The 72089-nt window shown below is 33.3% G+C and overlaps 2 protein-coding genes and 1 long non-coding RNA gene across 5 annotated transcripts; 2 read left to right on the top strand and 1 right to left on the bottom strand.

Annotated features, from left to right (window-relative positions):
* Nucleotides 1–15467: 15467 nt before the first annotated feature.
* On the bottom strand, nucleotides 15468–15870 carry LOC110726069. The gene is made up of 3 exons (XR_002512309.1): nucleotides 15834–15870; nucleotides 15626–15683; nucleotides 15468–15509 (listed from the first exon to the last, which is right to left on the bottom strand). It is a non-coding gene; the product is annotated as an uncharacterized LOC110726069 (long non-coding RNA).
* A 6513-nt stretch (nucleotides 15871–22383) lies between these two features.
* Nucleotides 22384–29140, top strand: LOC110726115. The gene is made up of 6 exons (XM_021905579.1): nucleotides 22384–22548; nucleotides 22658–22820; nucleotides 24254–24347; nucleotides 26416–26615; nucleotides 28388–28508; nucleotides 28737–29140. Exons 1-5 carry the CDS (start codon nucleotides 22489–22491, stop codon nucleotides 28501–28503), a joined length of 633 nt encoding a protein of 210 aa, XP_021761271.1. The 5' UTR covers nucleotides 22384–22488; the 3' UTR covers nucleotides 28504–28508; nucleotides 28737–29140.
* A 1781-nt stretch (nucleotides 29141–30921) lies between these two features.
* On the top strand, nucleotides 30922–50151 carry LOC110726114 (histone deacetylase 15-like). Of its 3 annotated transcripts, XM_021905578.1 has the most exons (18): nucleotides 30923–31441; nucleotides 31526–31657; nucleotides 31791–32067; nucleotides 34561–34637; nucleotides 37054–37129; nucleotides 37281–37345; nucleotides 39599–39654; nucleotides 41636–41759; nucleotides 41847–41972; nucleotides 42065–42115; nucleotides 42820–42888; nucleotides 45418–45526; nucleotides 47277–47356; nucleotides 47462–47544; nucleotides 47633–47678; nucleotides 49321–49492; nucleotides 49805–49871; nucleotides 49989–50151. In XM_021905578.1, exons 1-18 carry the CDS (start codon nucleotides 31439–31441, stop codon nucleotides 50014–50016), a joined length of 1641 nt encoding a protein of 546 aa, XP_021761270.1. In that variant the 5' UTR covers nucleotides 30923–31438; the 3' UTR covers nucleotides 50017–50151. The 3 variants fall into 3 exon arrangements, with proteins under 3 accessions (XP_021761269.1, XP_021761270.1, XP_021761268.1); XM_021905577.1 differs by having other exon boundaries at nucleotides 30922–31441; nucleotides 31794–32067; nucleotides 49805–50151; XM_021905576.1 differs by having other exon boundaries at nucleotides 30926–31441; nucleotides 49805–50151.
* Nucleotides 50152–72089: the final 21938 nt, after the last annotated feature.

Here is a 72089-nt window from a genome sequence, read left to right as displayed (position 1 = left end):
GCCTAGACTCAATTAATGACTGAACAAGGCATTATTAACCGAATTAATTAGCAAATTGTTTAATTGGACACAAAGTGATGACTCGAGCAATAAACCGAATTGTCGTCAAAACGACAGGACTGGCGCCTCTCTTTGCAGCGTAGCGCCAGACGACAGGATTGTCGCCAGGTGCCACACTCCACAGAGTGGCGCTACAGTTCAAACTTTGGCGCCATTGCTGGAGCGTCGATCTGAAACTATTTTCGGTATTATTGATCAACAGGGGTATACCTAAAGTAGTACTAAGTCAACTCTGGTTAAAACATTAGACTTTATTTACTCAAATTAATTAATTAATTAGGCAAAGTTCTTTTAGTCATAAATCAATTTATTTAATCTTAGCACAAGTTAAACAAACAGTTAGGAAAAACACATAGAGTATGCACAACAAATAATGCACAATTAGTCAAGTAGGCACACTATGATGCAATGAGTTTTCAACCTAACCATGGCTCTAGTTCTCTAAAGTTCGGGATATGGGTTAGTCAAAGAGGGTCCATGGTTAATTGTCCGGATGCACCGCGGGGAAGCCTAACCGTGAAGGGTTGACGCGAGTGGATGGGATATTGCGAGTTTAGAAAAAAACTCACTTTCATGGTTTGGTGAATTCAACATTCTCGGATGTACCCTTTATTGCTCAGAGCGTTCAATCAGGTAGATGGAGCATGAATTCCCAGAGGGTTATGTCCATATGTAGAACACATATGGGTTTCGGAAAAGTGAGAAAAACTCAATCAGGAAGCAGGATCGAGCAAGCAATGCTAAAAACTGGTTGAAATTAGAACGCATATTTTTGGCTCGGTATTGGAAGAACTTGGCGCCAGCAAACAGAGGCTGGCGCCAGCTTTTGGCTTTAGCGCCTGGCGACAGAGGCTGTCGTCTGGCGCTAAGGTCAAAATACTGGCGCTAATCTTTGTTCGCTGACGCTAGTTCCTACATGCCTCAGTAGCTTTTTGTGCTCGATAAAATTTTCCAGTTTCGCGCAGTGCTATTTCAATTCTAGTTGTGAAAGATATTCCTCAAATTTCCTACGTGTAAAAATCCTATGTTTTAACTCATTACGGATGGTCTTTCCAATGAGATCTTTTTTATGCATATGACAATAATGTTAATCAAAATTACGCACATGAAATACTTAGAATTTTTCGAGTCTCATCCACTCATTCTAAATCATTGCCGAAATAAATTTCAGGAATTAAAATAGAATTCCTCCCCAGTGGAGTCGCCAAAAACTGTAGGGAATATTTCAAGAATTACCCCTAGCTTGAACCCCACTGAAATCATACACTAAAGTACGGTGGCGTCCAAAGGGAAGGAAGCTAGAGCAAAAGAGTCGCCAACAAGTTTTAGGAACTTGTAAACCGTTCACGAGGTGAAGGTTACACCCCTTAACGATCCAAGAGATCGTTAACTCCAATAGGTCTGGAACCATGACTGGCAGTTCGGGGATTAAGGTATAAATCCAACCTAAAAGAGATTGAACCTGCCCTAATAATAGGTCTCTACTTTATTCTGATCGTATTCATGTGCGCTTTCTGACTAACATACAATCAATAGGTTACCCTAAACATGTTTATCTATGTTGGTTGAATTTAATGCACAAATAAATCTATTATTGGCGATCACTTGAATTATAACCAAAATTAACCCTAAACAAGATTATTAATTATCTCATTAAGCGTGATTACAAGTACCAATTTCCTTTAAACATGTATAAAAGTCGTGATCAAGCAATAAAAATAAATATATAATCAAGCAACATAATAAATCATCCTAATAATAATTATAATAACCATCATCATAAAATTATAATCATAATTAAAATAATCATGTTAAAGCATAAGAATAGCAAGATCCTAGGCATGATACTAACAAGATTAATAACAAACCCTAGCATGTCACTAAACAATAAAAATCAAAGTTTTAACCCTAACATGATACTAACAATCATGAATATTAGGAAGAAAATAAAAAGCATCATACTTTTAATCATACTTGATATTAAAGTTACCCTAGACATGAAACTAGGAATTTATTGTTGTCACCCTAAACATTAAATTAAGGAAAACATCCTAACATGATACTAGGAATCATAATAAAAACCTAAGCATGATTTCTACATAATAACATCAATAAAAACCATTAAAATACTTACTTGGATGCCTCGTATCTCTTTCTAATAACAAAATACACACGTTAGTAACTTCAAGGAAAATAATAATCAAACAACAATTAAATAATAATTGAAAGAAGAGATTTGGGATCTAACCCTCAGAAATTAAAACTTTTCACATCTAGGGCGAAGGCAACTTCGAATAATGCTAGGTGTGTCTAGTGCTAATGTATGAGGAATTGTGTTTGTAAAAATCTAGGCTTAGAAATAGAAAGAGAATTAAGAATTTCTTGATGAGAGTTGGTGAATGAAAACGGAGTTTTTAGAAGACTATTTATAGAGAAAATTAGCCAAAAAGATAAAAAATCGAAACAGAATTCTGACGCGCAAAAACAAGGTTAGCGCCAGGCGCTAACGCTAGCGCCAGGCGCCAAGCTTAGCGTCAGGCACTAATGCTGGCGTTTGGCGCTAATTAAATTATTGACGCGTTTTCTAAAATCAGATAGAAATTCATCGTTTAGGAGGATAAAATCGTATTTTCCTCCAAAACATTCTTTTATTCTGATTAACACTCTAAAAAGTCAACAAAAGTCAATTTATCAATGCAAATTGAATTAGCAATGAAAAGAACCTTCTAGATGAATCTAGAATACTAAAACCATTCCTAATTACATTAAGAATGATAAATCTATATTAGGCCCTCCTCTAGATCATTGGGCCGCATATAAGGCTCAAACCAAGCCCAGTTTAGTAATTTGGCCATAACTTCCTCAATATTCATCGGAATTGGGCTTATAATATATCGTTGGAAAGCTCTTTTCAAACCCTATCCAACTACACTGCTATTGGACCCATATCATGGACCAACTAAACTGGATTGGCTATTTTCTTAAAATATATTTTTAAAAACAGAGAGAAGAGAAAAGAAATTAAAACTATCCACAACACTAAACTTTCCACACTTTCACTTCATTCGATTACGATTCGACGTGAAAGGTACTCATCACCGGGTTTGGTTTTGGGGAGACACAAATGGGTGTCTACACAAACCCATTGAAATTCATAAAATATCTTGGACAGTTTATTTAATACTAAACCATGATTAAATAAGTATGAAACTTTGTTTTACATTGATAAACATAAGGAGGACACAAATGATAGTTTTGCAACTGTGTCCAATACATAATCAAAGCCATCTAATATGTTCAAAATCTATTGAACCTAATATGACTTTCATATTTTGGCTTCTAAAATAGTTTAGTTAACAAATTTTGGGACATTCTCATCCATATGAACTTTGCGCCTTTTCTTTTATGATAGTTTATCTCCATATACTTAGACGTTGCCTTTTGTTCTTCTTCAAGTACTTCAGGAAACTCTTAACTCTATAATTTCCAATATCACATATCAGAATTCGATTGAAAATTGCACACATGAATCTAATGAGTATAATGCGTAGCCTTTATGACGAATCCTTTGCAAATGCTCAAGGAATGTCACTCATTCGCTAAATCTCATCAGTCTTTGCTTTGCGCTGAGTATTGATAAGAAATGTGCTATGCCACATGGGAGTGAAACCTCTTTTGGAGTTGTCATGCTTGAACCTAGAGAGAACCTCATCTATATAAGTTTCTCAATTAAGTTCAATTCTCTTTCAAGACCAATCTCAATAAATCTTGATTCCCAAGATGTACTCATTCAACCCTTCAAGGTCTTTCATACAATAACAATTCATTAGCCATTACTTGACCTATTCAAGTATGGGAACATCGTATTTTGTAAGAAGTATGTCATCTACATACAAAACCAAGAAGACTACATAGCTCCCACTAAACTTCTTGTATATACAAGCTTCTTCATTTATAAGACTATCAACCAATTTGATTAACTTAGTAAATCGAAGATTTTACTTCATGATGCTTACTTCAATCCACTAATGGACTTATGAAACTTACATGCATTTCTTGGACTTCCTGGTCCTTCAAAACGTTAATGTGTGTATCACATACACATTCTCTTTCATGAACAATTTCAAGAAAGCATTTTGAACTCCATCAACCACATCACATAGAGTTGAAATCACTAGAAGAGTCTGAATAGATACAAGCAATATTAGCAATGAAAGATTTCACCATAGTCAATACTATGAATTCGTTGAATCCTTTAGTGACTAATCAATGCTTATAAAACATTTTTCCTTCCTTGTCTACTCTTTGAATTCAATGGTTCTCTCCCCATTCATGCAAATCAATCAAGTGTCTCACACTCAATTTTAGACATGGAAACCATTTCAGATTTTCATTGTACTAAGCTATTTTGGAGTTGTGACTCGTCAAATCTTACATTCTAAAATCAATATTTTAGAATTTCTTAACCATCAAACTTATTTCTCTGGCTTAGATTTACTACACTACTAAAATTCGGCCATTTTGCGATCGTTTTTCTACGACCGTCATGAAAACGGTCGCAAAAAAAGTTATTTGCGACCGTTTTTAAGGCGGTCGCAAATTTGCGACCGTTTTTGGGTTATAAAACGGTCGCAAAGGTACTTAAATATATTTTAAAAATAAAAGTCATGTGAAAAATAATTCAAAATTAAATTAATTTCGTTACGACCGTTAGTGGCGGTCGCAAAATGCAACAATTACGACCGTTTCTCAAACGTTCGCAAAATTACGACCGTTTCTCAAACGTTCGCAAAATTACGACCGCTATATCGGTCTTAAAATGCGACAATTACGACCGTTTCTCAAACGGTCGCAAAATTACGACCGCTATACCGATCGCAAAATGTGACAATTACGACCGCTTCTCAAACGGTCGCAAAATTACGACCGTTATACAGGTCGCAAAAGTGTTTTTTATTTTATTTTTAAAAAAGGGTATAAAAGAGATCTACTCCTAACCCTAATATGTTGATAGCCGCTCACATCTCACGTCCTCCTCTTTCTTCTCTCTCCTTTCTCTTTCTACTTTTTCCTTTCTCAATCTCACGTTCCTCCTCCTTCTTCTTTCTTTCCTCCTTCTTTTTCCTTCCTCCTTCTTTCCTTCCTCTTTCCTTCGATCTCACGACCCTCCTTTTTTTTTTCTTCATTCTTTTCAGATCTTGAGTTTTGGTGTTCGGATTTTTTGTCAACAAACAAGTTATGGAAAAGGGTTTATCTTCAACAAACGAATTATGGGTTTCATGGTCAAATTCGCCCATAAAAGTTCCAGATCTGGAGTTTTTATGGTCGAATTTGAACATATAAACCCAAAGAGGAAGAAATGTTGGGAAAGGTATGTTGGTTTTTCTGAAATTTTTATTTATTTTCTATTTTTGTGGTTTTGTTTCGTGTTTTAATCGATTTTTGTGATTTTTGTTGGAGTTTGTATTCGAATTTCTTTGATTTGGGTTTGATTCTGATTTGTTGTTAATTTTGTTCGAATTTTCATGAATTTTTATATATATTATTCGATTTTCGGTTATTTGGGTTTGATTATATTTTTTGTTAATTTTGTTCGATTTTCATGACTTTTGTTCATATATTGTTCGAATTTCGTTGATATTGGTTTTGTTTTTCAATTTCGTTGATGTGCGAATTATGTTGATTATTTTAGTTTTCGTATACTTTGTAAATTTTTTCATATTTTGGGGGTTGATTTTCTGGATTTTTTTTAGCTTGATTTTCTTGTTTTTTTTTTCCTTTGTTTTCTGGATTTCTGTGGGGTTTGTGTGTTTGAATGTCCTTCGATTTTTTTTGCTTGTTCGAATTTTTTATTTAGTTAATTTTGTGGGTTTTGTTTGATTTTTTGTTTGCTATTGTTTGATTTTTTTTTTGTTTTGTTTGATTTTTGGTATAATTTGTTTTGCTAAGAACATTTTTTTTTTCAGTTTTTTTTTTCTATTGGGTGAGATTTATGGGGGTGGCTGGTGGAGTTACGGGAGTGGCAAGGTGAGTTATATGGGGTGGGTTAGTGCTTTCGAGGTGGTTGGGTGGTGTATCGGTGGTGGCTAGTAGTGTTTTAGGTGGACATTGGTGATGGGGTTCCCTGTGAAGTACAGGCTGGCTGTGAAGTACAGGCTGGCTGTGGGTGCTTTTTTTTTTCGTTTTTTTGAAAACTTTTAGCGACGGCTTTAAGCGGTCGCTAAAATCCAATTTTGCGACCATCAATTAAAACGGTCACAATTATTAATATTTGCGACCGTTCCCTAACGGTCGTTGAAAATATTAAAAACGATCGCAAAAAATCTGCGACCGTCAACTGGTCGCAATTTTGTTTTTTTGAGACCAAGTAAATAACGACACCCCCTTTACGACCGTTGGTCGCAATTATGAATTGCGACCATTTTTGCTATTTTCTGCGACCGTTAGAGGCGGTCACAAAAACCTTAATTTTTAGTAGTGCTAGACTTTGTGGGTTTATACGTAACAAGTGAAAACTTATTTTCAATGAAGAACAACATAAGAAGGGTATACATGGAATGTGGCCCTTGACACATGGTTACGTATCCCATTACATTAATGAGACCATGTGTTGTTGTTTTTGACAGGGTGTGAATCATGCTCATTTGATAGTTCTCTCGAACACCTTCGAGACTTATACGTACTCCCACTTGCCTTATGAAAAAAAAAGCTCTTTTAGCATAGGGTAAGCCAGTTTGTTGCTCTTCTCAACCTTTTCGAGAATTACTCCCACTTGCCTTTTAGAAATGACATCTTTTTCAAAAGGCACCAATTAGAGCAACAAACAATTTGTCCTCAAACATTTTGTGGTTGTAGTACCCTTGTACTGAGCTTTAGAATTCAACATTGCACTAAAAAGTTTAATACAAGTTTCTTATTCTTAAATTTGTAGAAAAACAAAATAAGAACTTCTCTTATCCATATCTTATATGATGTCTTATCTACATTGTGATTTGAGGCAGTTCTAATTAGTGTAAAAGCTCATTTTAAAAGTGTATCCTTAGAACTATTGTTTGGAAGTTAGGTACAATTCATTATGAATTATGCTATATCTTATACTTCCTCCGTTCTATTAATATTGCAACAATGGACTTTTTGCACTATTTATCACTCTTGTTTGACCATATAATATGAGTTATACGTTAAGCAAAATATAGTCAAGTGGGATCTTGTTGGATTCGTCTCATAAAATACTTTCACAATATCAACTTTTTATAATTTTTACTTTTACACAATTATAGATATTTAGCTTATAAAAGTTGTTTCGGGATGCGTAATTTCCTCCTTGTTACAATATTAACAGAACGGAGGAAGTATAGTTTAATTCCTCCATTTGAAAAACATTTTCTCTTAGTGGAGTAGGTTGTAAACTAATTTCACAATCCTCGGAATGATCATCAAGTTCTTGGCTCAAATGCTCATTACTACAATCATATCGTAAATGCTTTTGAATTCTTGCCAAGTTAACAATTTGACTCAAAAATAAATTGTTACGATCATATCGCAATGTTTTATTGTCTTGTCAAGTCTCTTTTATTCTTCATTTTGAACCTTATTGAACTTCTTCAAAATTTTCAGATTCATGCTTCATGTAAGCATGTGTGATAATATTCAAATGAAGTGTCCATGTTCATCTCTAGCCTTTGAATCTTAGGTTTCTTAATTACATCGTTATGTATTCAACCATAATTTCACGTCACCTTTTCTCCAAAAGATAGATTTTTCAATCATCAAACTACAATATGATTCGCATACATCAATGGATTCATAATCTTATGATGTTAGAAGTCCATCCCTTTGGAGCTTTCGTATGCAATTCTATTTTATTTTGATCAAATTGATATTTCTAGAAGTGATTCATATATAGAAATGGTTCATCTATATCTAACATATAGAACTCTTTAACCTATTTAGCGTTTCAAAACATCCCTTGATTCAACTACGCACAAAATAACATTTGTTCGATGCTTTGAATCTTTGACTTTCAGTGATAACTGCAATGGAATGATGTTTTGATTATAGCAAGAATGTAATAACGATTATTTATGTCAATGCTAAACTATATATAGTTAAGTGAAATGTAAAGTCATACATGTAAAACAACATTTGTTTCTCACATTGTAGATTTACTTTTCCCTTATCCAAGTTTCAACTTTTTAGCTCAACCTCATTCTTCAATGAGAGAGTTAATCTTGACATCACATGTCAAATAAGTAGATTTTTGCTAAATCAATTTCTATAAATACTTAATGTGGAACATTTCCATTCTTTACCTTCCAACTGTACTTTATGGGGTAGTTTTCAATCTCTTGGAGCTAGTCCTCAATTTAAACATTTGTTATTCATAATAGCACTTGACATTTTAGTAACCTTGAGATTAAGAATTGACAAATTATTTGTCTTTTCTTTATCCTTTGGCTTTTATTGTCGTCCCCATCCTTCTTAACCCTTTCCCATTTGAACCATCTAGAACATTTCTTTCAAGCTCAAAATGATACTATGCTCAACTACTTTAAGCATCTTACATAATTTTGCTAAAACCACTCAACACAATTCATGTTGGAGTTTAATCTTGTATTTTAACACCGCATGCAATAAGTGAAGAATGATGTCACTTAAATTAGTCAACATTTGACAGTATGAAAATCCAAGTCATTCACCATTTTCAATCATATTTATCAAAGATAAAGAAAAATACTGGGTTCTTCATGTGAGTCACACTCATGTTGTCTTTAGAGGTCTTGTACCTCTCCATTGAGTCCAATCACTTGAAACGTTTTCAAAATGAGTCAATGGTGGAGTCATTCAATTATTCAAACTTTTTGAGTTCTTGGAAGCTATCATTAGACATGTGACATTATTAAATAGGTTTTTAACACTCCTTTTAGCCTTCAAAACCTTTTTAGCAAAGCATGGATAATGGTTTACGGATACTCTTTTAGTTTTGAGAACGTTTCTCAATATTTATTTCAATCGAGGAGATAACATATATAACACGAAAATTAATCAATAAAGACATAATATTTGCAATTAAATACAAAGTTCAACTACATTTATCAAAGTAGTTTATGATTCAAACATCCTTTGAAATCATTTTAGCTACTTTACACTATATTCATTTTGTGTCCCTTTATGAATAATGTGATTCCAAGATCCTATCCCTATGAAGCATTAAGCGGACGGAGGCCCTTCCTTAAGGTTACATTTTCAAGATAAGTAAACTCCTTTACTAATTACAACTTCTTGTAATTTTTGGTTGGATAGATAACATCACATGTTCAACTATCCCCTTGCTTCAAAATCTAAAACGCTTTTGATGGTTTTGTTGAGGATGACCAAATTAAGTGTGCAAAATTCGCAATTTCACCTTACCTCCCAAGATTAATAATAATACCCTGCGGGCTGCGAAGGCATGACCCATTACTATTAATCAAGGGTTTAATAAATACTTTATATTTGGAAAAGCAAGCCTCAATATTTGTGGGACTTAAGTTTATTATGTTGTTATAAATTAGTGAACTCTAGCGCATTTGATAACAACATTCAATAAACTTATAAACATTTTAAGAATAATAATAAAATGAATAAAATTAAATATGAGCTAGTATGGCCCCTAATCCTAAGAACTAAGCTTGATTAGACACTTCCTTGAACTCTTTATGGATCTCCATCCACCTTCGTCATGGGCCTTCTCATTTTGGGCTCTTCTTTGGATTAATCAAGTACTTAAATAACTAATTCATAATTAAAATAAATTACAAAAATACTTAATGATACGCAGATCGTTTTAAATTACAAAAATACACAACGATACGCATATCGTATTTTCTAATTTAAACTTTGGGTCATACTAGTCATTTATAGCAATAATAATATATCATATATAACATACAATTGCCACATAATAAATAACATAGCATACTTTGCCTAAACTAAAATACCAGATTTTCTTAATTAAGGCCACGTATATTTCAAAATATCACATATTTTAAGACACGATTAGATAAAATCTCCATATTATTCATTACCATAATTAAAATATCATATATTTAAATTAGGAATGAGATGAAATCAAATAAATATATAATCTAAGAAAATGAATCACATTTATATTCTAGGATTATCTTAACCAATTTAAAATTTCATCCTAATCACTATTTAACCATCTAATTTTAATTAGATTAAAAAATCAAATTATGGATAATCAAATAAACCAAGTCAAATAACCATAATTGGAATTGCTCATTTATCTACTTAAAAAACAGATTTTGAAATACTTATCCATAATTAAATTTAAATTTCAAAATTATTATTTTTTTTTTTGAAAAACAGGGGACTGTGACTGAGTACACTGCCCAGCAACCGCAGCAGCTAGCCGCCGCGGCCAGGCAGCCGCCCGGCCACAGCAGCCCTGGCTGGCGCACCAGGCAACAGCCCAGCACACCAACCATCAGGTGCAGTGACTGGAATCGTGCAACTATTGCACATCCAGCCACTGCAACCTCCCCATAATTGCCGCACCTGCTGCCCTAGATTGTTCGATCGCCGGAGCTTAACTGAGCACCCTGCCCAGCCGTAGATTCCACCATCCCCGCAACCAGGCGGAGTGCCCAGCCACGCTAGCCAACCAGGACAGCAGCAAGCGGTAATGCTACTGCCCTCCCCTAGCTCGACCTCTCCTACTGCCTTCCGCCTCACCTGACCATCGGAGCAGCCACCGTGGCCCATCAGCAGGTGGCTCTGCCACCCAACCGTGGCTGCTCCCACTCAATTTATTAATTCTCCTTTTTTTTAGTTGAATTAATTTCACAACTCTTGCAAAATTAATTTGGTGATCTAATTAAATTAAACATAAACTCCTTTATGCATAATTTCAGAAAATTAATCTAAAATCTCCATTTTAAATAGGGCTTTTCATAAAATTCGATTTCTAATTCATATAAAACTCTTTTATGAATTATATAATCACACTAAACACTTTTAAGTATGAGAAATTAAATCAAATAATATGAAATTAACACATTAATTTTCAAAATTAGGGTTCATAACACAACAAAAATCAGAAAATTAATTAATTCATTTAGGGCTTAAAAAAATTCGTCTAGGGTTAAGAAGAAAATTGAGCAATTAAATCTACATTTAAACAATTCCAAACAATCAAAAACATATTTTAATTGGGTTATTCGATCCATAATTCAATTCCTCCCCTTAATCAAATTAAAATTAACATAAAACACATCAAAATAATCATATTATTGTGACCAATAAATTATATGCAAGTGGAAAAACTGATACCACTGTAGGGTTTTAGGTACTCTAAGCGGAATTTCATGAATCTCATTCATACGCACCTAATAGGATCTCATACATATACAAATAAAGGATCACATAATAGTTTAGAATTAACCTTTGATGCGTGAATTCCCAAGCTTTCTTCTACCTTTTTTGCGGAGATTAGAGCCCCAATTGTCGCTCCTCTAATATTGGTCCACAAGTGTAGATCGAACCTCCACCAATGCTAGTTGGACGGGAGAGATTAATCTCCTTTTCTATGGAGAACTTCTAACCGGTTGTAGAGAGAGAAGAAGGGAAAAATATTACGTTGTTTCTTTATGAAAGATGAAAATCAGTATTATTTTTCCCCAAGCCCTTTATTATATATAATCATATTATCTAATTAAGGCAAGACTTATTCCTATCTTACTCCTTATGACCAGTCATTCACTAAGCCCAACTTTTGGACTCGGTATTCTTGTTCGACCTAACACTGTAACGTGTGACCTCATAGGATCCATTTAGTTGGCATTGGTTTAACCCAATGATCAATATTGGTCTCTAGCAAGACGTAAATACCACCCAACTAAACGAACTTATTATTTCCATAATACGATCCATATTATATTAGTAATTGCACGAGAGTCGAGGACACATTTCCTTCAGATGATACACTCATTCCACAAACTACGCCAGCTAGCAAGTAAGAACTTTGAGACAATTCAACAAAACTAAAAAAAGTAACAGTGAATTTTCTAGCGAGCAAGATATTCAGCTACACAATCAAAATGCAAGAATGGATATTCAAATGTGGTTTTTGCTGCATGTAATTGAACCAGAAAGGATTGCTTACATAGAAACATAAATTTTGAGGTAGAGAAAAAACTTGATAGTAGCAGGATGAATAATTATGTACATTACCTCTTGCGCCATTGACCTGGTAGGGATCCACTTACCAACATTCAGATCAAATAGTTCAACCTCGGAGAAGCAGTCAATCGCATTTCCACCACCTATATCATAAATTTTCTCAAAGAAAGAAGCTCATCTAAAGCTGGATAGACATCAGTTTCCAACTCTGTGGTACGAGCATCTAGGTAGCTACAAATTGCTTTTAGCATTACTTCTAGCAGTCCCTAGCACCCGAAACTAGAACGGAAAATCTACATTTGTTATTTTGTTACTCGGACGAACTTTCTTCGGCAGAACCTTTGGCTCGAACCTCAAGCTTTGGCGAGGGTTGGGAGCTCGAACATCGGTGAGGGTGAACCACCTTCGGCACGAATGCAATTTGGTTCGGCTAAATAAAATTCGTCTCGGCTGAGCTTCAGCTTGGAGGAACCACTTTCGGCTCGGATGAACCAACTTCGGCTCGGCGGTTGCAAGTCTCGGTTGGGAGTCAAGCTTCGGCGAGGGTGAACCACCTTCGGCTCGGATACAATTTGGTTCGGCTAAACAACATTTGTCTCGGCTGAGCTTCGGTCAATTAATTACCTCAGCTATAAGCTGCAATTCCTTAGCTAAGCATGGGATGTTGAGCTTCGACAATTAGCTTTGGATGAACAAATCATTGGCTCGGCATGATAAGCTTCAGCAATGGCTAACTTCGGCTTGTCAAGATAAGATTTCGGCAGTCTGCTTCGGCCACTTACTTCAATCACGATGATTTATAGAGTAAAATGTGAAGAATTTGCCATCTTGATTTTTCTTTTTATTGATGACAACATGGCCCTTTTCCCACCTTTTCCTTTATGGTTATAGCTCTTGCTTTTTTAAAAGGTGTCTGGACTTTTATTCTTTTTATTTCTTTGCTAGGAGGAAGCTGATGATATACTTCAACTCCTGCAATAATTGTTTTTTGAGTGAACGAGAGTGGATCCAAGGTTCGAAGCACTTCATCACTTCACTTAAAACAACAAAACATTGCTCTTCACCTGGTGAGTCCTAATTATTTTAGGATTTGGGATCGAATACCCAATTTTTTGCTCACTCCTTGACACGTGTTAAAATTCTTCAAATCACAATACATATTCACAACTAAATTAATTGGTATGAATGTATGGTAGGTTTTTATTACGGAGTAGATGAAATATTTAAGCTATGCCAGATGCATTCTTCAATGATAAGTACATACAATTATACAAAGGAAGGTCTATAGAGTACTTGTATAGTTGTATATACCGGTATGCCACACACACTAAACCGATAAACATGAGAACCATGTAGAAAATGTATCTCCTAAAAAGCATGTTTGACAATTATTTCTTCCATCTGGTCTGTTATATCTTTCAAGTCCTTCCCATTCACCAAAATAATCAACATATTGACATATCAAATGTGCTCATCGTTATAGCTTACATATAAAGTTTCATATTGTAGTAAAACTGAATCATATTCATATATACAATACACCTTATTAATATTTTGCTACAGTATCAATTATCTCATAAGATACATTAGGAATTTAGGACTGAGACTACATTATAATAAAGTCCAACAAAAGGGGTGCTGAACAGCTGAAGCACAAGTGCAGCTCTGCCTGAGTCATGCCAGAGCTTGTATCCATGATCACCGTGATGAAGTCGATTTCGTATAACTCCAACAATCTGACTAACTTTCAGCACCATTGAGCCACCTACAATTACCCTTCAGTCGAACTTAAATTTCCTCTTCTTCGCCATCTTTGTGTTGTATGTTGATTTAGGATACCTCAAAGCACTTTCCAAATTATTGTTGAAGAAGCTACCCAATTAAAGTGGTTTAGCTTGTGATTAGCATCAATGTGTAAGCTTTCCCCACCTTCTAGGAAGGGTTGAAAAGCTTCAGTGCTAATCATATGTTCAGGCTAACCCAAATACTCAATTTAAATGCCCAAGCACGGGCCTCAAATTACCACTTGAAAACATGAAACTACCTACAAATCTGTTTGAAGCTGTTCACAAACCCAGAAATAATATAAAACAATTAATTAATACACTGGTACATAGAAACACTAATCATACCCATAGGTCATAAGCATAAATTTAACCAAAGAACAAACTTGTTGACCACCATCAACAAAACATTACACAACAACCAAATCTAGGTAACCAAAACAAATTAAAACCAGCCATTTTCACTCAAAAAACACAAATCAATCACCGGAATTTCGACAATAATGCTAAAAAAACAACCGATTCCCAGAAAATTAACCCAATAATAAACAAAAACAAGCAACCTCCACAAAAGATTATTACATAAATCGACGAAATTGAAACCAAAAATCTTTCCATCTTTCCTTCAAAAAAAAAAAAATCAACCAAAATGAGCAAAAAAATACTCAGTTTTTTAGAAAAAGTATAAAAATGTGGAACTAAAGATTATCTTACTTTTCGGGTAAGACGCACACCTTGCCAACCAAACTGTTACTACTACAATGCACAGTTTGAAACCCATAATGATTCAACAAAATTACAAGTCATAATAAACATTATTATCCACAACCCAAAACCCATAATTTACATAATGCAGAAAAAAGGAAAGAAATCCTTTCACCTTGTGAAAATTCAAGACGAGGTGTGAAACCAAAGACGAGGATTGCTGATAAAACCGATGCAAATCCATAACAACCTTTTTAACAGCCTCTTTAGGGTGATTAAGCAAGTCAACAACCAGGGGCAAAACCGCGGGAATAGTCTCCTCGTTGATCAATCGACAAACTGCATTCAAAGAAACAGAAACCATAAGATAATTATCAGATTTCAAACGCTTCTGAATTGTATTAACAATCATCATTAAAAATCAGTCTCAAAGTAAACCACTATGCAGACATCTAAATTGTTGATTTTTCGAAGCTCAAGACCAATGTAACCTCTACCAAGCAAATTTTATCTCACTTATATTAAGCATACTTTATTAACCAGCCCCAACAATGAATAATAGTGTCAAAATGTTAGAACTTAAAGAAAAATGAGCCAAGAAGGATTTGGAGCAAATGCTTGTTCCCATCAACCCATTTAGTTTCTAAAGCATGTTTTGTTTTCAGAGGTCCCTTTCTTAAAGATAGTAATGCCACTTCTTGTACCGATAGTAAATCCGTCTAAGTGGAACAAATATGACATAAAATAAACAATACACAATAGGAACATCTTGTGGCCCTGAAAATTAAAAATTAGACAATAAGTACTACGCTTCAACAACCTAAACCTACACCTAAAACAAAATAAATGCTGCAAAACCAAAATTCCAGATTGGTAAGAAATTTAAGACTCACTTGCCCCAAGTAGAAAGCAAAATCCTCCAAACCCAAGTACACCACACAGATAAGTAACCTGAGATCAAACAATAAATCACAAAAACCCCACAAAACTTTAGCTGCGCATTTAAACAAACACCTTACATACATTCAATAAATCAAAACCATAAAACCAAAACCTAAATGCCAAAACAACTCAAAATCTATAAATAACCTTTATAAATACCTTATTGATGAATCTTGCGTTCTTCATCTTGTTTGGCAATCTTTTCTGCATGTTCAGAGATAATCTTCTTCGTTTTCTCTCTAGTTTCTGGAACTTTCTTCAACAATTAAACATACCCATTTCAGATTTAATCACAAAAAACCGATCAAATTGAAAATAATCAAAGAAAAAACCAGAAAAATTTGTGGGGTTACCTTAGATCGATCTGTTTTTAACCTCTGTTTAACTTTCTCAAATGAATGTTCATATTCATTGATTTCTTCAAATCCCTCATCATTGCTGGGCATTTTGAATCCTTTACTTCCTAATTAAGGTTGCGCATAATTGTTCAATAGATCAATAAGATTTGAGATGAAAAGAAAGGTGAAACTGAATAGCTTTTACAACAATAAAAAAGGAAAAAAATACTACTTACTTGAGAAACCGCTTCTGGCTCAGGGAAAGCTCCGAAACTGCTTCAATGAAATAAAAATTCTAGCGTCAGCCATGGAAAGAGGGAAAGGGGATGGCAAAGGGGGTAGGTTTGATTTTTTGGGGTAAAAGATAAATACTGAAGATCTGAAATAGTACCCATTAGAACAAAACCCTAAAAGCCAAACTAAATAAATTATGAGCGTACCTCAAAAGCTACTTCAAAGGAAGAGAGAGCTAAGAAGGAGCTCCAATGGAGGATTCAGATTTTCCTCCAACATCCTACATTTCATAAAATAACAAAATAAAAAATCAGATCCAAGCAACACTCAAAAATCACAAAATTGAATTCAAATAATCCAAAAATAATCAAAAGACAATTAAAAGCCCTAACCGTAACAGAAGAGATCGAAACTCCGATGGAAGCATCATCATCATCCTTAGCAAAACACAAAAAACACATATTAATCCAAAAATAAAATGCTGAAACTGCAGTTTCAATCAAAAGCGAGTAATTACCGAAGAAGAGGAAGATGAGCTACGAGTGCGGCCATGGTGAAGAAGGCGAGAAGGATGAGGAGCGAGGAAAGAGAGAGATCGACGTGAAGAAGTAGAGGAAACTCACCGCCATCGTGGCTGAAGGTGTCGACACCTACCCTTGCTTTGGCTGAGAAAACTTGTGAACGTGAAAAGAGAGGAGAGAAGAGGAAAGCTGAAAGGTCAGAAAACATATGGCTTAGAGGAAAAGTGAATAATGGGGTAAAGACAAAGGTGAAAAAAAGGGGAAGGGACAAAACTGTAATTGAATATTTTGAGGGGCAAAAAGGTCACCACACTATTACTAAGGAGCATTTCAACTTGCCAACTTCCCACTTTTAAAAGTTATAGATATACTATCAATACTTATTATTATTATTATTATTATTATTATTATTATTATTATTATTATTATTATTATTATTATTATTATTATTGTTGTTGTCGTTGTTATTATTATTATTATTATTATTATTATTATTATTATTATTATTATTATTTATACTTATATATTAAAAAGCGTTCCTAAAACAGAATATGTTCCACGTGTCACCTTTTTTCACAACATGTATTAGGTTTGCATCTAAAAAATGCTTATTACAAGACTTGAACTCAAGACCAATAAGTCTTAAGTTACAAGTCTTACCATCTTAGCCATTTATTAATTGTGTTTTTTTATCCAACAAAAGTATAGTTAACTTAGATAAGTTAATTGGTGTTTTATTATACTATTTATTTCCATTATGTAATGATTGAGTTTGATAACTAAAAAATGTTTATAGCAAGACTTAAACTCGAAACCAACCATTACAAACTAGCAACCTGGGGCATCACCCGGTTCACACACTAGTTATATATTAAAAAAAGCGTTCCTAAAAATGTCAATGTGCCACGTGTATCTCATTCTTGCATAGTATAATGCCACATCATCATTCAACATTCCATGTGTATCTCTAGCATATTTTTGTTTCATGTCATGATTATCCAAAAATGCATACAATGAGGTTTGAATACAAGACCTCATTGAATGAAGACCAACTTATTACCATCTAAGCTAGAAACTAATCATGTTTTATCTATGCACATAAATATATAAATACATATTAGAAATAAAAGCAAAAAATATTCAAAACTATTTATTATTGTAATTGTATTATTATAATTTACAGACAATAATAAATAAATAAAACAGTTTCAAACTCTTTTATAATAATAAAAAAAATACTCAAAGTAACACCCGGAGCAACGCCCGGGTCGAACACTAGTTATATATTAAAAAGCGTTCCTATTACATAATATGTTCCACGTGTCACCTTTTTTAAGTTCGACATGTTAGCAATATGTGCCACATGTCACCTTCACAACCTGTGTTAGGTTTGCTTATAACAAGACTTGAACTCAAGACCAACAATTCTTAAGTTACAAGTCTTACCATCTTAGCCATTTATTAATTGTGTTTTTTTATCCAACAAAATTATAGTTAATTTAGATAAGTTAATTGGTATTTTATTATACTATTTATTTCCATTATGTAATGATTGAGTTTGGCAACTAAAAAATGTTTAAAGCAAGACTTAAACTCGAAACCAACAAGTATAAACTAGCAACCCGGGGCATCGCCCGGGCCACACACTAGTAATATTATTAAAACTCAATAGGATAACATGGTATTGACTTATGTCACCCCTCCCTTAATGTATTTGGCACCACATAAGCAATGACATGTCAAGACCTATTCATCAATACTAAATACAAAAATTCAATGCAAATTTATGATTGAGTTATAATTTGAACCAATAAACATAAGACAAAATTTAGTAATTTACCATCAAACTATCAATGCCCCTTACTACTTATTGTTCCAAATAGAATAATTTAAACTACACGTTGTGACTTTCTGATTTGACCGTAATGCTCCTTATTTTGCAACTTTGTATTAACTACTCAATATATTATTGTTTATTATTTTTTATTTAATTAATAAGCAAACCTAAATTATTATTTTAACTTCAACTTCAATTCACTGTTGAAATTTTGTAACCGTTGATGGACATCAAATATTCCCGCCATAAATTTTTAAGTTTCCTCCCTTTAATTATGTCTAATCGAATTGACAAATTAAACATTAATATTGAATTTTTTAAATAACTATAATAAAAATACAAGCAATGACTTGGGACATCGTGCAGGCCTTACTAGTTTTATGTATAATGCAGCAATTGAAGTTAAAATGATGTACGTAAATAGTGTAATGAAGGGCATGAGAAATGGAGCTGAGAGGAGAGAGAAGAAGAATGAGGCGTGAGAAATAAGGAGGGGTGGGAAATGTTAGGGCTTTTTTAGCAAATGGGGAGCGGTTCACTGTTTGAACTGCTTCCAATTATATTTTTGGGAGCGGTTCAAACCCAAACCACTTGCCATTTGATGTTTGATGTTTTTTTTGGTGGGTTTTTGTTTCGAAGCGGATTTCCATAACCGCTTTCCATTTGGGGCTTCTCATTTACTATTGTTTACTAGTGAAATTAGGAAATTTATTTTGAAATGGGGGAGGGAAGAGTTTTATATTTATAAATTAGATAATCCTTGAGAAAATGCTCAGAATTATACAAAGTAATCTATACTATATATTAAAAAACGTTTCTAAATCAGTATACGTGACATATATGTTACTCTCCTCATTTCGATTCTCATTTCATGCATGTCATCAACTTATTTAAAAAAATACACATATAAGATTTGAACACGTAACCTCTAGTTTATTTATAAATGAAGAAACCTTTTTTTTTTTTTTTTTGAAGACTTAATTTATTATTTAGCTAGAATTGCATAATTTATATATACGATTCATTAGAAAAAAAAACAGTCATGAAATGATAAACAATTTTTTTTTTTTTGAAACTAAATGAATATTATTTAACCTCTTTTTTTTATTAGCATTATTGCATCAACTCACAACACGATGGAGACCTTTCTCTTACAGATTGAATCCAATATTAAAATCGATTTTTCATTAGTCGGGATGAGACTTCAAGCCCCCACATTAGTATCTTTATTGGTACTCTTTGGAGTCTCTGGTTATTTCGGAATAACAGGGTTTTTCGTTCAGATTCTTCACCTCCTTTTGCAAGTTCTGGAAGTACTTCGATCACATACTCTCTTTATACAGGGTGATCTTACTATTACACCTTTCCACACTCCTTGCTTAACTCCTACCTGCACAACGCCACCGGGCTTTTATGTAGCATAACTGGGGGAATATGCTGCTACACCATGTATGATTTCAATTCAAACAGACAATTGTAGATTCAAATATAGCAGGGATGGGTTGGTGCATGGATAATCAGGACGTGACGAATCAGAGGATTAGAAGCGGCAGTAATTTTGGGTTATGTACTACGGCGTTACACTCGGAGGCTTTAGCTTGTTTGTATGGCCTTCGTTGGGCTTTAGGCGCAAATATTCAGTCAATCACCATTTTTACTGATTCTTATAATCTGGTTACTCTCCTTAGAGGCGATGGTCAAGGTGACATTATTCAACTTTGGATCATTTGCAAAATCAAGCTGCTTAGGGTTTCTTTCAGACAGTGCGACATTCATAAGGCGGATAGAAGGCGGGTTCACCGAGCTCACTAAATAGAGGCTGAAGCAGCGCAACTTTCAATGTGCTTTTCTATTAATATGTAATTTGTTTAAACCTTTGTAAAAAAAAAAAGTATTATCGTTAAAGTACTTGTAGAGTTGTAGCATATATAATACAATTAAATAATAATCAAATCTGGAAGAAGCTCCAAGGGTGGAAGGAGAAATTGTTATCCAAGGTGGGGAAAGAAGTCCTCATCAAATCGGTGATCCAAGCAATTCCGACGTACCTTATGGGGGTTTACAGAATTCCCACATGTGTACTTCATGAGATTCGTTCTCTCACGGCAAAATTCTGGTGGGGTAACTGAGATGGTAAAAATCACGTTCATTGGAGAAGTTGGGATTCCATGTGCAACCCGAAATGTTTGGGAGGTCTCGGATTTCGTGACATGGAAGTATTTAATCAAGCTCTCCTTGGTCGTCAAGCTTGGAGATTAGTTCAAGATCCTTCTTCTCTTTTGGCTCAGGTGATGAAAAGCAAGTATTACCCCAATTCTTCCTTCCTTGACTCGTCCCTGGGATTGGTTAGTAGCTATTCTTGGAGGAATATATGGGGCTCAAAAGCTCTACTCAAGGAAGGTCTTATTTGGAGAGTAGGGGATGGTGCTAGCATTGATATATGGAAGGACCCGTGGGTTGCCGTTGATAGAAAGCGCTTTATAGAGAGCGAGAAGGTTGATTCCGTGTTGTAAGTCTGTGATTTAATTGATAACCATAGCAAAGAGTGGAATTATGGGCTGATATCTTCAATTTTTTCGGAAAGGGACACTAATTGCATTATGGCTATTCCTCTTAGCTCTCGTGTAGTTGACGATTTCTTGACTTGGGCGTTCACCAAAGATGGGATTTACTCCGTCAAAACCGCCTATATGTTGGGTAAGTCTTGTAATCTCGACAATTTCCATCAAGCTTGGGTCGAAATCTGGAAATTTGAGACCACTCCGAAGGTTCGACACTTTTTGTGATGATTGTGTACGGACTCTCTTCATGTGAGGGCTTTGCTAAAGAGATGTCACGTGATGGAGGAGGACTGCTGCCCCTGGTGTAACAATTCTGAGATAACCCGACATGCCCTTTTTTATTGTCACTCGGTGAGAAACCTCTGGCGAGAATGTGCCTGTGAGGAACTTTGGTTGAATGTTGGTGATACTGACTTCACTGATTTACTTGTCTCCTGGAGCAAATTAGATAAAAAGAAGTGTCAAGTGGGAGTGGCTTTGATGTAGCAGATTTGGTGTAGACGGAATGATATGATCTTCAATGCTAAGGAAACCCCTCACTTGATCATCCCCGATCGAGTCCAGCGACTTGTTGCTGATTATAACAAGTACTCCACTCAAATTTATGGCCGCAAGATGAAGAAGCCTAGCAGCAGCCCGAGGTCCTGGTCAGCACCCATTGGTGAGTGTATTAAGATTAACTGCGATGCCTCTTTACAGACCGAGAGGTGGATAGGCCTTGGTGCTATAGCACGAAATGCAGCAGGGAAGTTGTGTTTGCTGGTTGCAGAAGGTTGCGAGGTAGATGGCCTCCAGACGTGGCTGAAGGAATGGCCATCTGTTTTGCGGTAAAGTTGGGTCGTCGATATTGGTTGAAGAACATCATTGTTCAGTCGGATTGCAAAGGAATTATCTCACGCCTCGAGTCTGCTTCCACTTTCTTCTCAAATTTGGATAAAATTCTTGATGATATTCTTTGTATTAGTTCTCATTTCGATTTAATTAGTTGATCACATGTTAGACGCGAGGGTAATTTTGCCGCTCATCACCTCGCTAAGTTAGTGTCGTTTGGTGTAGAACAGATTTGGGAAAACCATTATCCTTGTGAGGTTTCCCTGTACGTTCTTTTCGAACAGAATTGCTTTGAACGTTGATTAATAAAAACGCACTAACTTTTCCTAAAAATAAAAAATAATAATCAAATCTAACATTATTTTACTTATCATACACTCATGACTCACCGCTACTTGAATCATACGTACAGTCGTACAATAACTACAACAAGAGTAGCCGTTAGACGTCAAAATCATTCGCGGGAACTTCCATGAAAAAGGAGAGAGAAAGATGGACGATTCAGGAGCAATTCTCCTCCAAATTTCAACCCTCAATGACATGCTTGACAAGGTAATCCAATTCCAAATTTTCCCTTTGATTTCTGCATCAATTTTAATCTTTCAATTTCATACCTAGGGTTTTCGCCAACAAAATTTGAGCAAATTAATTTTTCTGTTAGGTTAATGATGAAATCGAAGCGAATATCCAAATTACAAGGGAAATTGAATCGGAAATTGTTAAAATTGAAGAGATTGAGAATGCGTTGGGTGCTAGAGAATCTGAGCTCATGAAGTTGATTTATTTGTCTCAATTTGAATTAAGTGGTTTGATTACTGTCACAGGTAATTCTTTTGGTTTTGAGGTTTTGTTGATCTTTTTATCATTTTCTCTTTGATTACAGCAGTATTTATTTTTTTTTTTTTTTTGGGTGATTTAAAATCAGAATGTTGATTGGAGTTTGGGTTATTTAACATTATTAATCGAATTTCGTTTGAAGATTGCTGATTGATTTTTAATTTGATGATGGTTTTGAATTAAAATTATCGGTGATAGCAAAGAAAGTTGTTTCCTACTTAGGATGAAAGGAATAGATGATTAAATTATCATGTTCTTAAAGAATCGGTGAAATAGGTATATTTGTTGTAATGCGATTTAATTATATGTTTAGAGAACGTTTTTGAAGTTGCAAGTGTCGTGTTGGTGCGACTTTGAAGTGAGGGGTGAGTTGAGAGTATTGGGCTATGTTACTTGGACTCAGATGAAGTGTCTAATTAGACACGGGTGTCCAAGTATCGGATTCGCCCATTTTCTTGAAAAAAGTTTTGTTTTTAGTTAAAAATGAAGTGTCCAGGTGTAAGTGTCGGTGTCGGTGTCCGACACGAGTCGTGTCGACACGGACACGTGAGATAAATGAAAGAGTCCGAGTAACATAGGGATTGGGCAATGGGAATGAAAGAAGATGGGCTGAGAAGAGAGAGAAGAGGAAAATTTGAGGGGGTGCACGAGTGAAAGTAACGAAGGGAAGGGAAATGTAGAAGGATATGAAGAGAAAGAAAAAGGATCCAAATGGAGCCGCTTACTACTAAGAATAAGCAAGTGAAGAAGGGATACTTTGTAATTAAATACGACATTGAACATAATATAAGTCTCATAACCCAACGAGTGAAGTATTGTAGTGGAAGTTTACCTAACATTGTAGTTTATGCCAATGTATTGCCAAAAGTTTAGAGGCATTCATTTGGTTATCTCACATAATAAAATTTAAAGTAGTAAGCATAATGAACAATTACTGTGAGTTTATGGATTACACCAGTGATTAGTGACATAGGAACATTGTCTGACTCTCTTGAATGAATTGTGCTGCAAATGAGCTTGTTCGTCTGATTACAAATCTAGGGCAATGCATGTACTAGTTATTCACCGCTAAGCTTTGATATTCTAAATAAACATTGTTGTTTCTTTTTATCCATCCAAGCAAAATCCACAAGCAGAAATGTCGTGCCCCAATAGAAAAGATTTCCAACGTTCATTTTTTTTTTTTTTTAATTTTTTTTTTTTTTTTTTTGTGTGTATGTGTGTGTGTGTGTGTGTTCATTGTAATAGCTTAGGTTTTTGTCAAGAAACATGATAGGAATGTAGTATTGTAGTGCATAATGTGATTGCTGTAGTTTTGTCGTATTTATTGTCTTATGCCAAATATTTAATTTCAGTAGCTAGTTCTTCACTTTTTATACAACTTCTTGCTATTACAACCACTTTTTTGTTTTATTCATAGTTAACTCAAGAAAATCAATAGCAGCTTTGACGGAAGAGATTAATGATCAAAGGAGGAAAAAAGATGATCTACGTGATAGATTGAACAAGAAGCGGTACTCTTTAAAGCTGTTAATTTATTTCATTGTTCATTCTAATTGCATACAATATAAATGCTTTTTGGAGACATTTTAAATAGTTCTAGGGGAAATCTTTACACATTGCTGAAGCAATCTGGCCAATATCTATGTCTTCTTTTTTATTATAGGCAAGGTCCTGTATGTCTGAACATGAAAGTTTTATTCAGTTTTTTAGTCCACAACAATTGTCTCTTGCCTGTGTTTATAAATCTTAAGCTTGAAATCCCAAAATTAGGTAAACAATCAACAAATGCAGATGGACTCTGTAAAGCAATGTTACCCAAAGTTGGTAGTTTGGTCTACTCTTTGTTGCTTAGTTTTATAGAGGCAATTGGTTTCTGAGAGACTCAAGATTACTCAAATACTTTTTCATATCGGAAAGGTGGGCTGCTGGTTTGGTGCCGCAGGCTGGTGTTGCATGAGTGAGGGTCTGAGGAAGAGAGGGCTAGCTGCGTAGCTTGTGTTTGCTTGGTGAGGCAAGGGCAGCAAGGGAGTTGGTGTTTGTGGGTGTGGTGAGTTGTTGAGGGGTGTAGTTGTTGCTGTTTGGCTGTGTGGGTGAGAGAATGGAGAGAGTGTTGGTGGTGTTGTTGGCTGCTTGCATTTAGGGAGGTATGTATGGTAAAGTTTAGATAGGTGTGGACTGTGGAGTGTAGGAAGGTGCAGCAGCAGGGGGTGCATCAGGGAGAGCAATGAGGATACGGCATACGGGTGTTGCAATTGCTATTGGTTGGTGACAATGGTGTGTGCATGTTTAGGTGGCTGGGTGCAGGGCAGCAAGGAGAGAGAGAGAGGGTGTGGGACTTGAGATTTGGGAGCTGTTTCAACTTGTGAGCTGAAGCTCCGAAACACTCTTTTACAAACAAAATATTACGGGGGAGAAATCGGGATTTTTTCTTTTTTTTTTTTTTTTTTTTTTTTGAACTAATGTATGATAAAAAATTTAACTTACATAAACTAATAATTAGGAAATAAAAAAAAAATGAAAAGAAGCTGAAAGAAAATAAAACTAAAAAGTAAGATCATATCAAAGTATTATTAAATAAAGTAAGATTAAAAAAAAAAAAAAAAAAACTTAAAAAGAACGAAAGTAGAATGGATGATGAGTGTTTATCTGTATCATCTTGTAAGAAAATTAAGGTACCAGCATCCGAGTCCTTGCTTTGCAATTTCAGCAGCATATTGCAGGAAGTCAATAAGATTTGTGCTGCTTATGTTCCTTTTCTTTAAGATCAAAGTGGTCGTTGCATTCGCTGTAATTCTAATTCTGATATAATGAGGTTCTGGAGGATTTGAACTATCAGCTTTAATAATTCAGTTGTCAATATTAACGCATTAGTTTCTATGAGAATTAGTGGTTTCCTTGCTGATCAATGGAAATTTAAAGCAGCCAAATTTAGTATAGATTATATATACATTATACACACACCCCATGCACGCACAAACTCATAGAAACCTAAGTTTGGTTAGTCTTTCATCGACTACCTAAATATTCACGATTTCTCTTTTCTACTTAATTCTGTAAAAATAAATCAGTTGAGGCTTAAATCATGAATGGAGGAATTTAAACTGTTTCTTGAAACATTTTATTAACCTTTTTGAACCTTAAGATGATCAGTACTTCCTTGAAAACAGAATTGAATCAGGAACAATGATGGTTTTATGGAAAGTAACATAAAATGTGGGTGTTTAATAGTGGAAACCCCACTCTTCAATATATACAAGCATTATTTGAAGGTATAATTAGTGGCAAGTCTGGCAACCATTTGTGATGTTTTTGGTTAAGTATATTAATAGTGCTAACTAAAGCCTCAGCATTCTTTTTGAATTTCTTTCTCAGTGTTTAGTACATAGTGACCATGTTTTGACTTATATCTATGTGACAATGAATAAATAGAAAGCAACCTCTTTCTCTTTGCTTTAGATTAAAAAGAGGTATAATTTCAACATATTCAAATTCCTTATATAATGTCAATGTGCTAAAATTTTCGTTGAAACAACTGTACAAGATTATCTTGATGAGATTAATTGTTGAATTTCTGGATAGGGAAAGTTTTTCCGTGGCGTGTATTGAATTCCAAAAGAAAATTGAAAGTGAAGGTTGCAACATACTGAGGGAAATGTTGTTGGAAAAAGAATCTCTTGAGGATGAGATCCATAAGCTTGATCAGACAGGTTACAATTTTAGAGTACCAGTGACTGCACTTTCTGAGGACATTCTTGAAGATCTATACAGGTCTAATTCTGGTAATAATCTTCCTCTTATAAACTTTTCAACATTGTATAACTCTTACAATAATTGTTTTTTACTTTGTGTTCAATAAAAACCTGAATCACAGTCAATATTTTGCCTGTATACTAGAGTTCTCAGGTGTGTCAGCAGTTGATCACTGCTTGGTGACCTACTGAATCTATGAAATGTAATATACTGTAGCATATTATAGAACCATGTTTCCTGCTGCTCATGTGTCTCCTAGCCATAGCAGGATAAGAAGAATCTAATTATTACAAGTTTGCTGCTTCCCAAATTCTGCCCAAATTGACAACTCCAACCTTTTTTTCTGCCCTAATATAAGAAGGCTAGTTTCTGTTTTAATTCTGCCCAAATTGACAACTGCCACCTTTTTTTTTTTCCTGACAATTTTGTGGTAGTGTGCAGTTTAATGAGACTTCTAATCAATCCGTCACATTTGAAAGCTGAAACAGCTTAAATGTCTACTTTTTCGTCTTTGTTGAAATGTATGTTACTGCAAGTGCAAAGTGTAGTGGACAAAGCAAATTTCAACCGAGGCTCTTTTCTCCATTTTACGCATACCCCGGTTTCAATGGCACTCTTGCTGGTCTGTTTAGTAGTTTGAAGAGTTTTGTATATTCATTGTGGGCTGACCTTGTGCATTTTTATTAACAGCGTATATTATGTTTGATGTTAATTGGAATTCTTTGTTCATCTAAGTCAACTGATGTTTGACTGCCAATTTGATTTTATTTCAAATTGTCTATATCTTGTCTATAATGCATAATATCTAGTTACCTTTTTTTTCTTTTTAGTATAGCAGTAGGTCATCATTCTTGTTTACTAAGATAGACTCCCTTCAATTGTGTGGCAAAGTATATCTACTTAGAAGATATGAAGGACCTTCCAACTATTGGCAGTAGCCTAAAGACTCATGCTTATATGCGAACCAAATTATCCACTTTACTTAACAGTATGACAACTGGCAGTTCCTTGGAGTTCTATTTCAAGCTTAAGTACTTATTGCTTTTTTTTTTTTTTTTTTTTTTTTTTTTTTTTTTTTTTTTTTTTTTTTTGGTAGCTTGTGATGTACAAAGCTTGCAATCAGCTCAATCTACTTTTGGCCTGGTCCTGCAGTAGTTATTTAAAAAATCAAATTCTTAGTTACTGATCCCTTTATTCCAATAGCTGCCATCTTCTGTGAATCTTCTCTGTTTGTGTCTGCCTTTATTATGTAAGACCTTGATATAAGTTGATATAGATCACTCAAATGGAAACTGGTATATAGGTTATAATAATATGTTAGCAAGCATAGCTTTAGAGGTTTTGGACCTAAAAATTTGATATCTTGAGTAATGTTTTGTACAGCTATGTTCGAGAACCTAGTTGACTAGAAGCAGGATCCACTGGTGTTGTTACTGGGGTTTGAATGGTTTGTTCATGTCTTGTGAAGGTTCTTGCCTGGTGCTCAATTTTAAAATTGGCCTTTGAAAAAAAAAAAAAAAAAATTTACAATGAAACTGAAATTTTTTTGCTACATTAATGCTTGATCATTTATCGTAGTATTTAGTTTCTGAACGCCATGATTGTGAAACTTAATATTTTACAAACCTGTGTATTCCCTAGTTCTGCGGCACCTTGTCCAGCTAGCTATTGCCAAGTATTGAATTTGTTCTGGAATGTGATGGTGTTTGTGCCCAAAATGTCAAGAGCAGGAAATTTGAATTCTGATATACTTTACTTCGATCTATTGACATAATGTCATTAAAAAAATTCTCTTTTGCAGCACTAGCAACTGAGATACAGGAAAGACAGGCTGAGAATGAGCAAGTGCTGAAAGAAATAGAGGAGCTTAGGTCAATACTGCTTTCCACCATTTCTGATGTTGATGATCCATGGTGATACTGGTTAGTTATGAGTTATAGTATTTGGCAAATGTTTGTATTTCAACAATCGCTAGGCCCACATTTCTATACTTATAGTTGCTGTTGTTTGTTAGTATTTTCTCCCTTTATTGTTTGAGCACTTTGACTATTAATATAACTATTATCTATTAATATAAAGTATAAATAAAATTTTACTTTGAAATATATGTAGTATAGCAATACGATTTGATGACACTATGTTCTCTACAGGTACCAAGTTCCAGTTTTGCAGAAGTTTTTTGTTTTGAGGAATGAAGATGTCGGTTAACTATGCTTTAAATAATCTCTGCAGCCAAATCATCCCTTTCATTGGCACATGGTTAAATATGTACTTCAAGGGTGGGGAATTGTTAAATGACGAAATTTTGGCTTCGTAGGCTGTATTCCTTGACAAGTATAAGAAGAAAGAAATATAAGACGATAGTAGCCCTTATTATAGCCAATGCTAATGAGCTGCATTGCTTTTGCTCCGATGATAACAAAAAACCTCTTGTACTTGCTAGTTACTACATGTATTTTGGAGTCACTAATACAAATAAAATACAACACTTCTAGCAAACAAGCCATTTCATTGCTTCTAATTGCTAACTACACAAGCTCTATAAGACTATAAACACTAGCTAGCACTAATATAATTTATAAAGGTCTTCTTTATTGTAAGAGTAAACAGGTCCATAATGAAGAGTGAACGACTTCTTCCCTGCAGGTTCCTTTAATAAATGGTGGCAGGAACTTTAATAAATGTTAGTGTTTAGCTGAGAATTGGAACTTGGAAGAGGAGGTGCAGGATCAGAATGCCTGAAAGTGAGTTGATCATTGTGTTGTGCTTTGTAAACTCTTTAGTCTTTAATTCACCAGCCCTCATTGTGTTGTCCTTGGCCTAAATCCACAATTTAAGCCTGGTGGTTCAATAGGCATAGTGTTAGAATCTGACTCCTTTTGATGTATTAGATTTCCTTTAGATGCTTTCTTATAGTTTTCTCTATGTTTTCTAGGCCCGAGGTCCCATTATTGTGTTACTATCAATGCAGTGTTCACTAGAGATTCTCCTTGTAATCAAATTAGAGCTCTTTAGAGGGTGAATGATTGAATGAAATCTTAAGCCTTCTACCAGGTGTTGCCTTACTTTTATGCTTGTTTGTTGTTAGACCTTTATAGATATTGTGTCTTACTTGGATAATAGCTTTCCTCCAAACCAACTTGATGCATTAAGGTCGTGGGTTGGACCCGCTTGTGCCTGCCTTGAAGTATCAACCATCACAAGCCCCGACCTCCCGCGCTCCGTTGCCCAAATAGACAAAAGTGCTCCTAAGATTCCCTTCTTTCGCTTAAGGCTAGTGTTCTTGCCACCAAAAGGCTAGAGTGCGCCGCATGTTTCCGGGCTCAAACTCCCGGACCGTAACACATAGCCACATGGGGGGCTAGTAGAGGTCCAACTGGCGCTGCCCAATTCTATGGCCTATAAAATTTAGTAATTTATCTATTGAACTCCCTTGTATAACATTATTATTCTCTTGGTTCAATGGTAAGTGGGTGTAATTTTTACACAAGGATTTATCATCTAATCTATTCAATTCATTCATGATTAAAGAATAATAGGTGGATTTAATATGGATTAAGGTAATTTAGGTGATGAATCAGGTGGTAGATGAAGGTTGGTCAAGCATTACCCAACCCACCTTCGATCTATTACAACCCTCTACATTTAAAAGAACAATACTCCATTAGCTTGTAACCTTGTAGGATTCAAAGTAGGTGTCCATTATTCGGATTTAAACAAAGCCAACCCAGTCCAAACCGAACTATTAATTTGATCGTGACATTGTTTGGATCCAAATAACCGAAATATAAAACCGTAATCTTACAAATATTGTATTTCATCCGTTTTTAAATACTTGCTCCACTTTCCTTTTCTGGCCGTTTTTAAATATATGCTTCATTTCCTTATTTGGAAAGTTTTTACAATATTTAATTCATCTAGTGGACCCCCACATAAATCATATTTTATTAATTTTATATTTTCCAATTCTCTCAACTAATTTTGCTTTTTACAATTTTTTATTCTTCTGCCTACCCCACCACTTTTATATAAGTATTTTATTAATTCTTAAAACTTCGCGCATGGAGAAGTAGAACAAGTATTTAAAAAAGGAGGGAGTATATATTAACCATGTAAAACTATATGTTTTAATCATATTAATATTAATCATGTATATGTTTTCAGTTCTTGTATTAGTCATGTACAACTATGTTTTCAAGACTTAAATTTTTATAATTGTATTTTAAGTTTTATAAGTTGAATTAGATCCTAAAAACTTACAACATTTTTTACTTCAGAGTTCAAGATCAGATCCAAATAACTACACAATAATTTGAATTGAATTTAATAAAAAAAAATATGAATCAGATTGAATTTGAAAAATTAAAAATCCAATTTTATTTCAAAATCGAATTGAATTGGATTTGACATAAGTCCAAACTAAAAGCGAAATCAAAGGAACACCCCTAAATTCCAATCTCCTCCCAAAAAAATTATGCTCGTTTAAACAAATACTGTAATTTTTTCAAAAAAAAAAATAAAAAAATACTGTAATTAAAAGAAAAACTCTTCAACTTCTCATCTCATAGTATTAAAATTAAGTCATCAGTTGCTGACCTGCATGTCTTTCTCTCTCCTCCAAAACCGGCGTCAATTTCACCGGTGACATCATCGTCGTTTCGTTGTCTCTGTCAAAAATCCACCATTTCAATCGTCTCAACTTCACCTACAAAACCCCCTTAATCTCTGCTAACAATTCAATTTTGGTTTTTAGGGGCAATCACTCAAACCCTAGATCTCAATTTTCGATATTCACAGTTGTTCGTGCTCTTCAATTGATGAAGTCGAAGGCTTTGAACGTATCTATTAATTAATGGTGAATTATTTTGCTTAAAAATTAATTTTATTTATTTATTTATTTATACATGTATTTTGTTGCTAAGTTGGTCAATGTGAACAGGGTGCTGAATGCAACATGATCTCAGAATCAGCTGAGTTAGTTATTTGCCAAAATGGAACTGATGAGCAGCTTAATGGAAATATTGACACGGCCACGAGCACGGCGAGTTTTTGCTCTCGCTCTGATGCAAAGGTATTTAATTTGTATCTGTAAACATATGTGGCATACGATGTACAACTAGTTATTGGCTCGGGCGATGCCCAAGTTAGTTAGTTAAAACAATTTATTGAAAAGATTGTTCATTGGTTGTGTTAATTTGTTGTAGAAGAAAAAGGAAAACTGTAATAGAGAATTGACCCTAGAAGATCTCTGTAATAACCCGGATGAATTGATTGATGATGATGAAGATGATCTTGATTGGGAGCCGTTTCTCGTTCGAAGGTGGTCTTGCATCAATTGCACAATGCTTAACCCAGATGGTGTTGTTTTGTGTGAGACATGCAATGAGCACAAGGAATCTGGAATTCTTAAGCATGGATTTTTTGCTTCACAAGTGGCTGCTCTTTCTCCACTTGACTTGCAAGTGAAAGAAACCTTTACAGGTGCGAGTTTGTTGTGCATTTTTTTTTTCTTGGACGTGTAATTAATTTTATCGTGTTTAGTTGTTTAGACACAGTTGAATGGAGATAAAAGTGAGAGCAACAATGAAATGGGATTTGGATTTTCAAAACTTAGACTATGTTTGGTGCACTAGACGACTTTTGATGTACAACTATCTAATTATTTTGTAAGTACCAATGTACCACCATCAAAAAGTAAATTTGATTGTCGATGTGAAATCATTATATTAACTGTACTTCATTGATTCATAAAACTAAAGTATTTAGAGAATTTCCATGGAAATGTGAAATTACTACAAACAAGTTAGTCAGAGAATTTTCACGGAAATGTGAAATTACTCCAAACAAAAGGTAATTTTTTTTAGGATAAAGCATAAAAATCTGCATGTTGATGCATTTGTAACGAGAATAGGTGAAGGCATACACGTTCTCGGATATTAATCTTATATAAGTAGGCTTGTAGGATGAGGGTGGAGTTGAGTTTACATCATTCCCTTCTTGAAACCAGAACTTTTCTTTTGTAATAGGGGAAAAAACATACTTCAACTTAACAATTGTGAACAAGAAAGCTTCAAAGGAATGATGAAACGGGCTGCCTTTATATCATTAAGGATAGAGTTTATTTTGGGCTATTAAATAACGTTTTGGGTATGCACATAACGCTTATCTAAGTGTGTAATTTATTTCATAAAGCATAGACCAAACCAAGTTCAATGTGACACTAGGGTCAATCGTGACATTTGAAACCTGGGTGTACTTAGTCGGGGTATGTGAAGTAAGAGGGTTGCAAAAAGAAATATAAGACATGTACCCTAGCCCTCTTCTTTCGCTTGCATGGTCTCTGATTTTATAGGGCTATCACTTTGCAAATTTAGAAAGTGTCCGGGAGCATATGATAAGAGCTTAGTTTTATAGTCCTCTTCACTGTAGTTTTTTGTTATGACAATCAAAGGAGGCTTGAGTGTTTTAATATTCAGAATCTTAGAGGATGATGCATTCAATGCACTAAAGTGTCTCCTTCTGCAATTAGCTAATAATTCTGATTTTTCCTCTGTGTTTTTATCAAAATATTTTGTTTGATACATTGGAATGAAGCAATTCTGCTCAAGTTTGTGGTCAGCTAAGGTGATTTATATACTATATTCTTGGGACTCTTCTAATTTTATTCTCTTTTGTGATTTATGAAATTTCAAGGCTAGACATAGATAGTCATATTGTCATCAGTAAAAAGAATGAGTTGAAGGCTTTCTTTCTTCATAATGTTTGGTGTGGTGAACAACCCTTGAAAGCTCAATTACCTACCTTTGTATAACGTGGCACCCCTTAAAGATGCTACAATGGGCTAGGTGGTATCATAAAACAAGTATGATAGGTGCTAGTAGAGGGGGGGGGGTATTGTTTTATTAAAGTAATTTTAATGGAGATAGTGGGTATTTTTTTTTAATTGAATGTGAGCGTGAGACCATTTATTTATAGTAGGGAAGTGGAGAAATGCAGTAAAATATTAGTGTCTTTCCTGTTATAAAAGTGTAAAGGGAGTATAATTTGAGAATCGTTCACAATTGGGGCAAAGTCATTGGATTTTTAACTAACTGTAGTAACAAAACTTATAGACTTTATTTTAGTGCATCGAACATGGTTGGTATAAAATCAAATACATCCATACTCATCAAATATATCAATGCCCAGTGGCCCACTTGTTTGTCAACTCACCATTAACCTCACTTGTATAAGGTCATTACCCGATCACTCACTTAGGTATCAATATCCTCGCATTTATAGTATTAGCATATCAGCTCACCTTACATTTTCAAATTACAATCATACTCGGCGAGCATTTAATGTATTTTTATTTTTATAATGACAGTCCTAGATATTCTCTCACTTATGTATATATGCATTTCACTAACGTTCAAATATTTTTTCTATAAGCATCCAATGTTACATTTCCCATATTTAATACATTTTTCTGATATGAACAAAAATTTACATATGCTGTCATAATATTTTTGAAGTATTAGCATATCAACCCACCTTCATTTTCAAAGTAAAATAGTACCCGCCAGCTTTAAAAAGCTATTAATTTTTTGAAATGGCGGCTCTAGATTTTTTTTCCTACGGGGTATATATTGATAGGAGTTTCTATCGCTTAAATCTTGTTGCTTGAAAAACAATTGCATTGCACGCACTATGATTTATGTTTTGACTGTTCTGCACCAAATTGGGGTCCCTTTGATTGCTTCGAGGCCCTATCCTGGTTGATGCACTATAATTTTTTTTTGTCATATGCAGAAGAGCATATATGGATTTTTGTAGAATGCTTTCGAAATCTCTCTAAATGTGGTTTGTTGTAGATGAGTCCTTGTGTTAAATTAATTCGTTGGTTAATTGGTTTGAAAAGCTTGTATTCTAGGATGTAATTTCATTGTTCTTCTCTGAAGTCGTGATAAATTTCTTATGTTTCAATTTCTACAGAATCTGTATCTGATATTGCAGCTGCTGGGCACTCCACTGCAATAGGTTTTGATGAGAGAATGTTATTGCACTCAGAAGTATGCTTTTACCCCTGATTATCACGCTCTTCTAGCTTTTGGTAACTAGTTCTGTTTTCACTTATGTGTTTTGACATCATAGCTAATATATATAGTCCATGATTTTTTTTGGATGTACAAATCCCTTAGCTGGCTTACTGAGGTGATGTTGAAATTGCAGTATTTGGGTTATATAGGCCTGGGTATTGGCATATGCTTGCTTTTCACTATTGTCACAACAATGTGTATTTCAGTGCTCAAAGTGATGTAGTATAATGCTTTTAGCTTCTTTGAAATTCTTCTTCAACTCTTTGAATAGAAAATTGTAATACTAGCTATTTGCTATATAGCTCTTAATAAGTGAGCTTATAATACTGGCTATTTGCTATATAACTTTCATAAGAATGTCTTAAGGTATTTAGTGCAGATGTATCGTGGATGTTTTTGCTAGAGTATTGATGTATCGTGTGTTTGTGTGTGCATGGGAGGTGGTTTGTAAGTTTTGTAGAGGTTGGATGGCTGGAAGAGTTCTCCCTGGGTGGCAGGATAGCATCGTAATTCTTGTTTAGCATGCTCTTTATTGTCTCTCTTATTATCTGTTTGGGTAATGAGATACACCTGCTGAAGTGGGATCTGATTTGTCAACTGAAAGTTGGAGGTCCAGAGATTGGAATGATGGTCTATTTTTTTGTTCCAAGTATCCTAGTTTTGCTTGATTGATGCTTGTGGTGTATTGCATTTGAATTCCCTTTTGTATCACATCATCAGGAGGAAAATCTGGATTCAAATATGGACTGTCAAAGAATAGGGATGCACTTTAGGCTAATAGTGCTTACATGTCCGTGGAAATTGGTTTCTTTCATGATCAATGCTTTTATTTTGTGCTGTCAGTTTTGTGATAGGTGTATGCTGATATATTATCTTTGGAAGGATGCTTAGAGAGAAGACCAGTTTACTTGTTTCTATTTTAATTGTCTTTTCTTCAATTTTCTGTCCATTTTTTTTTACCCCTTGGTTGTTTAACCTGGTTACGATGATCCCCTTGTTTTGTATCTCGAATTGGAAGACTGAGGTTCCTGTTCCTCTTGCTGTGAGAGCTTTTGTAAAGATGCTAGCTTTGATTAGGTATTTTTTATTTTTTTGAAACAAATCAATTCATTAATAAAAGCCATCCGACAACTACAAATGAAATCTAAATTAACAAATACATAAAATTGAATCAAATTAGGGTTTCCTTCATCAGAGCTACAATCGTTGAAAAGATCTTGCACTGTGGTACATCTCTCGCACACATCGCTGGAATATACAACCTTTTCGGAGAGACAGTCTAACGATTCGTGGTACCCGTAAGGATGATTCTCATCTGATTCGCCTGAACGCATTTAAAGATTTGACAACCGTTGCGATCCCGAACAAATCTTTACCAAAGAACTGACAATAGGGCAAAAGATGATTACTTTTTTGATGAACCCTAACATACAAACAAACCCTAAACATAAATAAACAACTAAACTAACAAAAAACTACGACTCCACCATAGGGAGACACTCCACCATAGGGAGACGGACGGATATCTACACTACATGTGTAGATTTGTTGAAATCTAAATTGCAAAACTAAATAAAAATAAGGGAAGAGTCGGAAATAGTCTAATTTCCGGCTTAAACGGCCAAAATTTTGAAGAAACCCTAGAAAATAGGAGGAGAGAAGAGGAGAGGAGAGTATAGGAGAGGCGCACAACCTTCTTTTTTTTAGGTATTTTTTATTTTGTTGTTGTTGTTTGATTAGGGCCAACAGAAAACCTTGGCTTGTGTATCATGCTTCATTTGGTGGTAAATGTCTATTTGGAGGAAATTTTTGGGGGAGTTGTTTCAAATGCACTCTGAGGGGTTTAGGTTGATGAAAGAAAATTAGCTACGACTCATTGCTTTTATGAAAAATTGTGGTTTTTTGTTAGAATGTAATTGATGTATCTTCTCAGAGGCCACTCTTGCAATGACTTTTGGGATAGTGTTATTTATTTAGCTCCTTGAGTTTAGGGGAAATGGGACTCACTGTAATTTTATCTTGATTTAGGACGTCTTGTCAACCTCCAACGTAGACTAACTTTAGTATATACATTCCATAAATTATTTTTCTTTAAACAAACTTTTTTTTTTTCTTAATCATTCTTTTCCATGCTACATGTGCATTTGTGGCCTTGCAGAGCTAAACTCAGTTCAATTTAAAAACAATTAAGGATAATTACCCGACAAGAATCGCCCTCGGCCAAAGTGGAAGGAGGTGGTCACCCTTCTTCTAGGAAAAAACTACTGCTTGCTTGATTGATTTGAAAGAAAGCAAACCGTTTTCTGAAGGATGCTTTATAATGAATCTTTGAATGTTTCTCTTGGTTTTTCCTTGACAACTGATCTTATTTGTTGGTTTATGGCAATAGGTTGCAGAGAAGGTCTATTCTCATCCAGAAAGACCTGATCGTTTACGAGCAATTGCCGCTAGCCTTTCTACAGCAGGTCCCGTATTGCACTCTTCTTACATTTGGTTATGTCTTCTTTTCACTTCTGGTTGTGATGGATGTCGGAGCATGTTTCACTAATACTTTTTAAATTTTTTTTATTTTTCATTAGTAATTTCGAAGATATTGCGTATTTTTGGTGTATGTAGGAATCTATCCTGGCAAATGTCGTCCTATTGGTGCTAGAGAAATAACTAAAGAAGAACTATTGAAGGTAATCATTTACTTATGATATGTTGCTGTAACTCTTTAATGCCTTTATAGGTGCATGCTTCATTTCCAGCATTTCTGCTAGTAATCGTACAATGTGAACTGTGGATATGTTTCAATATAACTGGTTTGATTGTGATATCTCTTTGAATGGTCTTGCTTTTGTTCCATTGAACATTTGAGAGTAGGACATCAAAAGGAACTATGTTCCTTGAAAAGTGAAAAAAATTCCTGGAAAAGTGAAAAAATTGGGGAATTGAAAGGCTTGCTTCAGGAACATGTTAATAAATATAAATACGAATGCAATACATTGCTCAAGAAAAAGGCTGGTCTGGTAATCTGGAATGATGTTTGTACTTTGCCCTTATTAGGACGTGGTTATTGTAGGGGGTAGAGGGCAGTGGCGGATCTAGGAATTTTAACTAGGGGTAGCATAGAATAATAAGGGGAAAAAAATGAAAATTAAAAAAAGCTCTATATTATATACTAGCATTATCATTAGTCTTTAAATTTTAAAAATTCATTTTTGTTGATGAATTTTCATTTAACGAATATGGAATAAATTATATTCTACTTATGAATATGATCAAATTAAAAAGTATTTCATAGGTTTAATAGTAAATTTTTGTATGTATTCCTCTGAATTTATTATTCAAAAGTAAATATAAAACTATAAAATTATTTTATTTAATATAAATTATTGATTTACTCAAATGAAACTAAATAGTAAATATATTGATTACTTACCAAATAAATATGTGCATTGAAAAGTGGAACAAAAATGGGAAGAAGTTTTATCAAAGAAGGAGTTTTTAAGAATAATATTTTATTTTTTTTGACAGGAAGAATAATATTGTATTATTATTATATTTGGTATTATGTACGGTGATTAAAATAATTAAAGTATAAGTATATATATTTTATAATTTAAAATCTTAAGATTCTACTAATTTGTAAGTTTTCATAACTTAAATGAGAGTTTTTACAAAAATTATATTATGTACAAATATTTTTTTTTTTTTTTTTTTTTTTTTGAAGGAAATATTATGTACATATATAACTACAGTTAATTTGTTTCAAAAAAGAAAAAAAAAATCAATCTAAGAGACCTGTTTTTTTAAGAAGGGAATCATAAAAAGAAAAGGTTAGAACCTAATAGACCTGTTTAATATAAACATGTCTATTTTCTTTTAACTTGGAAAGAAGCGGGATTGTTGGCATTTATTATAGCAAACTCTAAGAGAGCAGTTATTTAACATAACAGGTCTCTTTAAACTACTACTTCTTCTTCTTCTTTTTTTTTTTTTTTTTTTTTTTTTTTTTTTTTTTTTTTCCATTCAGGGGTAGCATGTGCTACCCCTTGTGCCTTCATATATCCGCCACTGGTTGAGGGGCAAGTGTTTTCGTCCTATTTATAGACACTTGAGGTTGCCTCTCTTTTCTTACTTTCTTTAATTCCTTGGGTAGTTGACCTTTTAGGTTGATCAAGAAAAATCTCTACCAGTGCAAACACCATGAGGTGATCCTTGGGTTGTTATTGAAGTTGCTATTTAGTTATGTTAGATGTATCTTTATTATTCCTATTCGAAATGAAAACTTGTATTCATTATGAACTACATGATTTAAGCTTATGTAAATTAGTCACATGTCAGTAGCAACGAAAAACATTCCAATATCAAGTTCATTTTCTTACCTAGCGCCTAGCGGACATTAAAGGTTCATTTTCTTGTATAGCAGATTGAATACAATGCCTAGTTATGGCATCAGAAAAGAAGAGAAATAATAACAACAATAATAACAATTTACTTATGTCAGTAGCAATAATCATTATTCCAGTATGCGAGTTCATTTCTTTACCTAGCTGATAATAAAGGTTCATTTTCTCGTATAACAGATTGAATACAATGACTAGTTGTGGTTTAAGAAACGAAATAGTAGTAACCTATTGAGCTTATGCCATTATCTGTGGGTGGCAATATGACCAAGTGGGTTAGATGTCTTGTATAGTTGTACATGTACCCATGTTTGTTTCTTTTCCTAAAGCTTAGCTGTCTAGGTAGGATAGGAAAATAAGATGTATGATGTACTCACTGTTTTCTGATTTCTGAATGTACTTCTAGATTTTGGCTCTTACATTTTTTTTTTTTTTGATGGATGAATAACCGTTAGCTAGTCATAGCCATAATATTTTGCATTTTTACAGGGCCATCTGTTCTTTTCTCTTATTGAATCATTGTTGCATGATGTGTATCTTCAGGTACATACTATGGAGCATATAAATGCCGTCGACGTCACCGAGAAAATGCTTTCTAGGTCTGCTTCTGGCCCTTGTATCTCATATTTATTTTTCTTTATCTTTTTTCTCTTGGATCTTGCATTCATGTATTGTCATTGGATAAGGGTTTTCATTCTCCAAGTTTCCATACCTGCTGTGTCCATCTGTTTTTTTGTTAGAGATGTGTAGGAAGATGGATTCTTATCTTCATAATATTTCCTGAGCTGAAGTATCTTTCACAGCATTTGCTACTTTGTAGCTGCTGCTGAAATGTAATCTGTCCACAGATTATTAACTATAAACCTTTTGGACGAGCTAATTGAGTAATATTAGATCTCCTTGTATGTATTGTCCATAGTAGGATTTGGTAGGAGTGGATGCATGTAGCTTGGCTGGTTAAGTTGAATGCTAAATTGATTTGGGAGGAGTGGATGCATGCAGCTTGGCTAGTTAAGTTGAATGCTAAATTATACTTGTCTAATCTTAGCAATCTTCATTTTATATAGAATACCTAGTCCCTTTCATTCATGTTAAGCCCTATTTTTATCTTGCCTTGTCTGAATTAAAAGGTAACAAAGAGCTGCCAAAAGGCATCTGTGTAAGCTTTGAAGATTTGAATAATCAGACTTTATATGCATAAAGTATAATGGTTAATCATTTCCATTGATTCATTTCTGTATCTGAGTAAGATCTACAGGTTTGAATCAGTAGACTTCTTATTGATAGTGGTTGAGCCTTTTTGCTTTGCTTTTTTGAGTTCTGTTCAATATTTGCGGCATGTGACATTCATATGGAAATTGCATTTGGGTTTGGCAAATTCATACTATCTGTATTGTTTGCAGATCTTCAAGCCTCTCTAGTTCTTGATCTTGTAAAACTCATTTGCATATCCTGAGCGAGTGGCCCTTTGGCGTGTCACTTAGATGCATACACACTCTTAGTTAAAAAATTAATGGCAGTGATTTCTGTTTTAAAGAGTACTAGTTTCTTTACCTTAGACTTTGCTTTATCTCATTAATTAAGTACTATCTTAGGAAAATAAAAAAATAGCTGTATCTATATTTGATTAATATTTTAATTTTGTTAATTGTCATGTACAAGGAGTTTGAGACATGTCAAAAACATTTTACAATCTTAGTCTTAAAAGGCATTAGGTGCTCTTAAGTACCGAGGCGCGGTCTTGGCCTTTTGGGTACATGGAGAACTTTAAATTCCAAATTAATCAATTCTAGGAAGAAAAAAAAACACATCTTGTACTCAAAACAGCATAATAATTATACCCGCCTTTGCTTAGGAGTGAGAATTAGCACTTCTGCTGCTTTGTGGCGTGAGGTGCATATAGGTGATTTGTCTTTTTCTTTACAAAATGTGGTTAAAAACGCATCTGGGTGATTTTTACTCAAACCTTATGGAATGTGTTGCACCTGAAGGTTTTAAATAGAAGGTTAAGAGAACAAGCCCTTCATATGTCCGATCTTTCAACTTGTGGTTCTGAAGTGTCTTCTGAGTGGCATTTGGTGCGTTGTTTCTGGGCTTGTTCCCTGCAGCATTTGTGTATACCTTTATTTATGTGTTTAATAACCACGGATATATATGTGAGTTGTTGGAGAAGGATAAGCAAAGCTAGATTGGTTACATTTGGAAATGCTTCTTCTGAGAAGACGTTGACTAGTGGAGTCATGTTTTAAGGGAATGAATATAAGATTTCGTTAACAAATTTCTCAGGTTAATATATTCTTCTTGTTAAAGATATTGTATGGTTAACAACGACTGCTAATTGAGCATTACTTATATTTTTTGGCATGTAAGCCAGGCCATGCAGGACTCACAACCTTCACTTCTGGTTTTTGCCAGCTATGTCTGTTCATGAATCATGATCATCTTCTATACATATTCAATCTCATAGGTGTACAAAATTATCTTTTGTTGCTTGTTTAGATAATTAATACATGTATTAGTTGGTTGGTTACTTGAAGAAGTATGTTTTGCACTGACCAGTATGTCATCATCAATATTCAGCTATTTCACTCCTGATACATATGCAAATGAGCATTCTGCGCAAGCTGCAAGGCTTGCAGCTGGTTTATGTGCTGATCTTGCTTCTGAGATTTTTTCTGGACGCGCCAAAAATGGATTTGCCCTGGTAGAAGTTCAATTTTCTTTGGAGTTCTTAGAAATTTGATACCTGGAATCTGTCACTAAAAGTGCTGTATTTAATTTGATGCATCAGATTCGGCCTCCTGGTCATCATGCTGGTGTACATGAGTCCATGGGTTTCTGCCTCCACAATAATGCAGCAATTACTGCATTAGCTGCTCAAGTTGCTGGAGCCAAGAAGGTCTTGATTGTTGATTGGGTAATACTACATATTATTGTTTCCTAGTTGCCAGACGCTACTTTATGTGTAAGATCTTCAGGTGCTAATCATTTTTTTTGGGGTGTGTGCAGGATGTACACCATGGAAATGGTACACAAGATATATTTGACAAGAACAAGTCGGTGAGCCCTGGAGAGTTTAATTTTGATTTTTCTGCTACTCTTGTTGATACCTCTGAGTGAGCATATTCTTGCATGCAGCTCTTACATGCAGAACAGTATGGTTGTTTAAGACCTCTTTGACTGTGTAGCTCTTTTTTGTATGCCCTCTTTTATCGTGTAGATCTTGTTTTGCTCAAGCTAGGTTATATTTGTTTCACCTTAAAAATAGTAAATCTAAAAATAAGAAGTAAATTCAGTTTCAGTCAGTAAATATCATTTTTTTTAAAAAGTAAAAATCATGACTTCACATAACAAAATATGCTTGTGAATTATTAAAACTAATTTCTAATCTGTAAAATCAGTTGCAAGAAGTACAAATCAGTTTTATAAAGTAAAATCTGTTAAATTTGTAAAAATATTCACTCCAGTAGAGTTTTGGTGTAGAAAATCAGTTTAATTTGTTACTTGACTTATTATTTATTAAAATTGAATCAATGACTGGACTAGTAATAATATTCAAAGTGTATGTGAAGTTACTCATGTTTTTCTTTGTGCTCCTTGGTTAACTCAAAAAATAATGGATCTGTGCAATTAAGCATCTTAAGTGTTTGACAAAGCCTAATAGAAGCATCTTCAGTGGCCTTCAATCCTTGATGCTTTTTTTGTTCTTTGTTTAATGGCGCTGCTTGATATAAATTTTGCATGAAACATTTGACTTGTTGCAGGTTTTGTATATTTCGCTGCACAGACACGAGGGAGGCAACTTTTATCCTGGAACTGGGGCAGCCCATGAGGTATTTTCTTGTTTTGGTCCTTAGTTGTTTTTGGTGTAATGCTATGAAGCACAGATTAATAACAATGAATTGTGAGAAACTAGGGACAGGATGCAGAAATTGGGTCATTCTAGATAGATTATAAAGTTGCGTCAATGAGGATGAGAAAGTTTATTTGGTGACAAGTATTTCTTTCACAAAAGACAGTTTAGAACAATCGAGCCTTCCAACCAGTTGTATATCACTTAAGAGACATAAGCTTGAGGAGAGAGGGTTGTTGAACATAATTCTATATGTGTCCCTCAACCTCTTGCTTTCAATAGTTCACAATAGTAGCTTTTATATTAGCATAAGATGGAAAACTATGAACTATGAGCAACACATGAAAAACTCATGAAAAGCCTGTGTATGCCTCCAGTCATGGGCACAGAAGATATTTTAGCAGTAAATAAGTTAGGTGGACCTATATATAGTCATGGTTTCATGCACAACAAGATGTTGATTGGCTAGTTTAATCATATGTGCCAGGGTTGAAGATGGGGGTGGGTCTAAGGGTATTTGATGTGTTAGCTTTGATGCGTGCATGTATTGGATGCATGCTTTAATCATATGTGCATGTGTTGTGCTCTAAAAAAACATGTATCTTTTTTTTTTTTTTTTAAATTATATATATATATATATATAAGTGTGGATGTTGTGTGCTTGGTTTTAAAAAGCACGCCTCAGTCCCAGGAAATGGGCTTTAGCTAGGCAAGGCTCGAAGGCGCGCGCCTTTTGGCGGCAAGAACGCTAGCCTTGAGCGGAAGAGAGCACAAAGCAATACAAGCAGGCAATTAAATCGAAAGAGCACTCACGTCTATTTGGGCGACGGAGTGCGGGTGGACGGGGCTTGTGACGGCCGATACTTCAAGGCAGGCACAAGCGGGTCCGAACCACAAGTTCTTAGTGCATCAAGTTGGTTTGGAGGGGAGTTATTATGCAAGTAAGACACAATATCTATAAAGGTCTAACAACAAATAAGCATAAGAGCAAGGCAACACTTGGTAGAAGGCTTAAGATTTCATTAGTCATTCACCCTCTAAAGAGCTTTAATTTGATTACAAGGAGAATCCCTAGTGAACATTAAACTGACAGTAACACAATAATGGGACCTCAAGCTTAGAAAACATAAACTAGACTCTAAGAAAGCATCTAAAAAGAATCTAATACATCAAAAGGAGTTGGATTCTAACACTTTGGTAAGGCACGCCTTTGCGCCTCAAGGAAAATAACTAAGATTTAAGTTATAAATTGAAGAATGTACATTTTTTAAAATTCAGACTACCTTAGCTTTAAATATATCATTATTTAATTTATTATGAATCTTTTTAATTGGTATTAAGTACTATCAAAGTAAAAAATAATTTGAAATAAATATATAAATACATGCGCCTTGCATGCAAAAGGCGCTCGCCTTCGCTTTGCGCCTCGCGCCTAGGATGCGAGGACCATTTGTGCCTTGGTGCGCCTTGCGCCTTTTAAAACTAAGGTTGTGTGAAGCTCTGGTAAGGAGGCTTGGAGAGTGGTAAAGTGATGGAATCGTGAGGTGCACGGGAAGACCAAAGAAAATTTGGAGGAGGTGATTAAGATTGATAAGAGTCTTTGGGATTGTGGAAAATATGCGTTGGATAGGGTGGAGGAGAAAAACACCGAGGACATGTGTTGACATAATTAATATTATATATATCATTGTGTTTTGCAAACTCTATTTATTTCCTTTGTTAATTTTATGTGTTATAACTTGCATGTCTTTCCTTTCTTTAAAACCTTTAAACCCTCTTATAAAAAAACTTTTCAAATTTTATTTTCATATCCTCCTTTTGGGTTTCACTTTACATTTCATTTTTATGTTTTTTTTTTTTTTTTTTTTTAATTTTTTTTACCCCCAACGTTTCCCCGTCCAATTTTATATTATCATTTCTCTCTTTCTTCATTCAAATTTATGTGGACAATCCTTTATCACAAAAAATGTTGGGATTAAAGCTTTGTTGCCATTGTATTAAGGTGGGAATGTGTAATTTATTGTTGGAACTTTGTTAGTGGTGTTTCTTTCTTTAGGCAAGGTTTGTGAAAGATTTTGTCTAGATGTGTCATTTATTGTGGGAACTTTGTTGTTGTTTCTTTCTTTAGTGATAGGAGTGCAACACCTTGTTCAAAATGGGGCTACTTTTACAATATGGTACAAATATAAACTCCATAAGGCTTGTGATGATTGTCATTTTCCTCTTTTGTTTAATGCGAGAGATGCAATGGCACCAAAGGTTACTTTGCCCTTGAGGCAATCTTTTTTTGTTTTCTTGAGGGCAGAAGAGCAAATATTATTTGAACCATATTGTCAATTAAGCGCCTAAGGTCAAAAAAACCATAAAAAGATGTTCAATGGTGTTTATGAGTATTATGATTACAGTTTTATGTGGTAGATCTGAAGCATAAGCCTGAGATGCCAATATTCTAATTTGTCATGCCTATTTGTACTTTGTTCATAATTCAAGAACCTAATTTTTTCTGCAGGTTGGTACCATGGGTGGTGAAGGCTACTGTGTGAATGTTCCTTGGAGCTGTGGAGGAGTTGGTGACAATGATTACATCTTTGCATTTCAACATGTCGTGCTTCCAATAGGTGACTACCAATAGATAAAAAATACTAATTAATGCTTACAATTTGCAAAGCACTGTTATGCACCTATCGGCACCATAGCTTCCCATCAGAGCCACTTACTCATGACGCGAGTACCCGATGGGAAATATGAGAAATATAAATGAAAGTTGTTATGCATACTGTGGTGTCAGAATTCTGTTAGAACTTAGAAGTGAGAGAAATGGGGAATGTTAGGAATTGAATAAAAAGAGAGATGGGTAAGGCCAGAAATTGTAGGCTTCCACATAGTTCCTCCGTTAACTATTAATTGCAACAAAGAGGAATTATTTGTGTAACATAAAATATTCTTTGTTGCAATTAATATTTAACAGAGGAAGTATAATTTTCTGAACAATCCTACTACTCCCTCCTTCTCTGCTACTTACCCTTTTCTCAAACCTCTATGTTGCTACCTGGTAAAATTAATATTGTTGATACTTGCCTATACTCGTGCTGCCAAACTAGATGCTTTTCCCATCCACTACTTGGTGTTGGCACATCCCTTCTGCTGTCTGCTCTGCTACATGCTCAGGTTGTTGTATGAGCTGCTGCTTGGTTTGGCATCTACTGTATGTGAGTAGCACAGTTTGCGGTTGGAATTTGTCACAGGAGTGTCCCAGCCTCCTGAGACTCAAAATTTTGGAATTTTGTTGATACAATCACCCCCATCCATCCTTTCTTTATTTTCATATTTTCTTTAACATTCATCTGCAATTAATTTTTCACAATTCTCATTTGTAACAAGCACACCACTTACTCTGAAATATTTTCATGTCCTTAGATCACCTTTAAAGAATATTGAGTTTGGAATAGATCAACATAGGTAGTGTTATTGTATCAAGCATTTATTTTGGGAAATGGTGCAGATTAAATGCAAATCTAGGGATTGTCCATTGGTACACTGACTTGGCTTTCTTGTATTGATTAGTCATTCACTCATTCTATTCAATGTATTCTTCAATTACCCTAAAAGGGCATGAAAATTATCATATGCGTATCTAAAAGGAGACAGAAGTTGACTTTTAAATATTCTGAAGTTACTTATTCCTTTAACTATTATGTCAGCTGGATCCTTGGACATTCATCTATTACGATGAAGTATATGGATTTATGCAAGAGAATGCTATGATAATGTTCTCCAAAATTTCTAATTTTAAAAAGGCTGTGAAGTCTTGCTATTTTGTGCAACTGCTGTGCAGTTATTGTTTTGCACCAATTGCCTTAAGATAAAATTAAGCCGTGAGAAATTTTTTTATTTGATGTTTTCATCAGTGTTTCCCGGACTCCAGTACAAGGCTTGATTATAAGGTACTTGTCCAATTTGTCATGATCCATAAATTTGTTGCATGGGGACTTTGTTTTTAATTGTGGATTTGGTACTGGAATGACTTTTATATGATTCTTGTTACAATTAACTTTTACACGGATTCCCCTGGTTTGTCATTTTTACTCGTTAAATGTAAGCTTGCAAGTTTAACAGCCCCAAAAGATCACATTATACAATTCCCTAAGTGAAAATATACTACAGTTTACCATAACTTTTGAAGAATTTATCTTCAGGCCGCTTTGAATGACTGTTGATTATAAAGAATTAGGTTAGACAGGGATGAATCCCCTGGTGATCTTGATGACTTTTTATATTTCTATCCTAAAGTTATATAAGAGTGCTTATGAACATTTTTCTTTGCTGTACTAACATTTCTAATAGATCTTGTAACCTTTATATTTGCAGCCCAGGAGTTTACCCCTGATTTCGTTATTATATCAGCTGGATTTGATGCAGCAAGAGGCGATCCACTTGGTGGATGTGATGTGAGGACTATGATACTCTCCTAAAACCTGTAGGATATAATATTCCCCTCTCATCAGTCATGTCCTGAATTCCTGATATTAGGTTTGCATGTAAAATACTTGTAGGTCACACCTGCTGGTTATGCTTGTATGACTGACATGTTGAATAGCCTTGCGGGAGGAAAGCTGCTTGTAATACTGGAGGGCGGGTAAGTGGTAAACTTGTTTTTCGGCCTTAGTTGTTTTTTTAAAATTATGATAGTTACATGGTTATGCTTCATTTGATTCTGATTTCAGGTATAATCTGCGATCAATATCGTCATCTGCAACAGCTGTAATTAAGGTACTTTTAATGTAAAGGAAATACAGAGTATATATGATTGTTTTAGCATGCATGCAGACTATTTGAGATTGAGATGGGAGTCAGTTTGATTCTTAGCTATTCTTTGATAGCAATACTGTTGAGGCTCAGGGGTCTAAGATGTTGAAAGATACTTTTTAGCTGATGTACACAGGAAAAGGAAGTCTGAGAAAGCCCTAGAATCTGACGGAAACTTGTTGCAGTCTTGAGAAAAAACGCTTGTAAAGTACTTGATGAATTAGAGATCTGCCTCCCCCTTACCATCCCCCTCCCACAATCATTATCTATGATAGACACCTTGTTAATTGTATGACTTGTTGCGGTAGGAATTTGGTATTGATGTCATCTGGACTATTAAACTCCCATTACTAATTAAAAGCAAATTTAACTCCCATTACTAATTAAAAGCAAATTTCCGACATACCTACGTTGCCCCTTTGATTTATCGTTTTCCATGTTCTCTTCCAGCAACATCAAACATCAACTTCCCCCTCGGCTCCTCCCCTTCTCTCCACCTTGCTTATTAAACACCCCCACCCTCTCCAACGACGCATCATTAATACAACGAATAAGCTAGCTTAGAAGTGTGCAATTCGGACTCCTAGCACCTTGTTTGACTGATAATTACTGAGACCATTCAGAATAATAGTCTAATACCCTTCTGAGTCTTATTATGCTTTGGGATTTAAATCGTGTACCAAAAAGAGTAAATCAGTTGTTGCAAATGCCTCTTGCCCTGATGGCTTGACCAATGATGTCATCTTAGGTTCAAAAAACACCACGCGACTTTGCAACAACAAGATTTACTTAAATTTCATTCGAAAAACCCTAGCAATCCGTCACATGGCCCATTTCACCTTTTCTTATATATTTTTTTTATTTATTTTTGACAAAAATCAATTTATTTTTTATACGTAAATAAATTGTGACTAACCTACAAAGGGATTTTTCATGAAGTAATTGAGAAGACAAACTGCCTGTGGAAGTAATACAAATTAATGCGTCTTAAAAATGAGATTTGTTTGATTTTGATTTCTATAATATTTGTTGTTTAGCTTAAATCAAATAAATGAAGTATAAAACATTAAGCTACCTGCTCTTCAAAGATTCTTGGCTGGTTTTGGATAATTAGAATATGGAAATTAGTGAATTTATTATTAAATGAGCACTTTTGTGCACTATTAAATGCTGCAAGAAGCATATAGTGAAACAGTGCCATATGTGGATGTAAATTATAGCTACATCAATAGTTTGATACTGAGTATCTGTGTTATCATATAATGTGTGTCTGTGTGAATGTTTTTTTTATGATTCTTTCCCAATTCTGGTATTTTTGGACTGCTGTTTTTACTAGAACTTTCCCATCAATTATTTCATTGTAAAGTAGGAGACATTCAAATTTACCTTTTAGCCTAATCGAAAAGTAAGAATTTATATATGTGGCCAGATTGCATTAAAGCTTGTGATCGGAATGGCATCACAGTGTTGCACACAAAATTGTAACTTCATGCCTCTCTAGTATTAATGTTACATATATGGAAGTATTTAGTAATGTCCAAATGAGTTTTTATTTATTTATTTATTTGTCATTTTATTTTATTTAATTTATGTTTTATATCTGAAGGTTTTGCTTGGCGAAAGACCTGAGAACCAATTTAAAGGTATTGCACCTTCCGCAGCTTGCATGCAAACTGTCTTGGATGTTTTGAATATCCAGACGAACTTTTGGTCAAGTCTCTCTTCCAACATCATGAAATTGCAGTCATGCTGGGAATCATACTTGGCTGGAAACAAAAGTGAGTTTGAAACTTGTGAACCCAGTATAGATTAGTCTATTTACAAAATTTCCTATCCCCCCCCCCCCCCCTTTCTTCCAAACAAAGAAAAATAAATTTAGAAATGAGGTGAATTGGCATCTTCTTAGTTGCTAGAATCTTTGGTATATTAAAATTTTAATGTGAGGCAGTTTAGTAATAAAATAAGTCTTTAGTTGGGTAGTTTGAGGATCGTGTAGCATGTTGGCTCGAGTTTGCCTCTGGAGTGGCCACAGTGTTTTCAAGTGTGCCAAGCATCTCTAGTCATCCATATAATTTTTGTGTGTTTTGCAGGAAAAACTAAAAAAAGAAAACATCGAGTTGTAGCACCGCCTATCTGGTGGAAATGGGGAAGAAAAAGGTTTCTATATTATTTACACCGTCAGCGGTTTCGTGTTAAGCGCTAGTCATTTCGAGAAACTAGTGTATTGCTAATTTCTGCTACATTTGTTCTCTGTTGATTTCTCTTCTTTTGCAGCGCATACATGCAGCTAGATGGCCCTTAAAAGTTTAGTTTACATGGTTTTTGGGTAGGATTGTCCATGTAAATATATTTAGGTGTAGTTAAGCTGACATTGTCACATGGTTTGCTCATTATGTTTTGGTTAATTAGTTGATTTTATCTCATGATTTGCTTATCATGTTTGTGTTTTTTTTTTTTTTTTTTTTTTTTTTTTTTGCTTTGCAATTTTATTAAGAACCAAGGAACTTGCTGTTAAAAGCAAGACAATACAGCACAAACACTAAAGAAAGAAACTATAACAGCCACTTTTTCATCTCCATCACACCTACAAGCAACATTGAACAGAATACGCTTAACAATGATATCTAGCTCTTCATTCTTTTGCCTAAAGATTCTAGTATTCCTCTGATTCCAAACATGGTAAACTGTTTCAGCAAAGCACACAGTGTGATAACAACTTGGGTAGTAGTTTTCCTGCTCATATTAATAGCAAGGAGCAGCTCCTCCTTAAAACACAGACTACTTCTCTGTATCCTGATGCAGTGAAGGACCTTCTGCTAGATATTAGCAGCATAGTCACAGCGAAAGAACAGGTGGTCAATAGATTCTGGTATACCAGACTGACAAAGAACACGATGAATGGAGCACTGAACACCCCAATTAATAATCCTATCTGCAGTAGCAAGTTTGTTTTGGCAACTAACCAAAGAATTAAGAGACTCTTTGGGTTAGCTTTAGAATTACAGTTTACTCTTCTCCAAGGCACCTTCTCAAAAGTTTCCTGCAGCTGCTTATACAGTTTGCCAATTGAGAATCTACCTTTAGTCGCGACAGAATCCCAATTAGCATCTCTGAATGATATCTCTACTATGCATAATCTTCTTCAAAGCCCAAGAACAAGGAATAGGAGTAGTAAACAGATCCTTACCTTTAGTATAACAGCTATCAACCCGTCTCACCTAAAGCTTGTCCTTTTTACGAGTAAGAGCCCATAAAAATATTGCAATAGCAGCTTTATTCCAAAGTTGAACATTTTATTCTAGCCACCAGCGACCTTGGGAGCATCACTCTTTCCCAATCCTCGAGAGCTCATCTAGACATGTCAATACCCCCAGTCCACAGCAATAAGTCCACAACAATAAGACTGAACTTCCGTGATAATCTTTTTTGGCATGACAAAAATTTGACATTAAGCAGTCTGCATTCCGAAAAGGATGGGACTTAATAAGCTGCAATACACCTGCATAACTCATGAATTTGCTAGTCCAAGATTTAGCTCTAGCAATTATCTTTTCAACAATCGGCTTACATTGAGAGTAACTGAGCTTTTTCAAAGATAAAGGGACTCCCAAGTTTCTTAATAACAGCTCACCAATAGGAACATTAACAATTCCCAGAATATCTTCTTTAACATCATTAGAAATACCAGCAAAATAAATACTACCACTGTTAACGGTTATTTGCAAGAAAGGGGGTCAACGCGGACTCCTAGACAAGACTTCTTAAACATGATTATTGAAAGTAATGGGCATGTAATTAACTACATTGATTTAAAAAAAAACAATTACAATTAAAGAGAACATCCCAGAACAACCACCACACGCCACCCAAAACCCACAAACCACCAGCTACGCCACCCGCAACGCACCGGCGATCACCCACAAACCACCGAAATCCACCCAAGAATCACGAAAACCACAAAAAAACAACGAAAACCACCCTAGAACCACCAGATCTAAAACCCAAAAAACCAAACCCATTCACGAAACTACCCACACGAACCGCCCAGAACCACCACCACCGACACCCACCCACGAATTGATACAACCATCCGCGAATAACACCCACCCACAAACCACAAAAATAAGCCACGAACCATAACTTCCACCTAATCTATCGAACCCACCCACAAACCACCAACATCAACCCACGATCTAAGATGATAAATGACGATAATGAAGAAGGTGATGAGAGATGAGAGATGAGAGATGAGAGACGAAGAGGGAGGAAGATGAGAGATGATGATGATGGTGACCTAAGAGATGATGATCGAAGAAGATGATGATGATGGTGAAGATGGAGATCTAAAATTAGAGATGAAGATGGAGGAGAGAGTTGGTGGGTATATGATTAATCTGATTTATTTGGGGGGAAATCTTAGATGATTAAGTTAGGCCCCATTCTTTAGAGTTGCTTTGCTCTGCTCTGCTCTGCTGAAATCTGCTCTACTCTGCTGTGCTCTGCTCTGCTTAAAAATAGTACTTAAAAATAACTGCTTCAATCTGCTCTGCTCTGCCTGCTCTGCCCTGCTCTGCTCTGCCCTGCCCTGCTCTGCTTCAATCTGCTCTGCTCTGCTGAAATCTGCTTTGCTCTGCTCTGCTCTGCCCATAAGCTCAAAAGAACAGGGCCTTAGATTAGAGTTATAATAATTTGTAATTATGTGTAGTATTATGTGTTAATAATTTTTAAATGAGGGTATTTTGGTCATTTTATCATAAAAAGTTACTATATTAGGAAAGAAATAGTTTTGTTGCACATAATAGGTAGCACCCTTTTTTGGTAAATTTCATAAAAGCCATCATTAAGAGTCCCAACGGACTCCTTGTTAGCTTGAGCAAACCTAAGAAGATTGTCTGCAAACACCATGTGGGTCAAATTGAGCCTCTCACATCTAGGATGATGATTAAAATCCGGGTTGGAAGACAACTAACTCAATACAACAAGAGAGGTACTCCATTCCAATAGCAAAAAGGAATGGAGGCATAGGATCTCCCTAGCGTAGACCCTTTTTTGCCATGAAAGGCTTAAAAGGGAAAAACCATTGATCAAAATTAAGTAAGAGACTGTAGCTAAGCACTCCATAATCTAGCCTATAAATTTCATAGAAAAATCCAACTCTTGCAACACAATTTTCAAAAAGGCCCATTCTATCAAGTTATATGCTTTCTTTAGATCCACCTTTAAAATGCATATTGGGAAATTATGAGCTCTGCCATAACCTTTAATCAACTCAGTGGCAAGAAGAATATTGTCTGCAAAATGTCTAACCGGGACAAACCCAGCTTGACAATCACAAACCACCTCAATAATCACTTTCTGCAACATGTTAGTAATGATTTAAGATATTATCTTGTATATAACAGAACAACAAGCAATCGGTCAAAAAGATTTCACATGAGAAGCATTCTCAATTTTTGGGACTAGAGTAACAAGTGTAATATTAATATTACGAGCCATTCTTCCAGTGTCAAAGAAATCCAAAATAGTAGTGTAAATATCATGCTTAATGATATGTGGCGACTTTTTAAAGAGGAAAGAATTACACCCATCAAGGCCTGGTGCTTTTGTATCATCAAAAGCTTTGACAATACTATCAATCTCATAAATAGAACACAGGAGCACAAAGAGAATCAGCTGCATCTCTAGAAAGTCTAGTCCCAGAACTAAGGGCAGAAAGATAAGGCATATGAATAGCATCTGCAGCAAAACCTAAAAGCTTCTTACAAAAGCCAACAATTTCATCTGAAATGCTAGCAGGGTCAGAAAGCAGAATACCGGCAACATTGTACAAAGATGTAATTCTGTTAATATGTCTTCGTTGCTTAACAGAAGCAAAAAAGAATTTGTTGTTAGCATCTCCCGAAGCAAGCCATTTTATCCTTAATTATCTACTACCTCCGTTAACTATTATTTGCAACAAAGGGGTATTATTTGTGAGATATAAAATATTCCTTTATTGCAAATAATAGTTAACGGAGGTAGTAGATAATCTTACTATGTTTTATGCTTACTAGTCGTTGGAGCATGATGTGCGCATGCTCCCCCAATCTTGTGAAATTAATCTCGCCAAGTGGTAGCGTGGTCTGATGTTTAAGCAATGTATTTTTGTATGAATATTTATTATATAAACAAAGATAGAGGTGAGTGCTCTATACTTCATAAATTGTGTTAACTAGTTTAATTCCTATTCACTACACCCCCTTTTAGCCATTAATATCTACCCCCTCCCTGAAATTACAATAAAACCCTTACCACACCCCACTAACCATACAACATGCACAGCTGCACTTACCCCCCACTAACTAACCACGGTAATTGCAAAAAAAAAAAAAAATCAATAACCTCATTTCAAATCCATTTTCGACAAATTCTCTCTCATCAAAACCAAAAACTCGCAAGAAACTCACTAGAAATTGCTTCAAAATTACTGCAAATTGCACCAAAAGTTCCAAAAATGTCTGACATTCGAGATTAATTTCTTCAATCGCAACTAGATTCCAAAAAAGAAAAGTAAGACTTTGTTCATTTTAGTAGAATTTTGAGTGTAAACCCTAGATTTTATATTTTAATTTGTGTTTTGATATTCTAAAACAAAATCTACTATGATTACACTTATTTTTGTGCAAAATAGACTACAATCTACTATATTTGGTGGTATTTTTGTAGAAACGAAACAGAAAAGAACACTTCGAAGGTTCCGTCGGAGAAGACGGTTGCTGAACAAATGTTCATTTTCATTTTGATAGATGTTTGTTATGATATTAGTATATGATCATTTACATTCTTACCTTACATCTACTAGGGTTCATTATTGAGAGAAGATTACCTTAATTTTGTTTATGATCTTTACATATTAATGAATGTTTACTGGTATTTAAACATATGTTTATTTGAATGTAAATACGTACATGTTCATTCTCATATTGAAAATATCCACATAGACTATAATAATACATGTTTAACTTCATATATTAAATTATATGCTCATGAGCGTCATTTGAATATTGTATTACATACATTTTAGCTCTAATATTGATAGATGCTTATTCGAATTTGATATATAGAAGTTCATTTGGATATGTGTATATTCACACATATATTAATGTATGTGCATTCACATGTCAAAATATATTCAAAAATAAATCACATATGGTTCATTCATCATAAACCTTTGATGATTCTATTTTAGAATATGATTCTATTTTAAAAAATGTTCAAAAATAAATCACATATTGTCACTTACATTATGGAGCTATATATTTCTTAATTGATTTTTTTTTAAATGTGTAGAAACAGTGATGACGATGATATTCCTATACAATCAAGAGTGAATACAATACAATTGATCCTCAACTCTTAAAAGATATAATAACAAGTGTCCTTGTTGAAAAAGACATGTATGCAATTGCAAGGTATAACAATCATTTATAATCATATATTATATGTTCATTTTGACATGATGTTTTTTTTGAAATTCTTTTGACACACACACACACACACACACACACACACACACACACACACACACACACACACACACACACACACACACACACACACACACACACACACACACACACACACACACACACACACACACACACACACACATGTCTATGATTTCATTTAAGTATACAAAAATGTTCATTTCACTAACACTTCAATATAGATTCTTTAGGTTCATGTTACATAATTGAAAGATAATGTTCATTTATGAAATTCAAGAATATTCATTTTAGTATGTAGTTTGTTTATATGCGGCCTAAATTATAAAGTTTCATTCCTTTGAAATAATATACTTTGATCATATATGAAATTCAAAATTTTCATTTATATATAAAGTACTGTTCATTTTTAAATACATGTCTTTGTTGGTTCATTTCAGTATGCATATATGATCTTCCAGATCGAGAGTAAGGAAGACAACTCTAGAGACATGTAAGTGTGTAATCTACATGATTTGAAAGTGTTTATTTAATTAGTCACTTACATTATGGAGTTTCTAATTGCTAATTGATTTTATTTTCTTTTAAAAAAATTGTGTATGAATAAAGATGACGATGATATTCTTATTCAATCAATAGTGGATAAAATACAAAAAGAGCGCCAAGCTAAATCTCATATAGTTGATCCTAAACTTTTAAAGTATATAATAACATCAAGTGGTCGGTCCCGTTGAAAAATATATGTATGCAATTGCAAGGTATAATGATCATTTATAATAGACTATATGTTCATTTTGACATGACGTTATTCTTAAAATTCTTTTGATATGTGTGTGTGTGTGTGTGTGTGTGAGTGTGTGTATGGTTGTTCCTTTAAGTATACAAAAATATTTATTTGAATAACACTTTGATGTAGATTCTTTAAGTTTATGTAACATAATATAAAAATAATGTTCATTTTTATATACATTTGTGAACACGTATATTCTAAATTCTATATAAAAATTTATATATGCACATTTTATTTGGATATAATGATCATTTATATAAAAAATAATGTACATTTTTGTTATGCCAATTGAACATTTATTAAATATGTAATATCAATATAACGTTTATGCATATATATATATATATATATATATATATATATATATATATATAGGGGAGGGATCCGGTGAGAATAGGTCCATATGTGAGAATTCATATTTATGTGAGAACTGATTTAAAATTCAGAACATGTGAGTTAAAATTTAAAACATGCGAGTTAAAATTTAGAACGTGTGACTCAAATTAAAATTTTGAACATATGAGTAAAATTTAGAACATCTCATATAAGATTATGAACATGTGAATAAAAATTTAGAACAAACTGATATAGAATATAGAAAGTGTGAGAAAAGAATTTAGAACATACGAGTAGAAAAATAGAACATACGCTTTAATTTAAAATCTGGAACATATAATTAAAAATCTTAGAACACACGTTTTAAAATTTAGAACATATAAGTTAAAATTTTGGAACAAGTTATTTAAAATTTATGTCAAACTTAACTAATTTATAGTTTAGAACATGTGAATACTAAATTAGAACATTTGATTTAATTTAGAACACCTAAGGAAAAGTTTAGAACATCAGATTTAAAATTTATCATATGAGTAAAAATTTAGAATATAAAGAGTGTTCTCAAATTCACAAGAGTCTTCCCCTATATATATATATATATATATATATATATATATATATATATATATATATATATATATATATATATATATATATATATATATATATATACATATATACATATATATATATATATATTGGTATACAAACACGGTTTATATTGTAGTGATGTTTCATATAGGGTAGGTGATCGAAACATAAACTAAAATTTAGAGATGAAAATTCTAAACCATACTTATAATTATATATATTGACATTGTAATTTGTTTGGATTACATATAAACCAAATCAGGAAGCTGAGAATACAGTACATTGTTCAATTGATGCTATTTTCGGAAAATTGATATGTCCAATTTATATAGTGTTTTACCCCCGTCCAATGGTCATAATTAGTAGTGTTTTTGGCTCTTTAGAGCCACTTTTATTACTAATTTGTGTTTTCTAGTGTTTTCGTAGTTTTAGTTGTATTTTACAGGAAATTGCACTTTTGGAGCATTTTGCCGGGTTTTCATGGATCAACTACGGAAGCTAGAAGGACACGACCACTCTTGAAGCCCAGGATCGATGAGAGCCGGTGATTAAGGGCTCGGTATGAGAAACCGAGGCTATTGGATCGATTAATCAAGACCCGATGAGGAAATCCAGATTGGGCCGAGGAATTGAGCCCAATCGAAATCCAAGCCTCAAAGAAGAAGACCGGGCCCGATCGGGCAAGCATACGCCCGATCGGGCGGCTGCGCGCATAAGAACTCTCAAGGAAGAGGCGCGCCCGATCGGGTGAGCGTAAGCTCGATCGGGCGCGGCACAGCAGCAGCGGGCAAGGCAAAAAGGCGGGCCCGATCGGGCGGCCCTTCGCCCGATCGGGCGCGTGTTTTTCTCAGAGCTGATTAGATTAGTTTTAATTTTTGTTTTGAGGAATGTTTAAGTACGAATTATGTACGTAATTTTGGATTACCTTCTTCTTTTAGATTTTCTCTCTCTACTTAGGATATTTCTCTCTCTTAAATTCTCTCTCAGCTTTTGTTCTTAATTACTTTCATTAATCCAGATTTCTTTTGGTAACAATTTCTTCTCTTTTAATTTCAACTATTTTATTTACTTCTTTGATTATGCTTTGCTTTATTTATTTGATTAGTTTAGTTATGATGATGCTTCGGTAGTTTTATTTCTAGGGTTTATAGGGATCTAATAAATGATATGAAGGGGTAATTTTGTGATTGTTAATTATCAATGCTTGGTTAATTTCCTATTGATTGATTTAATGCTATGCAATTAGGTTTGGCCAGATTTAATTGTATGAGTTTAACAATATTAATTCGAGATTCGACAGATGAGAATTGATGTTTAGGCTTAGTTTCAATAGGCGGACTAATTTATAAATGGTTAAGTCGAGATTCGACAGATGAGATTTAATACCGGTAAATTAACTCTGTGACTATAATACGTAGCGAAAGCTCTTTATAATCTGATTAATCAATGCTTGATGATTGCTTATTATGATTTGCCCTGGAATGTTGTTTATTAGTGAACCTATTCCCTAGGTCTTTTAATATTTGATTTTCCCCTACTTTATTTCTTTCGACCTTATTCTTCGTAGTATAGAATTTATTCACAATAATATTGGTTACTTAGATAATTTAGATTATAATAATTAATTAGGAGTAGAAAGACTTGTTTCCCTGTGGAGTTCGACCCTACTTCCCTATCTACTTTAGTTAGAGGACTTAGGTAATTATTTTTTATTAGGGGATACGACTATACCCTGTCAAAAATACAGAAGCTAGAGGCAATAGATGAAGAGCAAAGAAGATTTATGGAAGCACAAATTACTAAAAATATTGATCTTTTCAAATTTATGTTCATTTATGGATTTCTAAATGATCAAGTACATTAATATTCATATTTTTTTAATTCATTGGTATAATTATTGGAATGAAAATGTTCTTCAACAAGAAATCATATGTTCATTACCAGAATATTTTATGTTCAATTATATAACAACTATAACAAAATGCAATAAAATGTTCATAACCAAAAGACAAATGCTCATTGCTAAAACTAAATATGTTTGATTACATATCAATTATTAGAAAAAGTTTAAGCTCTAACAATATAGTATATTATTTCCATCCAAATTCTTAATTATTATTGTTTGTCAACCTATTCGCTACCTTAGTATAAAAAAAAGCTAACAACCTATCATACTTAGAAGAAATATGTAAACTACCACATTAATTTAGCACTTTGAATTGAACATCTCTTGACACACTTGGAAGCCGGAACTTGAAAGCACACTTAAAGGAACTTGATATTTCTTGAATCATTTTAAGGAACTTGGCACAAACATTTGTTGAATCACTTGAAGAAACTTAGCCTTTTTTTGGAGCCGTTGGAGGATGTTGATTAATATGATTCAAAATGATCATTCCATCTTTCATAAACTTCTTCTTCCTTACCAAGCAACACAGATTTAGTTACTTCAATTCTTTACAAAGAATTTCATCATTATTACCCACTGCACACAAATGAACATAATTAGTAACATATATGTACAAATACAAAACAATAAACAATAAAAATCTTAAAGATCATTTAGCATTTATGAAAATTAAAAACAGCAAATTATAGTAATTACAATAAAAATAAATTACTGATTATCAAAATATTTCATGTAAATAATAATACCACAACTTGTACATTAGCATAAATGAACAAGATCATTTAGCATTATCAAATTGATCAAAATAATAAAAACTGCATAAAAACACAAAAACGTATCTACACAATTTATAGAACATATTAACAGCATAATTGTTGTTCATAGCAATAAAATATAATCAACCACATAAAACACCTACATATTAACAATTAAGAAATAAAAAATACAAAATAATTATAGATTAGTACAATAACAATCAATATATGAGATCGAATAAATACAGAAATTGTAATACAAATTAACGTAAAATAAAAATGAAAATCAGCAATCAATAAACAAAACACAGCTAACTAACTCACATAGATCGAAATCAGAGACAAAATTAATCAAAATTGCACTTAAATTAACTTGAATTATAACAGCAAACACAAATCGAACTAAAATAGAGACAAAATCGATCAAAACAACTCACATTGGTCGACAAACGAATCACGCAATCAGACAACACAAGGAAAATAATTTCACTATCACGTTCAAAATCGACAATTGAAGAATGTAGAACTTCATAATCAATCACGATCAACAACTCTAATCAATGATTCATCCTTGAATGAGAGAGAAACAATGTAGAACAAGAGAGAGAAAATGCCAAAAAAAAAAGCGAAAAAAAAACAACAGAAAATTAGAGTATAAATCATATATATACATGGCTTGAAGGATAAGAAAAGAACTAAGACGAAGAAGGAAAAAAAGAAAAAGAAAAACGATGTAGTACATTGGGGGAGTAGGGAGCTTTACCTACAGGGGGTTGTAGCTAAGAAATTTCATAACTAGTTTCAATTTTCACTTGTGTTCATATTGGGCTAATAGGTGCGAAGCATATGAGCAGAACTGCAGAAGTGAGAACTTATTTATAATTCAAATGTTGACTTAAGATAGTAGGAAATTTTGGAAAAGTGTTATTGGTAATAAGCTTTTATAGGGGGATTGATAATATGCATTAGGAAAATTTGTCATAAACAACCTTTTAAAGTGTCCACTTTATTTAAAACAACTTTTTAAATTTTTTTTTGCAATTTCAGACCACATTATAAATTTTTTTTTATCAAAGACAACCAAATGCTACTTTCCGGTGTTGACTCTATTTTTCCCAATGTTGACCACTAGTGTGCAACGCACATGGACTCGTATATTGCTTAATACACCAATTTTCCCTCCAATTCACTCGTACTAAAAGAGGGATGAAAGAGAAGCAGGGGTTTTAATAGGAGTTAATTGGAAGGAAAAGGGGTGTATTAAGCAATATAGGAGGTCACGTGACTCGCACACTCGTGGTCAACATCGGGAAAAATAGAGTCAACGCCGGAAAGTAATATTTGGTTGTCTTTGATAAAAAAAATTTATAATGTGGCCTGAAATTGAAAAAAAAAATTAAAAAAGTTGTTTTAAATAAAGTGGACACTTTAAAAGGTTGTTTGTGACAAATTTTCCGCGGCATTAATATGTTAATCTAATGACAACACCTTAAAAATAAGCTGACTTCTCAATTTTCTAATTTTTCTATTGAAATACTTGAAAAAATTTGGTAGTCGTTAAGAATCTACCAAAGACGGGTTATGTTCATGGGTTTAAATGAAAAAAATCAAAATATAATTAAAAAAAGATAATTTTTTGAAAAAAAAGGTACCTAAGTATTTTTAATCAAACATATGTCTATTATATAATTTTAAAGTAAGGTTAATCATTCTAATAATTACAAGCATCCGTAATATTCTTTTTATACTAACTATAGAATAGGATTTTATAGCTATCTAAACTAACTTTTCATTAAATTCTTCTTTCCTAAAACTCTTACGTTTAAATTAAATATTTTAAATTGTCAGAAGACCAACTATACAATGGTTTACGCTTTGCAAGTCATTAACAACTATGTCCAAAGAGATGTGAGAATAAAAAAACAAATATAATGTAAATGTCTTAAAGAGGTTCCAAAATAAAAATTCTAGTATGGTCACTCTCACTATGACCATGACTATAGTTAATTATGATTGGCTAATTTTTGCTTTTTCTTAAAATCTTGGTCAAACCTTATTTTTAGAATTTTCCATTTTTAATTCTTTTTCATTTTTCCAAAAAAAATTATTGATTTCCAAAATTCCTTTTTTAATTTTTGAAACTATTTACTTAAAATCAGTTATTAATTAAATCCAAAAATATGATTAAATTATATAAATCAAAATAAAAAATTGTTATTCGTAGTTCTTCATAGTTCTTCAAAGTTCTTCAAGTTTCTTCATCAATGGATGAAATTAACAACAAATTCATGATCTATGTTTCTTAAATTAACTCACGCTTCAAGCGAAAAATGAATACATGCCCCGATCTACACACCATGTGCGATTTTTTATTTTTTGAAAATTGGAGTTCGTACGCATTCGAATCAATGTAGGTTGTTTCTTAATCCTAGAATAATACATTTAAATTGAATAATTTCAATCAAGGGATGCGAAATTGGCGATTACATGTAGTTGAAAATCTTAAATATTCACTTTTTCGATAATCTAGGTTTGTGAAACAAATCATGGAAGAAATCGTAAAATATCTTCTTCGAAACCTTGTTTGATCCTAAAAAACGAAGATGAAATTATAAATTTTGTTTTTGTATTAGGTTTTCACCAATATGCTAATAGGACATTACCTATAACAAGTAGGTTTACTGTTTATTCGTCCACACGACCATAAAGAGTGTTATAATAATATTGAATGCTATGATTATGAGTTTTAATTTGTGATTATATTTATGTTATCATCAAATAAATTTCTTTAGATTATCAATAAAAATTAAATTAAACTATTAATAATTGTTTTGAATTACATTATTTAAGACTTTAACATTTTTTATTATCAATAAAAAGGTATGACCGTACACATTATAGGTCATTATATTATGAAACGATATATGCCAAACTTATGTCACGAAGTTTTTATTTATAAATGTGATCCAACTAGTTAAATATCAATATATAAGGATAGTATCAATATATGGAATACAATTAATGATAATAAATAATTAACTATAATAACTCGATTTATTGAAGGCATGATATTTAAAATTGACATATTGTAAGATTTGTAACATAAGTTTTGTCTAGAAAAACTTTAATCAAATTTTGAAAGACATTTAGATTTCAATAGTTAAGTTAACCATATATATAATTGTTGAATAGCTTTTTTTTTTTTTTTAGAAAACAATATTATAGTATTATTTTTTGAATTCGCAAAAATCACAACGCTAGTTGATATTTAACTAGTTGAATTACATTTCTAAATAAATAGTTCTTCATGACATAAGCTTGGCTTATATCGTTTCATAATTTAATGACCTATAATGTGCACGGTCATAACCTTTTGTTGATAATTAATATGTTAAAGTCTTCCATGTAATTCAAATCAATTATTAATAGTTAAATTAAATTTGCATTGATAATCTAATGAATTTCTTTGATGACAACATAAATGTAATCATAAATTAAATGTCATAATCATAGCATTTAATATGATTATAATACTCTTTATGGTAGTAAACGAATAAACAATAAAATTGTTTGTTATAGGTAATGTCCTATTAGCATATGGGTGAAAACCTAATACAAAAACAAGTTTTTAAATTTCATCTTCATTTTTTCGATCAAACAGGATTTTGAAGAAAATATGTTACGGTTTCTTCTTGAATTTTCCTGACGAACCCACATTAACGAAAAACTTAAAATTTTTAATTTCGATTACATAAGATCTCAACTTTTGCATCCTTTAATTGAGATTGTCCAATAAAAATCTATTATTCTAGGATTAAAAACAAACACAAATTCGCTCCGCTAGGACCTCGATTTCGGAAAATTTAAAAATTTGCATATGTTGTGTAGATCAGGTCATATTTTTAATCTTTGTCGATGTGCGATTGTGTTTGCGAGACAAAGATCATGAATTGGTGATTAATTTCATCCATTGATGAAGAACATTGAAGAATGTTGAAAAATAACGAAGAACAATGAAGAAAAAAAATTTGATGTTTGATTATTTTTATTTAATCTTATTTTCAGATTTTATAATAAAACTGATTTTAATAAAATAATTACTAGAATGTTTTTTTTTTTGAAAAATCAAAAATTATTTTCTAGAAAAAAAAATGATTTTAAAAAATAATAAAATAAAAAAGAAGTTTGACCAAGCATTTTAAAAAAAAGGAAAAATCAACCAATAAGATTTAAGAATAGTAATGGTCATAATAAAAATTACCATAGTAGAAACATCCGGTTGGAAAATGAATTTACATTTTCTATTTGGTGTTTTCGTTAGACGAGTTTTATGGTGTTGGAATACATGTGAATCTCTATTCTGAAGTGAATAGATGATTGCGAACATATAATTTTGAGAGTTTGACGAACAAGAAAATTACTAACTCCGTTATATATTATTTGCAACGATTATACATTTTTCCTCTCTACTTTATGTCAAATCGTTGCAAATAATATGTCACGGAGGTAGTATAAAATATTGACCGTAATAGATCTAAGGAAATATGTTTGCTTGATTGAATCTAATGAAATTTATTTCAAACAGATTATTTAGAAGTAATAAGAGTTCTGTTAGAATCAACGTGAATGGATGAGAAAGAAGTGAATCTAAGTTCAAGGTGTAGACTTACAACAACTTTTTGGTGCAGCAGGCCACACCATGCGGCAGGGGTTACCGAATTTTGTTAGGGGTTACTTGCATTTTTCAGTGAGGGGTTACTTGAGTTTTTCAGTCAGAGGTTACTTGAGTTACTCGGTCAGGAGTTACTTGAGTTACTCGGTCAGGGGTTACTTGAGTTTTTCAGTCAGAGGTTACTTGAGTTACTTGGTGAGGGTTAGTGGTTACTTGAGTTTTTCAGTCAGGGGTTGCTCGAGTTTCTCAGTCAGGGGTTACTCGAGTTTCTCGGTTAGGCAACATTCAAAAAATTGTGACTCGAGTAACCCCTGACCTAGAAACTCTAGTAACCCCTAACCGAAAAACTCGAGTAACCCCTGACCGAGAAACTCAGTAATCCCGGAAACTCGAATAACCCCTGAATGAGAAACTTAAGTAACCAATGATCGAGAAACTCAAGTAATAACCCCTGCCACACATGTAACACCCTAGAAATTCATTTCTTATAAAATACCTGTTTTGCTCTGTTTAAAACTTTAAATAGAAAAATCTTGGTATCACCGCCACTGTGAAAACGGCTAAGGCAACTATTAAAGACACACAGCGGAAGACTCTCCTTTTGAATATATAAAACGACACAACATAAAAAGTCAATTCATGGAGGTAAAGGCAAACCAAAGTAAAACAAAATCAAACATACAACTTGGAACCATTGTATGCCCTTAACAAAACCAAATCAAATTTCAAAACCTTTACGTTAGTCTCGCAACAATAATATTATAGTATAATTAAAGAAATAGCACATCATAAACTTATGGAAACTAGCATGATTCGCTCTTCACTCATGCCCATCATGAATATGCTTCATAACCTGAAAAGCTTCTCTCTACTTATTTCCACTACTCCCCATTAAATGGGTCATCATAGGGCCAAGGTAAAGACAAGGCCAACAAACACACAATCAACAAAGTTGAGTACATAAGCGTAACTAAACACACTAACATGCTTTTACCTATCAACACACAACTTACCTTGTTGCACCTGTTATCAAGCACACAACATACAACAAAACTTCTCAACTAAGTAACTATATAATTTATTTAGTTTTGGTTACGCACACTACAAGAAAAATGTCTTTTCCTATCGATTATTTCGTAGCGATTGTACATTCGCTACAATATGCAAGTATGTTTGTGAAATAATTAAGGAAGTCGTATCATTTTACAATCGCCATGGTTTTCCCATATAAAATCGATATGCAAAACATAATAATACATATCCACACTATTTTTTACACATTTATATAATTTTGAGAAATCGTATCATTTACAATCGCCACTAAATCCTAAAAATCGATACGAAAAGCCTTTTCAACACTAGATATATAAATATTGTTTGAAAAGGAATACATTATATATGTCATAGCTTATTGGTGAAACATTTAATATAAGAGTTTGAGGTTGCACGTTCGAGTCTTGTAAAGATCATACACACGTTTTTTTTTGTTTTTTTTGTTTTTTTTTTTTTTTTGTGTGTAGAAAATGAGTTAAACATTTATAACGATTGTAATCACTACAATAATCACAATGATTGGATGTAGTTTTCGGATCGATTATTGAGGCCAACCCCAGCGATATTGAAAACCATTACTAAAGGCTAATGCAACGAGAGATATTGTATCGAATGACCATTCGTTGGGAAAGCTTTTTGTTACAATTACAATCGATACTAAAGGTTAAAATAATTGCTACGAAAAGGTTATTTTCTTGTAGTGGCATCGAACAAGTTTCCCCCTAACCTGCCCCAATAAAGGGGTATTAACACGAGAGCTAATCGTGTCAGTATACAACAATCACTCGTAAGTGGTGGAATTCCTGTGTATAATAAAATGGAAAGTACAGCGTCCTGTACCCTCAGTAGAAGTTATGATTAAATATAAAACCCCATAACTCCCCCCATATGTTCATATTCAGGTATATATGTTCCAAGAGTTTTGGTGAGTAATCTCTTTCACTTTACGTTATTTACATATTATTAAACTTGGTGATGACTCTCAAATCATAATCATACAACCATAATAATTATGCTAACAATTAAACACTCCAACTTAATTTTTGAATAATTAGTGACCACATAATATTTAATGTTGAATCCTTTTTAAATCTACCTCGGTGTCAAAGACACCTTAAACGATTAATGCGTCAAAAATCCTATCCCTCGATGTAAAAAACACTTAAGTGCACTAAGGAACCAACATACAATTTAATATTCCTCGTGTACGTAGACACTTACATAGCTCATTTCCCATGCTTATAGCATCAATAAAAAATTTATATGAACCATAATAAAATTTCATTTTAATATTCCAAACCTAATTAAACATTTAGTTTAATTAAACATGCTTTCTATCATGCCACAAATAAAAGTGTGGTTCATATTCAACATCCCAAACTGTTATTCTCCAACCATTATTAATCCATCACAAATAAATCATGCTTCATAATTCAATCACCTATACACAATTTCCTACCATAATCTAGCATGATACTGTTTGGAATTAATTAATCACATTTAGCATGCCACTATATCATAAAAAAAAATGCTAAGTATGCGAACGTGCCTTGAATACGATCTTAATATCGCCACGACTAATAGATTTCACTCACTTCAAAGTTTCCTACAAATTAAAGTAATAATAGAGCATTAAAATCCACTCTACACAAATTTCCAACAATATATACTCTTATTAAATCACTCATAATTTAATTAAAACAAGCTCAAATTTTATTTAAAACCTATACTTTAATCCCAATGAATGGGTAATTAAAATTCCTTAAAGAAACTTGATTTTTAGTATACTACCTAATATTCCAGCAATATATATTAATAAAAATTTGCTGTAATTAGGCTTTAAAACACTTAAATCAAAGGTTTAAACCACCCTAATTTATAACCCTTCAATACTTAATTATTTATGAATCTAGGGTTTCAAAATTGGGGCTTTTTAATTGGAATTAAAATCTGAAAAATTTATTTACGCCATACATAATATCAATCATCATAATATTAACACAAAGCCCTTAATTTATAATTAGATCTAAGGTTTAAACAAGATTTAAAACACAAAGATTTTTTTTTGGTCCGGTGGTCCGCAAGGAAGCAGCCACCACGGCACGGCTGGGTTGATGTCGCGCCTCGCCAGTGTCATTGCTGCTGCTGGCGCTTGCGCCTAGGGGTGTAAATGAACCAAGCCGATCAATAAATTACTCGGGTTTGAACTCAGTTGAAGCTCGTTCATATTCGTTTATTTAATAAATGAGCCGAGCTTGAACAAATTTATAAGCTCGTTTAATAAATGAACTTGAACCCAAACATAGATATGCTCGTTTAGATAAGTTCATGAACAACTCGTTTATTTATGCATGTGTACTACTCGTTTATTTATATTCATGAATAACTTATTTATTCATAATTATTAATTTTATTCTTAAGTTTTTTTAATGATTTAGATTTAATCCTTAGAATTATAATTAGGATTTATTTATTATGATAGTTTTAAGATTTTTCAGATGTCAGAACTACAAAGCACAATTATTAGAGAAACTCGTTTATTACAAAGCTTGTTCATGAAGCGCTCGTTTATCAACTCGTTTGATAAACGAGTCATTCATGAACCGTTCGCGAACATACAGTTTAATAAATGAGTCGGGCTTAAACAAATTTTTGTGCTCGTTTGAAAGCTCGGGATTGTGCTCGAACTCGCCTAAGTTAAATGAACTTGAACATGAACAAAGTACTACTCGGCTCGGCTCATTTACACCCCTACTTGCGCCGGTTGTTGTGGTTGTGGTGGTGATCGATGGTGTGTGGTGGTGGAGACGGCCGGTCAAAATAAAAGGGGAAGGGGGAAAAAGAAAGAAAAAGAAAATAAAATAAAGGAGAAGGGAGAGAAATTTTACCTTGAGTTTTCTCCACAATAGGCAAAGTTTTTTTTTTGACGGAATACGAGCAAATATTATTAAGAAGAAGAAGGGCTTAAATCAGCCATTACAAGCTCATGTATCTCAACGGGATACTCTTCCAACCACACTCTAAGACCATCATAGTTGCAACTAAGATTTTCAAGGCTATGCGCTACACAATTGCCATTTCTGTTCACAAATGCAAAAGAAACAAAAAGACAGGAACTAGCAAGAAGGAGGATGTCTCTAATGATGAAACAGAACTCATTCAGATCAGCTCTGCCCTTCTTTATACAATGGTGGAGCTTGAGGTTGTCCGCCTCTAAACAAATTGTCAGGAAACCCGATTCCATAGCAATCTTCATGGCGTGTCTCATAGCCATAACCTCATCGACCTCCACTTCTAATCTACCAGCAAGTTGTATACACATAGCCACAACCACATCCTCAATCTCGTTCCGCATCACACCTCCCAAACCAATCTAATTTGTATTAAAGTTTAATTTTCCTAAGTGTTGAATATTTATACCCCTTTATCTAGAAACACTTCTTACCTGCTTCCCTTTTTTAATCTCTTAATCCCTTTCCTAATAAAACTTTACTAAAATAAAACTTTCCTACATTAAATTCCAACTTAATAAAATAATTAATTTAAATAAAACTTTCTTTTATAAAATATTTCTAAACTTGATTAAAATAAATAATAATATATCATAAATAATTTATTTCAAATTATTTAAATACCCCACAAAATACTTATTTTAAATAAAATATGTATAAAAATACGGGGTATTACAGCATAGTACCACAAACCGCATATATAAATTTGTGATACACTTAACCTATTTATTTTTAAATTTTTTTTTTTTAATATTGAATTAATTTTTTTGTGGTTCATTAAATGGTTTAATTAAATACATCAAAAATAGGTTTAATTAAATATATCAAAAATATATCAATACATGTGTAAGGAAATCAATAATCCAAAACCAGCATAATTCTTCGCAGTGAATATGTTCCAGAGGCTTTAGCCTTTTTTTACCAATTATAAATTTAAAACTTATCAACATAACTTATACACCATTTTTATTGCTATATAATGAAAGTATAACAATTACGATGTATATACTATAAAATTATAATTAAATTATTAATTCACTTAATTACAACTTTATTTTATTGCTATATAATGAAAGTATTTCAATAAAATAAAGTCTCAATTATATTGATATTTTTTTTATGAAAAACTTAATGTAAAAGTTATAATTAATTTATTACTACACATAATCAATTTAATTTAAATAGATGTAGTTTTATGTAATTTGTTAATTTATAGATAATTTAAATATAATTTATTTCAGAATATTTTGATAAAAATTACAACTTTATTTTTATTGCTATATAATGAAAGTAATAGCATAATTACAACTTTATTTCAAAAATATAAAGAGTGGTATTAATGAATACCGGTAAGAAACCAACTCTATATATGTAGACATGGGGCGGGCCATTATATAAAACAGCCCGCCCCTACATCAATTCTTGAATTTATTACACAAAATTTAATTTTCGCCCAAAATTTGTATTAAGTAAGTCATTAACTTTTTTTTTTTTTTTTTTTTTTTTTTTTTTTTTATTTCATCATCAATAAAGAAAATAAAGAAAGGAAGAGAAGGGTATTTCAACTTACATTCAATTGATATATTTTTTTTAGTTATGACCAAATGCGGTGGATGGAAAAACAATTGACATTTATTCACCAATGCAATTATGCATAGCAACTCATTTTAATATTGAAAAACAATTACTTTGTTCCATTAAATTCGACATTTATTTATATCCAATAATTATATTGAATGATACATTATGTTCAAATCTGTCAAAATTAAGGTTGTCACTATGGTTAATGTTAAGTAATTGATTAATAAAATTATGTGAATTTCTTTGAATTATGTTTATCTAGTAATAATGATTAAATATTTAAGCAAATGTGCATATAATTATGTAGTAGTAAAAAAAAACATGTGTAAAGAATAAATCAACTTCTTAACTTTATCTTAATATATAGGATCGGATCATAGGATTATTTTTTTTAAATTTTTTTTTAGGAAAATTTGTCAGAAACAACCTTTTAATTTTTTTTTTTTTTTTTCAATTTCAGACCACATTATAATTTTTTTTTATTAATTTGTCCACTTTATTTAAAACAACCTTTTAATTTTTTTTTTTTTTGCAATTTCAGACCACATTATAATTTTTTTTATTAAAGACAACCAAATGTTATTTTCCGGCGTTGACTCTATTTTTCCCGATGTTGACCACGAGTGTGCGAGTCACATGACCTCCTATATTGCTTAATACACCCCTTTTCCCTCCAATTAACTCCTATTAAAACCTCTGCTTCTCTTTCATCCCTATTTTAGTACGGGTGAATTGGAGGGAAAATTGGTGTATTAAGCAATATACGAGTTCATGTGCGTTGCACACTAGTGGTCAACATCGGGAAAAATAGAGTCAACGCCGGAAAGTAGCATTTGGTTGTCTTTGATAAAAAAAATTTATAATGTGGTCTGAAATTGCAAAAAAAAATTTAAAAGTTTATTTTAAATAAAGTGGACACTTTAAAAGGTTGTTTCTGACAAATTTTCCTTTTTTTTAAGGTCATAGTATCATATTTACCTCTTATTTTTTTTTTCTCTATATAGGATCGTACGATCTTATAAACTTTAGGAGCGTATAGTTTTAGATCGTAAAATCATAGGATCAATTCGGGATTTAATAAGATGGTTAATATTGTAAAGGAGGTTTCAAATTTTATATTAATAACCATATCTGCAATTTAGATAGTCGATCATGAACAAGTCGCTATTTCTAAGAGAGGAATGAGATTAGTCATTTATTTTAGTTTTTAAGCCTCACTGGGATGCTAAGCAAGAAAACCTGCAAATTAAATATTTTCCTACCCTTCTTATTTCCTGTTTCTTTGTTACTTTCTTTGGCTTCTGTTATTAGTTCACTAGATTAGACTCGTGAGATACACGTTTTAAACAAGTAAAATAATCTAAATTTGTTTATTTTTTCATATCAAAATTAAAAAAAAAAAGTTTCTTGAACAAATAGTGATACTAGTATTAAAAGAAAAGTAGGGAGCTCTTTTTTTTTTTTTTTGAAACAAAAAATAGAGAGCTCATAGAAAAATTGAATGATGAAAAGAGTACCTAAGGAAGAAAAATTAAATTTGTTATTGTTAGAGAATAGATTGTATTTCGAAAATTAATACTAATAATAAAATAAAAATAAAAATCATTAAAAAATTACAAAAATCATAAAATAGGAAAAATTACACTTCTTTCATTCTTTAATATTGTAACAAGGGGCGGAGACACAAAAATTATGATGAACCGAAAGATAGCAATTTGTATGAGGTACTACTAGTGTACCATGCTCATGGTACTCCTACATATTAAGTGAAATAACATATTTTTAGAACAAAATAACATAAAAAGCTATGAGAGTATATAAATGAAATAAACCTAAAATAATCAAAATTTGAGAGTATAAAAATGAAATAAACCTAAAATAATCAAAATTTCAATTTCAGTTCTCTCTCCCCACCTTTTCTCTCTCTAATTTCCCATTCCACCATTATTTTAGCATCATCAAATCCTTCATTCTTCTCAACAAAAACCACAAAAATTCTTTTGATTATTATTTTAACCACTTAAACAAGCACAAAATTACTCAGTCAAAGTTGAAAATCAATTTCACAACATAAAAAATGGTTAATATTCATGAATTATATAAAAGAAACGACAATCATGAAGAATGAGCAAAATAAAGTAAGTAGATTTAATTTTTTTTTGTTTTAATTGAAAATGTAATGCTAATTTGAAC

Source organism: Chenopodium quinoa, unplaced genomic scaffold (genome assembly GCF_001683475.1).
Source record: "Chenopodium quinoa cultivar QQ74 unplaced genomic scaffold, ASM168347v1, whole genome shotgun sequence".
Classification (NCBI taxonomy): domain Eukaryota; kingdom Viridiplantae; phylum Streptophyta; class Magnoliopsida; order Caryophyllales; family Amaranthaceae; genus Chenopodium; species Chenopodium quinoa.
Note: the sequence above shows the minus strand (reverse complement) of the source record. Positions and strands in the feature narration are given on the sequence as shown.

What these genes read in the sequence shown, in the direction of transcription:
- LOC110726114 (XM_021905576.1), top strand. An exon ending in CTAAAGAAGAACTATTGAAG is followed by an intron (nt 37,346 to 39,598) that starts GTAATCATTTAC and finishes GTGTATCTTCAG; the next exon opens with GTACATACTATGGAGCATAT. An exon ending in ATCCACTTGGTGGATGTGAT is followed by an intron (nt 47,357 to 47,461) that starts GTGAGGACTATG and finishes AAATACTTGTAG; the next exon opens with GTCACACCTGCTGGTTATGC.
- LOC110726115 (XM_021905579.1), top strand. Translation starts at nt 22,489, where the DNA reads ATGGACGATTCAGGAGCAATTCTCCTCCAAATTTCAACCCTCAATGAC. An exon ending in TGGTTTGATTACTGTCACAG is followed by an intron (nt 22,821 to 24,253) that starts GTAATTCTTTTG and finishes TTTTATTCATAG; the next exon opens with TTAACTCAAGAAAATCAATA. An exon ending in TCTATACAGGTCTAATTCTG is followed by an intron (nt 26,616 to 28,387) that starts GTAATAATCTTC and finishes TCTCTTTTGCAG; the next exon opens with CACTAGCAACTGAGATACAG.